Source organism: Gouania willdenowi, chromosome 15 (genome assembly GCF_900634775.1).
Source record: "Gouania willdenowi chromosome 15, fGouWil2.1, whole genome shotgun sequence".
Taxonomy (NCBI): Eukaryota; Metazoa; Chordata; class Actinopteri; order Blenniiformes; family Gobiesocidae; genus Gouania; species Gouania willdenowi.
This window is the reverse complement of record NC_041058.1, coordinates 13,956,245-14,017,192: the sequence shown is the minus strand read 5'-3', so window position 1 is coordinate 14,017,192 and position 60,948 is coordinate 13,956,245. Positions and strand designations below refer to the sequence as shown.

The window sequence follows — 60,948 nt, the reverse complement described above, 5'->3', positions numbered from 1 at the left end:
TGATCAAAGCGTCTTTACTGACAGCAGAATAATGTGTTCTTTCCAACTCTCAATAGTCTAAATTTACTGATGCCCTGTTTGAGTGTGACCTACCCTGGTGTATGTTCAGCGTATTGATAAGCTCCAGATAAGGAAAAGTAGATATAGCATTTGAGTGATGGTTGGACTAAATTATGAGTTTGTATTTCAATTGTGTAAGTCATACACATGTAAGATAAGAATCTTGCTGCTTTTAGGTCAAAACTATAGAGGAAAAAGGACAAAAGGCTACATTTGAAATGATTTCTCTTTTATTTATCATCCAAGATGGACACAATTTATTTTATTCCTGATACATACACTTAATCAACCTTGACCAAAAACAATACATTATTGTGTTTACTCTGTTTATACACTTGTATAAATACATTCAGAAAAAGAACTTTTTTTTTTTTCTAACATAGGTCCAACAACTACTATTCAAGAATCACACTGAACAGGCCACATGAGAGTCAGCAGGGAGTAGATGGACCTGCTTGTGCTGTTGAAAATTTTAATTGTGCCATTAATCACCTTTCGGCAAGTTCAAAACATCACATTTAAAGGTGTGTGTGATGTGTGTTGATAACGGTCGGTCCCTATTTATTATATTGTGATAAAGGCGTTACCAATAGGATGAAAGAGTTGGTTTTTTAAAACTACTGTGAGAATGGTGATTATATAATAACCAGTATAATATTGGCAATACGTGTATAAGTATCACATAATTATACGTTATTAAGGTAACAAATGTGAGGTGCAAGTCACCAAGCATCATGTGCCCGTCATTATAGGATTTTAAAGAAGCAGATTTCAAATTTATGTGTGCGTTAATACCACAACGATTGGAATTTCAAAAGATCCAGAAGTAAACTGTAAAATCATAAATTCTTTCAAATAATATTAATAACAATAATAATAATAATAATAATAATAGTGTTTGTTTTGTTACGATAACTGCAATCTTGACTTTGAATCCAGAGACAAGAAATGCGTCCAGTTAATCTACGGCCACAGACTAATCTCCAACTTGTCCTGAGGGCTGTGTATTGAAGAATGGTTCTCTTGTTTAGAGGATTAACGCAGTTCAATGTTGGATACAGAAACAACTCACAAGCTCTGAGGGTGGGATATCAGTGGCTTGTAAGCGCTGTCACATTTGTTTTAGGAGAGCTAGGAAATATCCATCAGCTTTATCCTTTTAAAATGTATATTTAAACTCTAAAGGCATTATTTAGTTATTTGCGTTTCAGTATTATTAGAAATATAAGGACTACTTCTTTTGTGGATTCAGAATGTGGTACATCTCCAAATTATGGTCATTTGTAGTCTTATTTGTTACCTTTTGCTGTTTTATCTTGTTATAAAGAGTGCATAACTAACTTTCTGGGGTCTTGTGAAAGCGGACAGTTATATTTCTTTGTGTGCAGCACTGTACTGAGTGTCTGGCAGTAAAGAGAGTTGAAAGAGCTGACATAGCCACTGTCTTTGTTTTTATTCTATTTAGTGATGAGAAAAGTTGCACCCATTGTCAGTAGCAGGAATAAGATGAATATGTAATGAAGGGTTTAGATGAACAACAGAATGAATAATGGGTTTTCCAGGTGAGAAATATAAAATCAAGTCCAGTCCGTCACAGTAGTTTAAAGAAAACGTGAAACATTTAGCTTTAATTCATGTATAATGCATTATGCTGATGACTGTTGTGTCTACTTGGCTGTGTTTAATCTTCATTTGTGATAGGAATTCAATAACATTATACTGCCAATCCTTTTTGAAACATATCTAACAATGCAGATCAGAAGTAGGACTACGTGGGTGGGGGGTAGGCACAGCCAATGACACAACACAGACACAGACACTCACGTAAACACTCCTTTAAGGTACCTGTGAGAAACCACCAGGACAGAAAGCGCATGTGATCAAAGCATGCTTAGTTTATTTGGACTTATTTTCAATCTGAGGGACTTCGATCTTTTCCCCGGTGAGCAACTGCCAGATGCCTCCTCTGTAGTTCTCATTTCCCAAAGCGTACAAGAAGACGTTGAAGGTGGGAGAAGTCTTGGCCAGGATGGGAGCCATCTGTGGACGACAATGACATGAGTATACACATATCTCACATAATATTGACAAAGTCAATCATTAGTGGGTTTTTTTTTTTTTTTTTTTTTACAAATACACATTTATGGTTATTTTTCAGTCACAAATATATCCATTATCCATATATCCATGTACAACTCCTCTCTTCAACCTGACAGGTCATTTTATTTTTGTACTGTAATGTGTGCACTTGTATTTAATCCTTATTTAGTTATTTATTTTATTTCTAACTTTTACTTATTGATGTACATTTTATTATTTATTCTCTTTCTTTCTTTGTTTAGTGTTTCTTCTTTCAAAATTACTTCTGATTCTGATTAGTAAAAGTATTAAAAGGCAAACAACAATTATGTATGTATAATTAAATATCCCATTAATGATAATGGTAATAAATACATACGCGCTTTACAACAGATAGTCCTAAAGTGATGTTGTATAATGGTAAAACATTTACAGGTATATTAGTGTATAAAGTAATAATAAACTGAAAATATATAATAAATAAACTTAATATGAACTAAAAATCAATAAGCTCCATTTTTTAAATGTAAACATTGGCTGGTAGATAGTGTTGCTAATCAGTGTCAACAATCAGACAGCAAGTGCTCTTATAAGAATTTTAAATGTTTCTGAAATTATATATGAAATATTATATATGTGAAGAAATAAAAATATCAATATCACTGGTTGATCACGAATCATATTCAGTTTTCTTTATTGACATCAATACATCAAATATAGCCTGTTAATTCATATGAACTTGGTTTTGCACACAGTTTAAAGGCCTTTCAATGCAGCTAAATTGCTCCATGTTATATTTCTTTATATCATTTGTATATTTTCCCTTCCATGAATGAGTTACAGGAAAGCGTGATGTGCGTTTAGTCCTTACCATCCTGAGTTTAGGTGAAACCAAGGTGGCGTTCTCCACAGCAGCATAGAAGCACAGAACACCGTAGGGTCCCCAGCACAACAGCATGGTCTTCAGAGGAGTGTTGGGGTTAAACTGCAGAGAAAAGAATGCGAGTGCATGAAGGATACATGAGGAAATGAAACATAAGGGGAGGGGGGGTCGGATCATGCCAAAATGATTAGTTAGCCGTGAACTTGTACAAAGTGAGGGAGAGGGAATGCCTTGTGTCATGAGGTTCTCGACTTAAAGGTAAATCACATGCCAGGATTATCATTGGAAAGAGAATAACATTTGCTGCTAACTAACAATGCAAAGCTGGAAAAAAAGAGAGGTTTGCAAGTCAGGGGGCAGATTATTGTAATCCAAGAGTTACACCTAGTTTTATTCAAAGCTAGCACAAACAGGACACATTTACACACCTATTATTAACGTTTCGCTCTATGCTGCATTTCACATGGAAATAAGCTTTACTGGATCACCCCAATGTTTAATGTTAATCCAATATATTTTTGAATAAACGTAATAAATTCATCACATAAATGGCTGCAGGACAAAATTATAGGAGCCAAAACTGAAGTTAAAAAGCCTCATCCTGACATTTTTATCATCTCTTTAAATACAGAACTGCATTTAAAAACAAAGGAAAAGAAGAATATTAAGTGTCTCTCCACGGTACTTCATGTTGGTAATAAAAGTGTCTTCAGCCAGCTCGAATGACTGTAAGCAAGGGGCTTATGCAACATGAAAGTGAGACCACCTGATTCTGCCTGTGTACAACTCCATTATTGAATTTACTGTCCAGAGATACCACCCCTCGTGTCACTGCAAACCAACCACTGCCCTCAAACTAAAGCATCCAATCGCCCCCTTTGGCAATGACCTACATCTATCAAAGCATGCATGTTCCTCATTTAGAGTCTATTTTTTGCTCTGACTATAGAACACGTGAGAAGTCTGTGCCACTGGGAGTGGAATTCCTCTTCTTTATTCTTTAAGAGAATGTGGCAATTTGTGGGGATTTTTACTCTTCTGATGCTCTGGTTTTTAATTTTTTATTTTTTGAGCGTCAAAGCTTATTATTTTGCTTTACAACAGGAAAAAAAAAATGTGTTACAGCTGCAGCCTCCTCTGACCCATTATTGAAGGAGTAAGATTATTTTTCATACCCTGGGGTTTCCGGTCTTCTTGAATTTCTCCGCAATGGACTGGTAGGATGACATAACAACAAACATCTGGATGGCCATGTTGAAGATAGACATGGGGATCAAGTAGGACACATAGTTTCTGTGAATCAGAAATAATAAAATAAGCTATTGAATTCCTGCAAAAATCTGAGACACGAGGAATAGGTTAATGACCAATGTGTATCCTGTACCTGTCTCCCTTTGTGTAGTCCAGAGTGCAGCATGTCCTGAGGGGCTCGTAGTCATACTCCCCCCAGCCAATCAAGGGCATGGCAGACCAGAAGGCAGTGAAGAGCCAGACAAATACAGCCAGGGTGATGGCACTGCTCCACTGCAGTTTAGTCCCTGGAAAGAAAACCATTTATTATGTGTGCTTGAAAATATATATTTTCTTATTCCTTTTTCAAAATGTAAGCATGTAGTTAGATATGTGTGTATTATTAGGCTCTTACTGTATCGTGAAAAATTAGCTGTCAACTAACTGTAAAAATGATAAATTACATGACAAATTAAGTAATTTCCTACATCCATGTCTATTAGTCATGATGAAATGGGATTTGGAGGAAAAAAATAGAAGATTTTAGCTATATATTAAGTTACATCATCATATATTTGTTATCATGTAATGATGACAAGCATGCTAACCTCTGTAGCTCTTCATTTAATGAACTGATTGACTGATTGGGTAAAAAAACAAGGCAGGTATGTTAAGGTTTCATTTATTTACAACTTTTTTTTCAGGAAATTTGATCTCCTGTCATGTTTCGACTGCCAACTGTCAGTCTTCCTCAGAGGCATCTAGTGATTGCTTTGACGTACCCCTACAAGTTCTTCCCTATGCCCCCTTAGGGAATCACGAGATGCCTCTGAGGAAAACTGACAGTTGGCAGTCTAAACATGTCAGGAGATCGAATTTCCTGAATAAATGAAACCTTTACATATTATTTCCAAAAATAATACTAAATGAACTTGTGTTTAACTTACTCGTGCAATACTGGTGGTATCTGTCCCAGGCGATGGCGGCTATGAAGTGGATGCTGGCAAGAGCCGTCATGAAACCTTGGAAACCGTGAGTCTGGCATCCATCAGAGCCATATGGCCAGTACCTGGAGGCAGAGGGTGTGTCCAATGACAAACAATGCAAAATGACCTCTTTGTGTTATTGAGTTATTTTCTTTAAGTACTTCCACAACAGCAGTGTTCAGTCATGCACATGAAGCCTTGGGTTATAGGCTTAGATTTAATAGGAATAGTTGATTAAAGCTGCTTCTGCACCTTTGCTCAATAGGAATTCATGAAGAATTCATAATAAAATTTAAAAAAAAACCCATGAACTGCTCCTTCTTTGCTTTAGTTATCTTATCACTACTGATATTGTGCTGTGCATACTGACTGCTGTCTGTTCCCCTGGCCACGTGTGCAGAGGCTTGTTTGTTGTTATGAAAGGAGAGGACTCATGGTGGTTACATCACTCACCTCAGGAAGCTGGAGAAAGCGGCTACGGTGGCGTTCATAGAGATGCCCATATCAGCCAGGGCTAAACTGAACACTAGGAAATTGCTGGGGGTTCTCAGCTCTCTGACTTTGAGAAAAGCAACCACTGTCACCGCGTTTAGGAGGAAGCCCAGCATTCCTTTAAATGTGGGAGAAACAAGCACATGAGAGAGAAACCATGATGCGTCCGATCAAATGGAAACATATTCCTTTGAGATGTTCATGTATTATCATTCGAGGCTGCTTTTTGTGTGTTTGTGTGAGAAAGGAACATATTATTTCCCTCCGTGTGCATCTAAGGCTACAGTTCTACCAGTGTCCACTTAGAGATCAACGCTGGAAACACTCACCCTCCACCAGCAGACACGATCCCAAGGAAAACACATCAAACTCGGAGAAGCCCTCCGGTAAAGGGTACGACGAGACCATCCTGAAGGCTGAGCCGAGCAGACACCACCAAAAAGTGCAGCTGTCACAGACTTTTCACTCCTCTGAGTCCACCACTGCTTTATACGATGTGCCTGATGGAGCCAGAGCCCGCTTTTAAAGGGCCATTTCACGTGAAAAGCATGCCGTTTATTATGTAAAGCCCTTCTCTCTCTTCTGTCGCCCCAATCCGCGCAGGAATGTTTTAATGAACATAACCACACACACCGTAGCCCGTAATGCGCATTTGCTCACCGCAACAATAAAGCCCCTCAATTAGTTACACAACAAAGCCTTTGTGTCGCTCCCGGTGAGGATGAGGAGGATGAGGATGAGGAGGAGGAGGATGCAGCCGCTGCTGCTGATGCCAGAGGACGACAGTGATGCTGCATCAGTCTGAGGAAACGCCACAGGTGTCTGTCAGCCTTCCACAAACAGCTTCACCAATCACCAGGTTTATTTCATTGACCATTTAAATAAGATTCACTGCAAATATTTACTCCACATCCGGGATTGGGACAAAGCCCTATCAGTGACATCATGTTAGAAGCCTATAGTCATGCTCAACATGTGGCTCTTTATGTCTTCATTTTAATTATTATTCTCCTATAGAAAACCTTAAGAGGGGGAAACTTTTTAACCCCCCTTTTACCTATTTCCTTTGGCCATTTTGCCACTTCCTTTGTCCAATTTTTGCCCCTTTTCAAAAAAGTTATGACAGTTGTTTTTTGTTTTTTTGTTACCCTTTGCCAATAAATATCCCTTTTCCCCCCTATTTTTGTCAAATTTTGCCAGTTCTTTTTTACACTTTTATCGAGATTTTGTCCTTTCTCTAATATTTTTTGGCCAGATTTTATCCATAAGCTAAATTTAGCCCAATAAATACCAGTTGTTTTCTTTCTTCCCTACATGTTGCCTCTTTTAGTTCCACATTTTTGCCCTTTTTCACTATTGTTGATCACATTTTGCCAATTTTAGCCACCCTTTACCATTACATACCACTTGGTTCCTCTTTATTTGCCCATTTTTTGCTTTTTCTGCATTTTTGCCCATTTCAGTCACTTTTCATTCTTGTCTTGCCACTGGACCATGTTTGGCCACCTGTTACCATGTCTGCCTCCATTCCCTTGACAAAAAACAGAGTGTGGCAGACCAAATCAGCCGACTTTTCCCCGATATACCAAATAGCCAGTCCACCCCTGATCCACATGCATTTGGAAGCAGAGGTAAAGAGTACTGATATATCCTACTCAATTAGTACTGTTACTTGATTCAAATTGTACTCAAGTACAAGTAAGTCGATCATACATAAATTACTCATGTAAAAAGTAGCTCAATTAAATAGTACTCAAAGTAAAAGTTAACAGTTACTTTCACCCCCAAGTTTATTTTTGGCAATAAATCTTGCCACGGTTTCATTAATGATAATTATAATAAAAATAATGATAAGCGTGGATTTATACAGAACTTTTTTCGAGGAGTCTCAAAGCACGTTCAGATAATTCATTCACACCAGTCACTAAAATCAGTCATACCTATGGTGGTAAGATACATTATAGCCACAGCTGCCCTGGGGCATACTGACAAAAGCTTGGCTGCCATTTATTTGCGCCTATACGACCCCTCTGACTGCCACCAACATTGATGCACAATTCATACACATTATACGAGGCAATGTGGGTTAAGTCCCTTGCCCAAGAGACCAACAACGACTTGGATTCAAACCCCCAACCCTTCGGTGATTGGAAGACCCACTGAGCCGCATACAGTAAACTTCTCAAGCCTCTCAAAAGGTTTTTTCAAAATGTTCAATTCTTTTGACACCAATGAATTCAATTCAAAATTTAAAAAAAAAACATTCACAGTTTGTAAGTATAGCTACATTTATGAACTCTAAAACTGAGAAAATAACCTCCATTCAATGCTGTTTTGGCGCGGTGCATTATGTTTAATCTGGTTACAAGTCAAATTACAGAGTTAGAAATATACTCAAAAAAGTACAAGTACTCATAAAAGCAACTAAATTACAGTAACGTGAGTACTTGTAATCCATTACTTTCACTTCGGTTTGGAAGTCACTTTGAGGCAACCTCATATTTTTGTATCTTGACTGATTTCCATTCTATCATTACTTTTCATTAACCCAACGCCAAAGGATGACTATGTAGAATGTTCTGCTACAATAATTTCATCACAGGGTTTGCATACCTGATTGATTTATTGAGATCCGGATTAGAATACATTTGATAATTGCACATAACCTGTTCAATGTCCAGATCTAAGCTCATGACTCATCAATTTTATACGATTTTAATTCTATTTGCATAGTATGTGATGTAGTTTATTTTATTGATGTAGCCTTACATCATCACTGAAAAATCACAAATTGATTAATGTGAGTAGTATGGAATCCATGCTTGTATTGCTGTTCTATATCCTTTATAATCCTCATCCTGGACATGTTTGGTTGACATCTTTTCATTGTTTTTTTTTGCAAAAAGAGAATCAATATCTCAGCAGGCACACGGACCCAAAGAAGCGATCACAAAATATCCACATCTGTCAGAAATATAGAGGACAAAAGACAAATAGAGCAACCTCAACAGGCTTTTTCACTGTGTGATGTGGGCATGCAGAATAAAATACATGTTTGGTGTCATGTCATGTTTATTACATGAAATTTGGCCATTTTGTTAATACAATCATCACGTTTTAGCAAGAAACAGCCTTTACTGCTTTTTATTTCCCAGCAGAAACAAGCATGAAACAAGCATGACATTGTGCAGCTTTCATCAGGATTATAAGATCAGGAATCTTGTGAAATATAGGTGAAGAGTGTGAAAAGCTTAATCATATGGAAACAGAAAAATCTGTTGAAAGTCTCTTAAAAATGTGTTTTAATCTTCATACAATATTTGAAGTCATACCTTTAAATATATATATAAAAAAAGATTCAAATCTCAACGTGACTGATTAATAAAATGAGCATATATGGGGAAAAAAAAAAGGGCGAAAAAATTAAAGATTTAATCTGGACACAATATCAACATCATTTTGAGAACAAAAAAAACACTTCCCTGGTTGAAACATAGTCCATCCTTCAGGCTTTTTGCACACTAAGAATGACATTGCACAGCCACAGCCCTCTGCTCATACATGTGTAAAACGCTTTAATGGCTTCACTAAATGAGATTAACTGCTTTCCATATGATTTGGAATGTTTACTTTTTTTTTAAAACCACCATTGCTCAACACCTTTAAAGCTGTGGCACCATTCCCACCATCACTTTTCACACAAATGTGAGGGAGAACTGTTTGGAATGGAAACTAAAGTTAAAATAGAAGAAAATTGCCAAGAAGGAAGGAAAGTCGGATGCACATAAAAAAAAACACTATATTAATGGCTTAGATTAATTTCAATCAATTGTAATACTATATTATAAATAAATAATATCAAACATATAACTTTACATTTAATAATGTATATTTATTTATTTTTCCCACTCCATCATGTTGCCCTGCAAGTAGTTAAAACAAAATAAGCTTCATCACTGAGTCAGTGCTAGAGCCGACCAATACTTTGAAGTGGAAACCAACTTTCAATACAGGGAAATACCAGGGAAACACAAAGGACGTTTGCCAAATTTATACGTGTGAGCCTAATGCTTAACTACATTGCAAAACAAAAGCTTTAAAATGGAAAATGTTTCCAAGTAGATTTGGATTCTCTCCAACTAGGTCACTGAGGGAAAACCTGAAGGGCACAATGTTGCTTTAGTTTGAATAATAATTTTGTAATGTGAAAGTGTTTTAACTTTACAGTTTTACATTTTTTGGGTCATGACCCCATTTTTATATCACAAATTTCTGGCGACCCCCAAAGACATTTATAATTCTCAATATTTTCATACTGGATTTTATTGGAACTATATTTGAGAAAGTGAAAGTTTAGAATATTTTTGTTTGAGATTGTGTGTAGTAAAGAATAATTAAATAATAATAATAATAATAATAATAATAATAATAATAATAATAATAATAATTTTCTACCAATTACTAGACATTTCAGGCGACTCCATATTAATTCCTGGCGACCCCACATGTAGTCACGACCCCAAAGTTGAAAAACACTGTGCATGTGTTCTGCTTTTGTGTAGTGTTTTGATTTTTCACAAAAAATCTTGTTTTTATCATTCCATTTCTTAAGATTTCTTTCTCTTTTTTTAATCTTAATTCTCTCTCTTCGAACATGATGATAAATTCGAAAAATGTTAATTAAACATCTGCTGTGAGCAATGAATGCAGCACAGACTATGATCTAAGGGCCACCTTGTGGCAGAGCGCAGTCCTGTCCACTCACAGATTAACAGTCACGGCAGAACTCAAATAAACATGCAACATTTGAAGGGCAGAAAAAAAATGAAACAGCATAGTGGATTATGACCATTTCGGAAGTGTTTTTCTGTGATAATAAGTAGGGACGTCTCTGCGCAGCCTATCGGATTCAGGGACGCAATACGCATCCAAATGAAACGAACGCCAGTCCTTTCACTAATCCTTGTCTGTCCTTTTTTTTTTTTTTTTTTTTTAATCTGGGGACTCATAGCAGTCTGATGGCTATGGGATAGCGAAGCGGTGGCACATAGGCCAGCCATGCGGATGATATTCCTGCAAACGAGAGAAAATACCAACTCTGTTTGACTTTGGTGCGGCGCAAACTGGGCGCATGTAGGCAAACAGCGTGTGCGTAAAAGCGGGCCAAAATGTTCCTCGTCCTGCTCCTGGGGCTGTGCGTGGCCACAGGTGAGCTGTTCTCCCCAGTGAGATCGTGCCCTTCACAGTGCAGCTGTTTCTACCACAACCTGAGTGATGGATCAAAGGCCAGGTAAGGGGCAAGATCCAGATGTCACATCATGTTACTGGACTTTTTGGCTTGTGTGCGCACTTGTATTTGTACGTCATTGAGGACAGGTGTTTGCACATGTGTATGAAAGATAATTCAGGAAGTGCATGTCGTTCCAATTTTATTTAATGCAATATTATCTCTCAAATGCACTTTCATACCAGCCGAATGCGTTTTTGTGTTTTTCATCACATTTCCACCTTTGCATCCTGCAGGCATGTGTACAATAGTCTCAGATTTGCAAAAGTTGAATCCCATTGTTTATGAATTATTGGTTTTGAATGTTTGTAACGTTCCCATGTGTCTTCCTTATAGGAGCGTGATATGCAATGACCCAGAGATCTTTCTTGTGCCTGTCGGGTTCCCTGTTGACACCTCCAAGTTACGCATAGAAAAGACATCCATCCAGCGGATACCGGGCGAAGCCTTCAACTACCTCTCCAGTCTGGAGTTCCTGTGGATGTCTTTCAACACTCTGTCCATTTTAAGCACGGACAGTTTCCGAGGACTTTTCAATCTGGAAGAGCTTCGTCTGGACGGGAATGCCCTCACCGCCTTTCCCTGGGAATCACTCATGGATATGCCTAGCCTCAGACTTCTCGATTTGCACAACAACCAGCTCACCGCGCTGCCCGCTGAAGCCACCACCTACATCAGAAACCTCACCTACTTGGATCTGTCCAGCAACAGTCTGCTGACCCTTCCTGCAGAGGTGCTGTCCACCTGGCTGGCTGCAAAACCCACCCAAGGCCCGGAGAGCTCCAAGATTATACTTGGTAAGGCCAACGACGCTGAAATATAATCATATAAAGAAAAATAAAGATCTTCAATATCACAAGATTTTGTCAGAATTTGAAAGGATTGAAAGAATAGAATAGAACACACCTTTATTGATCTCCAGAGGGAAAATTCACATTTGTGATAACAGTTAAGAAAAAAGGCATACTGGATAATAAGTAAATACTAAAATTGGATAATGGTGCAAAAATAAATAATGACATAGGATAATAGTGGAAAAATAAATACTAAATAGGACAACAGTGCAAAAATAAATACTAACAGGATAATAGTGTAAAATAAATACTAACATAGGATAATAGCGTAAAATAAATACTAACATAGGATAATAGTGCAAAATAAATATGAACATAGGATAATGGTGCAAAAAAAGATTACAAAGAGAGTATTTTTTTTTGCAAAATTTATAGAATGTATTTGTAATTCTTAATATTTACACTTATGCTGCATGATGTTTTTACTCACATTTGGGGATCTCATTAAAACGTACACCCTAATTTAACAAAGAAGGTCCCTTGCATGAGATTGAAAAGCCCTTGGCCAAAATGGCATCAATGTTAACTCTTTATATTATATACAAATATGCATTGTGAAGAAATATACTCATTTTTGGCTTTATAATTTTCAAGCAAAATCCAAAAATAATTTTTAAATGGTTGTATTTATACTATGAAACTCGACAATGCTCATTTCTGACCACCATCATTGCCATAGTCATGGTCATGATGTAGTTTATGAATTAAATGTTAATCCTCTTACAGGATTAACATCCTAACATCCACACCAGCCATCTGCAGGCTGGTCCAGCACACCCCACACAGCAGGGAACAGGTCTTGGTCCTCTGGTCTCATCTGTACCTTTTCCCACAGGTCTCCATGACAACCCTTGGGTATGTGACTGTCGGCTCTACGACTTGATCCAGTTCCAAAAGTCTCCCACTCTCTCAGTGGCATTTATTGACACGAGACTCAGATGTTCTGCTCCAGAGAGTGTGTCGGGGGTCTTGTTCAGTGACGTAGAGCTACGGCGCTGTGAGCTCCCACGTATCCACACTGCTGTCGCACGTGTCCGAAGTGCCGTTGGAAACAATGTGCTGCTTCGCTGTGGGACCATTGGAGTCCCCATCCCAGACTTGACGTGGCGTAGAGCAGATGGACGAGCACACAATGGAACAGGTGAATCAGCAGCTTTTGTGTCCTTTCACTGTTTTGTCTGCGATAAGATGATTTCGTCTACACTGTAGTGCTGCTGTTAATTAAACAGAGAGCTATCAGAGGGGTTAGTAAGGCTCTAAGTCTGACTGACATCTGTGGCCACCACAGTCAGTTATGCAACGCAGACGATGATTATAAATGCAACATTGTGTAATGATCTGCCAGAGGTCGTTGCACGTTTTCGAATGGGGGATTTAACAAATAATTTGGATATTTTCAGAATCATTTTTTCCCTCCTATTTTGGCTAACAACTTCATTTTTCTCTCTTTGTTGTCCCAGTTCAGCAAGAAACATCCAAAGAAGGAATCACCTGGTCCATCCTTAGTGTTCCAGCTGTGTCCCATCGTGATTCAGGGAAATTCATCTGCAAGGCCACTAACTATGCAGGGAACGCAGAGGCTGTTATTTCTCTAGTCGTCTCAAACTCACCAAAACCTGAGGGGAACCAAACAACTACAGGCATGAAGGTCAAACTCAAGAAACCAAATCAGATGGGCAAAGCTGCTTACCAAGAAAAACTGGTTGCTAGATATGTGGTTCCAACATCAAACCCTTCCACTTTGCCTGCTTTGGATTCTGCTCCAGTCCCACGTCTCAGCCCTGAGCTTGGAGTAGCGAGTTACAGCCTTGTTGACAGGGCCACCCCAGGGCCTGCCACCTCCTCAAACTCAGATACGCTTCTTGAACTGGAGAAGACAAATCTAAGCAACCTGGCAGCCAACACATCATCGCTACAGCAGGACCCAGACAGAGTGGTCCGCGCTGTAAAAGTGGTGGGAGACACAGACAATACAATTTCTCTTAACTGGAGAGCCCCGAAAGCCAAGAACACGACAGCATTCAGTGTGTTGTATGCTGTCTTTGGAGAAAGGGACATGAGGAAGATCAATGTGGGCGCAGGACAGAACCGAGTGACCATTGAGGGGTTGGTGCCAAGGACCAAGTATATTGCCTGTGTGTGTGTAAGGGGACTAATCCCTAGGAAAGAGCAGTGTGTTATATTTTCTACGGATGAGGCAGCTAGTGCTACTGGAACTCAAAGGCTCATTAATGTGATTGTGATCACAGTAGCCTGTATAATTGCAGTCCCACTCACTGTCATTGTTTGTTGTGGTGCAATAAAAAGACGCATTAAGAAGTACTGGGGGAAGAAATCCAAGGACATCCAAGATTCATATGTGACATTTGAAACACTCTCACCAGGCACCAAGGCCAAAGGGCTTGAAGGTGAGTATTTAAACAGACTGAACCCAGAGGAGTCCAACAGGCTGCTGTCAGCACGCTCCAGCCTGGACTCGGAGGCCACGGCCAAGATAGAAGGACAGCCTAACGAGTACTTCTGCTGACGTCAGGCTCCAGCTCCAGTTCCTGCACCACGCCATCTTCCTCGAACCCAACCGCTTCCACATTGCATTTCAAAGCCAAACACTCACCCTCACCCTCAAGCTCACCCTCACCCTCAAGCTCATCCTCACCCTCACCCTCAAGCTCATCCTCACCCTCAAGCTCATCCTCACCCTCACCCTCACCCTCAAGCTCATCCTCACCCTCGCCCTCACCCTCAAGCTCATCCTCACCCTCACCCTCATCTTCGACCTTGTCCACTTCCTCATCTCCAGCAGCAGCCATATCACCCCCACTATCCGTTCTCTCATCTTCAGCATCCTGACGTCAGCCCTCCGCCCTCTCGCTCTCACACGCCCACGCGTTGGGATTCCCCCCCACCTGTCCCTCCTCGCTGGATAATGCCACCCACTCCACCACCACAGAGGGCCAACTTTTACAAACGGACCTTTGCACGGTGCACCATCATGGAAATTTCAGTTTAGAAAATTGGATTCAACTATTTTCAGTTAATATGTCTCCTCGGACTCACCGGTGCTTTTATGCCAAACAGAATAACACATTACAAAGCTTATAAAACAGGGTAAAACCTAATGGTGCAAAGAGCCAATCCTATATAATCCATCTCACTTCCATACCCCAGCAAAGAAACATATTTAAAACAATTGAAACAAAGGGAACTAAAGGTTATATTCTCCAATGTTTATATGAACGTGTGTGATTTGTAAATAATTGCTTCGTCACTGTAAACTTACATATGCAGATAATTCTGTGCCTCGGTATATATCTGTCATATGTTCTCTGAGAAGATATACACAAAGGCATGGTTCAACATTAGTGGATGGAGGATTGCTGGAGCTGGAGAGAAGTAAGGACTGAACTATGACACAATGTAAATAGAAAATGTAAATAATGCGATATGATGAATTATTATTTTTATTCCCAGCCCTTGAACTCATACTGAAATCTATTAAATGATCCTATATTGTGCCTCATCGAGGCATTATGATCCCATCCAATAAATGTTGATCTAGCAACTACAATAATGCAGCCGATGGCAATATAATTGAATAAACTTTTATATAAACGTATCCAGTGAGTGTTGCTGTGTGTTCCAACTGGGCTCAGTTTTACTACATGAATTGTTCAAACTTTTGTATTAACGCAACATGTGCTCTCTCTTTAATATGAAAGTGTGACATACAGGGAACAATTTTTATACATTTATTGATTTTTCTTCATTTATTTGGTTTTATCAATCAACAAGTACAATTTGCCTGACTTTTTACAATATTTTAGCCTTCATAAAAATACCCACAACAATCCAAGATCTCATTTTCGGAAATAAATTATACACGTATATTTGTGATAAATTTGTGGGCTGAAAAAAAAGTTGATAAAGTAAAACTGTTTTCTCTGTGCACCGGTCAGTCATTGCAGAGTGTTTAAAGTTTAAAGCATGATTTACTGCTGAACTGTTGGGGGATGCATTTTTAACAGCATGAAAAAATAATAAGAAAATGTAATATATATGATTGTAAGAATATAATTCCAAAACATATCAGCGTACATTGGATTTGTTCCAGTTTCAGAATATCAAGAACGGCCCTAAACCAATGGAGGTGTGAAGGAGCTTCTGTTCTCTTCCATTTTAGCAAAATTGCTCTTTTTGTATCATGTCTTTTATTATTGTTATATGTAATGTTTTTTCCCCCTTTTAAATATTGTATATTTTTTCAGTTTAAAAAACTAAACATAAATAGTTACCCTAAACAAGCTATAGTTTCTATTTTCAAATCTCCATCTTTGATAAACTGTATCCATCACATAATTGTGTATTTTAATCTTAAATTGCTGCTCACCACTCTAGATTTTACATTCCTTTTTAATTCATAACACCTGTATTCTAATTTAATAATTATATAATGAAATACATTTTATGTCAACAAAATGTTTGACCATACACTCGTATCTGGATTTGAACCTGCTAACGTCAGCTTCAGTTGCTGAAGTTAGCAGGTTCGAATCTAACAATTAGCATTTATAGTTTACACAAGTAAATCTTCTGAATATAGTTTACCATACCTTTCTAATAAGAAATGTTTAATGTACAGTGCAAATGTGGTTTCCCAAAAGGTTGAATTCAATTTTAATATTAAAAAATAGATAAAAATAATTAAAAACAAAATGATTATAAAGTCATCAACAATTTTTTTTTTTCAGTTTTTGATACTTTTTTTTTGTTTTACTAGTGGTCTGTGCACATGATAAAATGTGCGATTAGTCACAAAAATTTCTCTCATTCATAATCTTTGAAATATAGATTTTTAATGAATATTCTTTGTATGAACAAAACACTAATTTTGTTATTGCTACCTTTATTAGGTTAACTTACTGTTGTTTCACAGGTCTGGTTCACTGAAGGTCAAACTTTGCTGTGAGTGGCTTAATAAAGTTTGATATTTTTAATATACAACTGTGTGACGTAAAGAGGCATCAAGCCTCAGGATCAGTAGACACAATTAAGTACAATATATTTAAAATGTAAAACAACAAGTTTTTAAAGTTAAAGACACTTAAAATGAACAACAACAACAACAAAAAACACCTTAACTTTTGAGTGCTGATATTTTTAAGATAATAAGTTGATAAAAACTCAACAACTTAGAGGTGATCGGTTTCTACCAAAGTTTTGAGCATTTTAAACTTCTACAGTGCACAGTATCAGCTTCAAACTGATACCACGGTGAGCGTGCTTTAAAGACAATTTCTTACAGGGTGAATAACAGACAAAATAAGCATCAAACTGTTGGTTTAACTATCTGAATGCTTTGTTCCACCATTCCAACGCAAAGGTTCACTTTTATTTTTGACGGCTGCAGTGTTTTCTTATGACAAACCAACCAATTATCTTAATAATGGAAATATTGCTTTAAAAAAGGCAGTAATATTTAAAAAAAAAAAAAAAAAAAAAACTGAATACATTAAAGAAAACAAATTCTATAATTCTCAGAAACAAATTATTGTACAATAAAAAAAATGTGCCTTTTTCAAAAACAACAAAATTACACAAACGGAGCCTCTGGCGAACAGGATTTGCCCTGCGTGCCTCACGTTTGTTGTCGTTCTGGGTCAGATTTGGTGTCACAGTCAAGTGCTAATCGTGCGTCTCCCGTTAGAATTAGTCACCACTCGCTCCTGCAACGCACATCAGGGATTAAGTCTAATAGGCTTCACTTGTCTGCTCAGGCTGCTCCAAGCCATGACTAGAGCACGAATGTAGCCCTTAAATTTAGGACTCTTCACGGACTATGGACATATTTTATCACCTTTTAGGTGTTATTGTTTTCACTACTCATGTATCTGAGGCTTATTCTAGCTGTTTACCTGGGTGCAGCTGTATAGAAGATCGCTATGGAAGGTAAGATCGGATCTAGGTATTTTTAAACTGTTTATCTGGGTTGGTAGGTGACACTTAGTCATTGGAACTCTAACCTTTAACATGGAAGTATTTAGATTTTAGAGTTCAAGATTTGATTTTTGTAAATTTGCTTTATTCTGAGGTCTGTCTATTAAAAGAATATAACCTGCTCTCTTTAACCACAGGTCACTCATATGTATGGAAGAAAGCGCGTTTGGAGCCATACCAGCGAGCCTCCCAGATGACATGACCAAAATACGAATAGAAAAGTCTCATTTCACTGAAATACCCAAAGGGGCTTTCTCACAGACACCATCCTTGGAAAACCTTTGGCTGAACTTTAATGACATCACAGTGATAAATTCAAAAGGTCTCGAGGGTTTGGTGAACTTGACTGAGCTCCGTCTGCAAGGGAACAAGCTGCGTTCAGTGCCATGGACAGCGTTCGAGGACACGCCGGCCCTAAAGATCCTGGACCTGAAGCACAACCTTCTGGACGTCCTGCCAGAGCATGCATTAAGGTTTTTGCCTGGTCTGACATACTTAGACTTGTCTTTCAATCGTCTTACAGTAATATCGAAGGAGGTCTTTCAAAACTGGCCATTGTATCAAAAACTGCAGAGCCTGGAGGAGAGGGAGGCCTCTGCCCTCGGACCCAATATCGTCCTGGCGCTCCACGACAACGCCTGGCTGTGCGATTGCCGCCTAAAGGGCTTCGTGGAGTTCATCAGGTCACTGAGCCCCCCGTTCATTCTCATGAACTCCTACTTGACCTGCTCCGGTCCGGACTTTAGGGCTGGAAAGTTCTTCCACGAGATCGAACTGCGGACATGCATGAAGCCAGCAGTCAGCACACCCACCGCAAACATCAGCCTGCCCCAGGGTGCAAACCTCACTCTGCATTGCATGGCAAAGGCCCGGCCAGACCCTTCAGTGTGGTGGACATATGGTCTGAAGATAATCAGAGGATTTCAGGGTAAGAGTGTGACGTCTCCCTCTGCCATTCACACACCAGCTCATGCAATAAAGTGTAATAAGTAGAATTAGATAGACCACTTAAACACATCAGGCTATATTCGCACATCTGCAACTTATTCGCAAGAGTATTGAATCTGGACATGGGCACACCAAAAAAATCTAATTCCATCAGCATCTATTAAGAGTGTTAGAGATTACAGAGCAATGCATTAAGTAGAGTGAAGCCGAGCAGCTAAATAAACATTAATAAGGCTTTAAAGTCGAGAATTTAGTAAGGGCAATAACTATTACTTCCCCATCATAAAAACCCAACCAGTTGCTACACTAATCTCCAAAACATACACTTTAAACCCTTATCAGTGTTTTATTTTTTATCTTTCTTTGTATGATCACCTGTATTAATGCACAAGCATATCCATTACTTTCTTGGAAGATAGAAGAGATGGCTGTTAGCGAGTGGCAAGTCTATATCCACTGCTGGTTGTTTTTAATTTTTTTAGACAAATGTACAATGTAGCAGAAAACCGGAATTGAAGTTAAATGTTGAAAACTATAATAAGATAAGAGCTTATATCCTGGTTTTTAATGGGGGGGGGTATGGGGGGTTCAGATGCAGTATACCGTATACTATAGTCAATAATATGTATGTTACACTTTGATGTGTGTATGACAAAACCCTTAGAACTATCTGTGTAACCAAAACAAATCATATATTTGGATTTTCCTATTCTACAAACACTTTTAGACCCTAAAACAGGAAATAGTGACCCCATTCAGTCTTTACGTCATTATTCAAATCAACTTTTACTCCCCCCAGTCTCTCATAATTTCTCAAATTTAGCCAATAATATATCAAAATTGTTGTGATTATTCATACAGTGACTGTTAAGTGTTTATGTATTATTTTAATTACCTCAGAGATTAAACACTCAAACATTATGTTGGGATTCAGATTAAGAATCCATACAAGAGGGTGTAAAGCAAAGATCTGACCTCTACAAGAGCATTTGTATGTCTTGTAAACTAACATAAATTGATTTTTATCTTCCCAGAAGCTCAGGATAGAGTGGATGAAGACACAGTTAGATCAACCTTGGTGATTCCTTCCCTCCATGTCTCTGATCGTGGACTTTACACCTGCACCGCTGTCAACTTCATAGGAAACTCCTCCACCAACGTCCTCCTAGAAGTTCGATCTGCTGACAACTCCCAGTCACCGCTCAACCTTGCCGTGCCAAATGCTGCTGATGAAAACGTCTACATTGACATTCGTATCGTCAAACAAACAGTGCGCGGGATCTCCATTAAGTGGTTCGCTGCCCTGGAGCGTCCTGCTGAGACGTGGTTTACGGTCCACTTTGGACGCACAGACTCCAATAAAAAAGAAACAATCTACATCGGCCCTGGGATTCACTCCTACTCCCTTTCTGATCTGCTGCCAGCGACCAAATATGAAATCTGTGTCACCCTCAAGAACCAGACTCCTCGTCCAGGTCAGTGTATTGTGTTTGTGACGGGCAGTGACATCACTGAGATGGAGCAAAGGGAGAAACTGATTCATATTGTAGTGATCGTTCTGGCCATGGTGCTGGCGGTGCCGATAGGCATGTACGCCTGCACCACTGACACTAAGTTGGCCTGTCTGGAGGGCGCCATGCAGTCCTGGAAGAACCGCAGGAGAGAGAACAACTCATCGGTGATCGAACGGGAGAGACAGGGCACCTTCGACAGTCTGCAAGCTGCTAGCGATGAAGGTCTGGTTAACAAAGACTCCAGTGACGACAGGAAGGTGAGGAGGCGGTCAGATGATAGACAGAGTAGAAACCACAGCAGACTCACAGCAGAACTATATTAAACAATCCTCACAGTGACTTTAGGACTGTGGAACATCTCACTTTAGGCCTAATTCTACAACCACAGCAAAAACAGTGACTGACTTTGACACTGAACAAGTTTTAATTTGATCTCTTCCTTTGTTCTAGGTTGTTGCAAAGATGTGAGTGAGGACCATTTTGTCCAGTGTAATGCAAGGATGTGCACCAGTGTAGAGAAATTTGAAACCAGAAGATGGTTTCTGTTGAACGTATAATGAATACATCTGTCTTCATACAAAGCCTTCAAACTCACTTTTAATGGCCCCTAATGGTAGATATTGAGACATATTATGTAATAGCACCTAAACATATTTCTACTGTAATTATGATGTCTTTATTCATTATTTGTGACTTCTACATGTTACAGAATCTGATGATTAACACATTACATCATTCATATAAAATCATTTATCATCATTTATTACTTGCAGTATGTGCAACCTTTTTCTAAAAATGTTTTTTTTTTCATGTGTATTTACTCTTATTGTTTAAACTTAACGAGTAGTGCATATGTAGTTTGTGTTTACCATGTAACACATGTTGAAACTATGAAATAAATCTATTACTTTTGTGCTGTTGCCTTAGTTTTTTTCTTTTTTTAGCTCTTTTGTGATTATCAATAGATTGTAAAGTTGACATATTCAACACAAGTCATATGATCAGACGTTAACTGCTGAATATGTCTACTCTGTGGTCCTCATGATAAAGACTGATATCATGGACAAAACAGTCTGCGCGGCAAAAATTCTAACATGCTGCAAAACACCACACACAATCTCAAACATCTATATTCTATACTTTCACCTTCTCAAATATGAATCTAGTTCAAATAAAATGCAGTATAAAATTACCTGAGCTGTTGCATCTTTGTGCACTAATCCTGGCTACTCTGTATTTGTAACACAGTATAACAAAGATAATCAGGGGTCACTAGAAATGTGTGATATAAATAATAGGGTTACGACCTGAAAAAGGTTGGGAACCACTGCTGTAGAAGATAAAATGGTAAAGCAAGTATTAAAGACAAATACATTAATATATAAACACCAAATCCTGGTTTGTGTATTTATTTTTAATACACATATTTAACCACATTGATAACTTGGTAAAATGTTATTAACATTATTGACAAAAATAAAGCCACTCATTTCTTAATTCCTACCTACAATTTATTGCCATTGCATTTGTTGTCCTATTGTTTATAGCTTCAGCTTCCTATTGATTTTTTATGGCGTTTTTGTGTGATCGATGTCCTACATATTGATAATTGTCATTTGTAAACTTATTCTGTTTGCCGTTATTCACTATTGACACTTTTTGTCACTTCAGCTGCTTCAAGCATAACGCTCGACTTTTTGAATCATGTTTTCTTTCATTCTACAGCATCAATGCTCTTTGCAACTTTCCACTCTGTAATCCTCTCACAAATAGCCCAGTAATCCTGGCTCCCTCTTACATGGCATAATGCATGCTCATTTGGACTCCTTCCTCATATTCCCTCATTTCACCTCCATGCAAGTATTAAAAGCCAGAGATGCAATATTCTAGGGTTTGGTATTTTTTCAATGACTATTAAAATTCCAAATCTCCTTTAAAACCGTTATCATGTTTGCACCCAATGCTATAAGCATGTTGGCATGTTTTTCTAGATCTGAATTCTAAAAATGAAACCAAACTGCAACGTCACATAAACGGAAAATGTGCCAGATAATGCTGCACAGAGTTCAAAGTCAGTCACACACATCTTATCAGCCCAAACTAGATCATATCAGATGGGCTGTTGGTATTCAGCCAACGGTGCAATATTGTGCAAAGATGAACAAGTTGGTCTTTGGATTAGAGGCAGTAATCTGCAAATTTCATATTTTATGTAACTTTGAAATGGTGTACATGTTTGGCTGATGTCTGAACAAATACCCGCTGAGTGAGTACGTGTAACTTCATAATTAGTGATGCTGACATTGGGGTTATAAGGACTGGAGAAGGGCTTTTTGAAAGGGATAGATACAGTATGATACATTTTGTTGATCCTCTGGTAAAGCGACAGCGCACATTGCATTGTGTAATACTAATATTCATGTCATTGTAACTTCTTGTATTTGGAAATATGTGCATTTTTGTATTGACCTTCAAGATTTATCTGCTATACAATCCACAATGATTAAAATATGACAATATCTGTTCTATTAACAGCCATTTGTAAATGTGGTCAGAAGTATTCTTCTCAGAATCTTAAAGCATCCATGACAGCTCGGTTCAAGCAGCTTCTCCTTAAGTTTCCAGGCGTAGAGGACATGTACACGCTTGTTAAAAACAATTCGGTCCTAAGGAGATAACCAGCTTTATCTTCAGAGCCATGTTTTCTACAGTCAAAACAACAACTGTATGTGTAGATATGGACTATACCTAAACAATACTAGTAGTATTAAAGCAATGAATCCCACATCTGCTGGAAGTAAAAACTGAGCTTTTTAACTAATGACCTTTCAGTGTTATTTGAAATTCACAGTTTTGTTCAAGCTTTGTCTCCTCCACACCACACCACACACTGAGGTCTGCTGACCAGCTGCTCCTGGTTGTTCCGAGGTCTAGACTGAAAACTAGGGGAGATCTGGCTTTCTCTGTAGTTGCTCGTAGACTACACCTCCTTATCAGGAACTCTCCTACAGTTGACTCTTTAAAAACTCATTAAAAAAAAAAAATTTATATGCTGTGGCTTTTAATATGGATTACTATTGGTTTTGTATTTTTATTTATTTGATCTAATTTTCTTTTACTTTTCTAAACTTTTATAACCACTGTACAGCACTTTGGCACCAATTTGGTGCATTTCCTGTGTGAGAAGTATATTCTGATAATAGATCATCAGTGTTATATACAGTACATAGCAGGGAGACTACCAGACTAGAGGATCACAAATATCATTGAACATCAATTAGATTTAAATCCCTCCAAATATTTTTATGAAACAAGAAACTTCTAATGCATAACTATAGCCGATGGAAAATGTAATGTAATCAGCTCTAAAATTAGGTCAGTAACAGTATTTTGGTATAGTTGTATACAAATCACATTATTTACCTCATCAATGGATTATTGCAGTGATTAGGTAAGGTTGTGGAAAGTAAACATTTACTTATAGAAATATTCAATGTTGTATTCAACCATTTTTAGCTGTTAGCATCACTATCTATAAGCCCAGAAAAAAGCTAGCTAAGTTTTTTTTTTAATGTAAGTAAAGTCCATACAGTGTTTTGACAGAATCAGGTTTGACAAAACACATTTTATAAAAAATATTTTTCAATTTAAAAAAATATATAAATATAAAACTTAAAAATGAATTAAAAAGGAAAGCTGAATGAAATCAAACCAACCGCAAACATAAACAAAAATAGTTTAATGAATACATAAATAAATAAAAACACAGGTATTGTGACCGTAACCAAACAGGGCTTTAAGCAGTGCTTTACACCTGCGCAGTAGGATTAAAAATCATCCTATCGGGATCACTTTGGTCTGCGCGTCTCATGCTGATCTCTTTAGTAAGTTCAAGTGTGGTGAAATCTCCTTAAACAGCTTGGTTTCATCCCAAACACACAAAGATTTTGCTCCCGACAACAAATTGAAGTTCATATTTAAGCCACTAGTGTGTTGACAAACGGTTCAACAAAATCAAAGTTATCCATAAAATGTCTCTGAAAAATGAACAATCAACATTCCATGCAATAGACAATCACACCGACATACGCAGCATTCAATCTATAATATCCTCAGAATTGTAAAATATGTCCATTGTTGGGTGGAAGGAGCTGAATGTCCTTTAAAAATGTCAGTTTCTCCAATATGTAGTTTGTAAAATAGAAAAAAGAAAGAAAGACTCAGCAAAGTTTTCAATCCGTGATACTTGGAGTTTTTTTTTATTATTTTTCATTGGCAGCTTTAAGGTGTTAGTGGCTCAGCATCCTTTTCTGTTCCAGTCTCATTTTAAGCTCTGAAACCAGTGCTTTGTTCACAGTGTCCTGTCGGGTCATCACTGGTTTCTTTCTGGGTTTGGGTGCCACCGTTGCTGAGACTGTTGGTACGTTCCAATGCCGCTCCGATGGAGCGTAGAGCGGGGGTGGAGGTGGCAGAGAAGGTGCACAGGGCGGTGGAGTCGGAGGCCACGGTCTCCTCACATTAGTCACGTTGTTGTTATGGTTGACGTTCTCCACTACAACCTGTGGCTCCCGCTCTTCCTCTTCCTCTTTGAATTTATCTCCTGAAGTTTCTGGTTTTTGGAACGGATTCTTGAAGTTCCACATGTTCTGATTCTTCGGCCTTCTCCTCACACGTCGGTTGGGCAGGATCCGGTTTGACTTCTTGTTGCGTACGAATGTTGCGGTGGAGATGATGATTGTGACAAAGACCATTAAACTAATAATACCAGCAAGCATGCCTATGATTTGCAAAGGCTTGTTTCTATTTTGCATTAGAAATGATCCCAAAGGCCCCCCCTTGAGTTGGGTCTGTAAAAGAGCACAAGGAGAATTTACATCCATGGGACTGAGGTCATACTCCGTCACAGAAAAATATTTACTTATTAACTAAATATAGTCCCGTGTATGGCTTAGTATCTTTATATATTTGTGCATTAGAAAATGGCACATTTACATATTGATACTGTTGAACTGCAACAAAACAACTTACTAAATTGTTTGCAAATACTATTTATTGCACTATCAATTAATTTTTCTTTATTTACCTAATCTGGTCAAGACAAGATCAGAGAGGTTTTCTGGGGAACCCACAACTGAAACCATCCAACGCCTGAGGAGGTGTTTGGTATGTGCTTTCCTTTGTGCTCCGTACTCTTTTACAGACACATTTAAGATCTAAAACTCTGTCTTTTGTAATTGAACTCCAACAAATTCACTGCATTACAACTACAGTTTGCTGCTTTGCTGATAATCTCATGGCATGCTCTGTTTACGGCACGGGCCTCCGCATAATCTTTCTGATCTTGCCCTGAGGTTGAACACGGGACTTTTTCACAGAGCTCCAGTATATGATGGTTGATATGAGGACTGTCAGTGAAAGGGCAAAGCTGACAAGGGTCACACAAATCCCAAACACGGCCCCCGGACGTTTCCTTAGGCCCAAGAAGAATGAGTGAAATCTGGATTTGATCTGAAAACATGACAATTGGATTTGTGTGAGATAAATATTTTTGTACACTGCAAACTTTGCAAAGCATTGGATTTGTCTTATTCCTGGAACTGCTACTTCCTGAAAAGGGTTGCAACTTCCTGTGCAACATATAAATACAATACAAGTAAAGAAATAAGTTTCATTAAATTAAACAAATAGCATAAATTGAGTACTTCACTTACACTATACACACTTTCTTCTCCAGCCTTTCAGAATATGAGCTTTCAGAATATGAGCTTTAAGGCTATATGTTAGAAATCAAAAATAAGAGTGAATTCCTGTCCACAGTTATAAGATTAACATTTGTTGTGACAATGACAGCTTTGCAGTTTGCCTTTGTTTAATGTAACTCATTTTTGATGGAGGGGGCAGATGTAAGTTTTACTTCATTCTGCTCCTTTTCATTGAGCAATATATGTAATTGTTTTATTTTTATTTTCTTCCTGGAGGGAAGCCATCTGCATTAAATATTTGTTTATTTTGATATGTTTTTTGTATTATTGCATTTATTTGAAATAAAAAAAAAACAGTACATCAAACATATATCACATATCTTTACTTCTTTTTTTCAAAGTGGAGGATTCAGCAATTATTTGTGTCATTGCCTTGTATTACTAATCACAACCTGTCACACCTGTGGGTATTTCTCTGGGTATTGTCTTTGATCATCAAAGATAGGTTGTAGTTTGTAATGTTAGTGTGTGTGATTGCTGGTCAATGTGTTCACACCCTGGCTGAGGATCAGATCCTGTGCCCAGTGTCAGTTAACTAGAAAAATGCAAGTGAAGAACATTGAAGCATTAAGTTTGAAATCCAATGCTCTACTTTTGAAATGACTGATGGGTTCAGATTGAAGGATAAAACCATTAATGACTGAGATGCACTGGTGTGGAGTGAACTGCTCCTTACCGTTTCGGTGATGTCGATCTTGATGACGGCCGTGGTGCTGAAGGAGGGCTGGCCTCGGTCCCGTGCCTGCACCACCAGTGACCAAGTACAGTCTCTGTGCTTGGTGATGTTCTGGATGATTGCCATAGATTTAATGTAAGACTTGAGCATGATTTCCCCAGTGTCAGCATTGATATCGAAGATGTTGTTGTCCGGGTCAGCTTTCATAATGGCATACTCGATGACGTTGTTGGGGACTTCAGCGTCATCATCTACAGCCTGTGGAAATGCATTAAGAGTTAATCGTTGCTGTAGTCTGAAACAAAAATGAATAACTTTGCCATGTTTTTCATGAGAAGAGGAGGTTCACCTCTATTTTCACTGGTGCACCGATTACCATGGTAGTCTCCAGGAAGTTGTCGTTGAAAGCAGGAGGATGGTCATTCAGGTCCAACACGGTCACAAACACCTCGGCCAGGCTGTACTTCCCCTCCGTGTCTTCTGCCTTCACATAGAAGTTATACTTGGCCCTTACCTCTGCATCAAGGCTCGCCCATGGCTGTGTGTAGATGATCCCAGACTCAGGCTGGATTAGAAACCTTCAGAAAGAGACAAGTGTTCTATAAACAGTACTGACAGACATTTGCAATTCAGTATTAAACTATCTAAAAAAAAATTAAAAAAAACCTTGTGTATGTGTGGACCAGAACACTCAAATACATTTTAGTGGCTCATATTTTCAAGATAATGAGGGTGCTTCAGCGTTCTCTTATGGTTCAAAGACATGAGCAATGTACTGGAAAAAACCCCATTGAGGAGTATAATGAATATGGGTAGGATGATATATATAGTTTACAAGACAAGTTTCGATATACGCTATGGGCTCATGGTTACGTTATGAGACAAAATTTTTGGAAAGGGAAAAACAGACGAAACAAGATGACACAGTCATCAACATCGCCCTCCAGATTGGTTGTCATTATAACTCACAACCTTTTCCTAAATGTCCCAAATCTAAGACCTGTATACATAAGAAAATATTATCACATCAGAATATAAAATTACTAGCGGTTTCTAAGAAAAAACAGAACAAGGGCAATAAATCCGTAAAAACAATGCATCTTGAGAAATAGCCATTAAATTATTTGACATATTTACACACTTACTCTGGGTATGACCTTCTCAACTCAATAGGAATATAAAAAAAACTCCTGACCAACATAAATAAGACAAAATTGTCCTATGTAAAGTGCAAAAAATACCACTCTGCAAATACAATACAAAAAAAGAGACTGACAATTCATGTCGTTCTGAAATCAAAACCAAAACCTTCAATATGGCAATACCACACATATCATATCATATCTGAAAGTCCAAGTGAGCTCAACAAATTGTTTGAAGGATCTTATTTCATGTTACATGACACTTGGTAAAGAAAACCCAAAGAAGACTGATAGATTGATAGATATTCAATAACTAGCTCACTGCTCTGAAGATCCTCTCTTCAGAAGTCTGCATTCATTTTGTGGAATAGCAGTGAGCGTTGATCACTCCCTCAAACGAGTCACAAATCAATGTGTGGTTTTCGACACAGCCCTAAACTTCCTATGGTTTCTACTAGAAGGTAGTCAGACATAAAGAACAGTCTATTTCCTCCTCCAATCCCATTAAAGGATTAAAAAAGATGGAGGCAGAAGGCAAAGATCACAGCAGTGTGGCTCTGCACAACATAAGCACCTTGTCTGAACTAGAGAAGGTGGTCAGCAGGCAATCTTGTGAGCAACCTTTTAGAGAGAAAAATGAGGTGATACAAAATGGTTTTGACTTATCAACGATGCGCTAAGCTTAAGTGTTTCAAATCATTCCCCACTGCTTATTTTGGAAATCCTACTCCCTATGACGTCCCATTCATCCTTTAATTCATTTCCCCAGAGCTCAAAATCCAAATTCAGAAATGTAAAAATACACTCCACCTACTTGATTAAATAAAGCATTGACTGTTTGCTGGAAACTTTTAGACTGAACTTACCAACACACACACTATTGCTTAAAAGCCACTACATAGATAACATCAAACCAAAGAGCAGCCTATCCAGCTAACATGGCAGCGTCCTGCTGTGTTTGTGCAGGTGGTTTTCAGTGTTGTGTCTGCAAGAGCAACCAGAGGTTACACTGTGTCTGATAACTGCTCAGATTTTATCCTCCAGGTTGGATCATGAGTAGATCAACTAATAAAAACTGAGCCAGAGAGAAAACAAGACCTGCAAATCCTCCAGAATATAGTGCTTAAAAGCATTAAAGTGGAGCTTGCTCCAATATGAAAAACGTGTTGTGTTAAATAAAGCTAGTTAATGTCTTTAACTATTTAGTACGATACAATTTCAAAGTAGAAATTGTTTGCTTATTTTCCGTGGAATGTCCATTGTTTAACTTTGAAGATATGAGTTTCGAGTAGGAAGACAAATAAAACATGCTTCATGGAGGTAACAGAGAGGTAAGGCAAATATTCACCCATGGCCAATATCTATCTTTTTTTCTGTTTGAAGAAAATAAATCTTAGCTTATATGTATGACACTTTTTGCTTTTTAAGCTTATGCACACGTTAGTATGTGGACGTACCAGGTCGTTTGATCTATTTGTTATATATCTATCCACAAAACCAGCATTAAATGAAACTGCCTGTCTTTGTGTGGAAAAGTTCAATCACACTCACATGTCAGCCCCTGATCCATAGATAGAGAATTTCACTTCCCCCCAGGGACCTGAGTCTGGATCAGTGGCCTGCACAAAGAACAGATTACAAAACAAAGACACGTCATGTCTGCACTCTGTTGTCATAAAAATAAACAGAAACTGACATTACGCTCAATATTATGACATTTCACCTTTCATTAGCATGAATAAAGTGTCATGAAGGCTGTCATTAAGTGTAGTTTGTTACCCTAACCCTACCTAACTACACTAGATGCCTCCACCTAACCCAGAAAATGCCAACATAGCTCCAAAGGTGTCATAGTTTAGCGAAAGGTGTCATAATTTAGCAAACCACACTTAATGACAGCCTTCATGATACCTGATTGTTATCAAGTAATGCTTGAATATACCAACACATACATTTATTTGGGAGAATTTGCATGTTCAGTGTTCAATATTCAATACTTATTACTCTGCAGGGCAGATTTTATACTGCAGTCAAATATGAACTGCATGCTGGAAATTAGCTTTAGCACATTTACATTACAATTCTTAGTCCCTCTTTCTAAATAGATAAGTCTAAAAAAGGAATTAAATAAAAGCAGAACAAATAGCGGGAAAAAAAACTAAAAAGACAAACATTTGTAGCATTCACACATACTGTAGTTGGACATTTTGTTGAATTTTGAAAGACCTGAGATATGAGTTTTCTTCTGCACCATTCAAAATATATTATTTATATAAGTTTTAGTTTTATAATTCTCTTTCAGACAGTCATGGTCTCTTGTTTTTCTTTGGATTTTAGTTCCCCAGCCTGACTCAGTTTTTTGTTTGAATCCCTTATTCAGCCAGACACCACGCACTCAGAAAACTGAACAAATCCGTGCTGGACGGAACACGATGTTACAGAGGTCAGATATATAAAAAAAGATTTTGATGTCATCGGAGCATCATCACGGACATCAGCTAATCTTTTTTGTCTGTTGCTGCTGCAATGGCTGTTTGCTATCTCCATGTGTCCAAGGTCACTTGTCGGCTATTCTTTTATCTGATTGAAATTGCCTGGGATCAAGGCATCAAGTCTCTGTGCTGTTCACGCAAAGGCAGGATTTATTAGTCAGCCCCCTGTTGCTTTGAGTCCCTGCAGGACTGATAAAAGCTGACTGGGTGAAAGGATGAGAAAACAATCAATTCATTCATTCTGTCCTTAAAATTGTCCGTTTTTATGTCAGCACATATTTTGGAGGGCTGTAGCTGCATGTGCTACTGAGCATTAGAGGGGAAAAAGAACCTGCGAATTTGCTGTTACACAACAAAATGAAAGTGATAGCCATCTGGCAGCTTACCTCGTGTAGCTTTTATCTACATGTTTTCACAAATTATCCCATCCCCCCATGCTCAAAAAGTCTACATTTTGAGAATTAATGGCTTTCTTGGCTCTTTGTTGGAATCAGCATTTCTCTTTAGCTTGCCGTGACATTCATTGGGTGTTATTTTTAGAGTGGAACAGTGGGTAGCAACTCTGCCACTCTACAAGAAGGTTCAAGCCCAAACAGAGCCATGAATGGTATTATCGACCACAAGCTTAAAATGTAATCTTAGTTTTAGTCTTATGAAATAAAACTTGTGCATTTTAGTCATGAGTTCACTTTTAGTATTAATCTAGTGTCATTTAACAAAATTCATAAAACGAAAGTCAATATCACATACATCTATATCAATAAACAGGGAGAATCATTGTGCTGAAATGACTTCTTAACTTCATCCTTAATTATTACGCAGAAGTCAATGAAACTTCAAACGAAACATCAAAGCAATCAGCAGCTGCCTCTTATGAAGACTGGTAGTTGAAACATGTCAGGGGATCAAAGTGGAACAGTTGTCTGAATAAATGAAACCTTAATATATTACTCAAAAAGAAGACAAAAATAATCTTGCTGGAATTATTAATGCATTCACATTTATTCGTCCCTACATAAAACTACATAGGAATTAGTCTTTGCAAGAACAATTTTGTCTTATTTTTATTTATTGGCCAAATTAAAACACCATCACAAATGTTTTTGCATTTAGTCTTCAGTCTAGTTTTTGTCAAGTGTTGTTGACAGATCAACACAACAGAAAGAATGCATGTATTCTTTTAAAAGGGATGGAAAAGTCACTCACTGTGACCGACACCACATTTGAGCCTCCGGGTGAGTTTTCTGGAATTCTGGCGATGTAGTAGTCTGAGGAGAATTTGGGAGCATTGTCGTTTGTGTCCAGGAGGTGAATAACAATGTCTGCAGTGGCGCTGAATCTTTCCGGGGTGTCAATCTCAACTGCAAGAAGCTAAATAAGAAAAGATATTGGGCTTAATGGAAAAGTACCAATGGTAGCAGAATAAATGTGGGCAATATTGCAAAATTTGACAACTTCCCAAGTTGGGTTTTCTTTGATGAATACCTTATACGTTAGAAAATGATGTTTCTCGTAGTCCATGGCAGCAGAGTCTTCCACCAGGATGGTGACTTGGGCCTCATTGAGAACAGTCTGTGGGACGACCCGCAGCATTCGTCCTGGTCCAATCAGTTTCAGATTAAATTTGGCATTTGCCCCCTGGGAAATAAACCATGCACACATGCTCATTCAAAAGCAAGGACATTATATATGATCTTTCTTGTAGCCATATGCGTAATCTGCATACATTATGAAGCTTGTGCAAAAGAGGAATATCATATAATCCATGTGGGACACAGCCAAATCAATCAACATAAAAGCTTTATGTCCTTACAGTCATACAAGATCGACATACTGTAGATCAGACATGGGCAACTGGCGGCCCGAGGGACACATGCGGCCCTCGGTCTAAATCTGTGCAGCTCCCAAAACAAATCCATCAAAAATTGTAATTAAAAAAAATGAAGTAAAATAAAGCCCAACATAATACACAAAATAACAATAAATACACCAAGCAACAACAAAAACTCCAAAAAGTTTCCAAAAAAAACCCCCACACAAAACAACAACACACCACAACACACAACAAATGAACTGAAAAGTACCCAAAAACATAGAAAAACTACAAAAAGGCAGTGCAGACAGACAGCAATGAACAAAATGCAAACATAACACACAAGAAATAACAAAAAAGACATATTATGACTCATGAAATACACAAAATGCCAGATAAATGACTGATAAATATACAAAATGACTCGAAAAACAAATAAAATTACTAAAAACAACAACAAAACTACACAGAAAGAGAACAAACACAAAACCCTTTGTTTTCTCATGCTCGGATTGTTATTGCATGAATGTTGATAATGTGGCCCTCAGATTAGGCAAAGACATTTGTGTGGCCCTGCTGTGATAAGAGTTGCCCATCTCTGCTGTATATGTTACTTGAAAATGAAAGTATATTGTGCTATAAGCATGTCTTTAATGGAAAGAGAATATGGTAAATGGACGTGATTTATATAGCGCTTTATCCCTACACTGAAGTAGCCCAAAGCGCTTTACGTATTAGCTCATTCGCCCATTCACACACCAATGGGACAGAGCTGCCATGCAAGGCGCTAGTCGACTACTAGATAGAGTGAACGTCATACGGTGGGACAGGATTTCTGCAGAGAAAACCTTTCATAAGATGGCAAACAGCCCATCTAAGAAGTGCCTTTTAATTTGCTTTGGCTAATTTGGTAATTTACGAGATTCATAAGGATAACCATTAATTACAGAGGGCTTAAACTCTCTGGAATAATAAAAAGTTCAACATTCCTCCTAATGCTCTATGTTTCACTGTCAGTGATGCGGCTCACCTGATCCGAGTCGTTGACAGTGATCTGCAGCCCACGCAGGATTTCTCCCTCTGGTGGGTGCTCGTACAGGGTGAGCTCAAACATGTTTTGTGGGCCGTTGATCCCATAGAATGTTGGTGGATTATTGTTAAGGTCCAACACACGAATCACCACCGTGGTCACCTCATAGTCCATGAGCCGGCCTATAGGACTGACTTCTGACGCCTGAGCAGAGGGAAGATGGCTTAGTTTAAACAGTTAACTCTAAATATCTAAATATTGCATCAGCATAATCCTAAAAAATCTCAATCTATTTCCAGCGCATAAATGAAAACACCATCTTTGACTTACTTTGACTTTTATGTTGAATATTTCCCTCTTCAGATAAACAGGATGAGTCAACAGGGTGATGCACCCGCTTGTCTTATTGATGCCAAAAACACCATCATCACCTGGTGAGACAGAAAACTCTCAGATTAAAGACATTGACTTATATTCATCTCACTTTTCCTTTAATGTAAAGTTATTCTGTTGTTTACAACCAAAGGAGAGCGCACCTTCATCAAACGAGTAACGGATCGGATTTGGGTTCCCGACATCTCCGTCTTCGGCGGAAACTGTAAAAATTTCTGATCCCTGGGGAAAAAATAGATGTGAAGTCATTTAATGACCTACTAATCCAAAAATACATTAACGCTACTGTTCATCTTTATACAAAAGAAGAAAAAAAAACAAAGATTCGTAAAGATGCAAATACATTTCTCAGGATTATGTATGGTAGGTATAGATTAAGGAAGCATTGTTAGTACTTTCTGACCACAGGAATAAGGGTTTCTATGGGTATCCCAGCTCCTTTCCACAATAAAAACACCAGGAGGTGTTATTAAAGTTTACCGTAGGAGTGAATAAGTGTGTAAAAGGTTGTTTGTCCATTTGTACATCCTGTCTCTGAACCCTGAGTGTACAGAAAACGGACGAATGGAAGGTATAAATTAATCCTTCCACTGACAAAATGTCAAAATCAAAGAAGAGCTTGATTCCAAAGTATCAGATCATCAAAGACATGTCAAAATGTCAGAGAGCAATTTATTCCCTTTAGATGAAAGTCACGTCATTTAATCTCTCTATCGTGTACCACTGCTGTGACATTTGCTTCCAATGATAAAGCTACAACAGTCACAGGATGACATTACTGTGAAGTGAAGCAAAGGTATGCATTCACTGTGGTTGCACTGAGGATGAAACAAAGCTCAGTATGTGCTTATACTCACTAGGGATCGACCGATATGGTTTTTTAGGGCCGATGTCGATACCGATTTTTTGTTCCATCAGCCTGAGCCGATGACCGATACAGACTGCCGATATTCTTGAGCCGATACTACTTTTGCTCCCTCAATTTACATCATAAAAATTACATTATGATAATGATAAATGGTACAAGTCTCCTTTAAAAAAAAAATGAAAAATTAATTGAAATTAACAAAGGTGAGGTAGAACGACACCAAGTAAAAAATATTTAACAAATAATAAAAACAGGGGATGTAGAACAAGAACAAGTAAAAAATAGAGTGAGACATCTCATGAAATATGAAAGACAACTGTTTGTCCTTGTCCTGAAAACAGCTTTGACAAAAGTTGGTCTGACTGAAGATATATTTTATTAACAGGATTATTAGTATAGATAATATAATTATAGTATTAAACACAAAAAGAAACCATGAATAATAGTCCATTCCAACACAACCCCAGAACATAAAATAGCAGAGGAAAATAAAGTGATGTCAGATACGCAATAAGCAACAAACTGATCAAGTTTCTGTCCTAAATTACATCAACATTAACATGAATAAATATTCAAACAAGTAGTAAATTGCTTCTCAAAGTTACAAAACTTCTCAGCGCAGCGCTGAGAGAAGCAAGGAGAGAGGGAAACAAACACGCACACGCCAAAACCTCCAGCCAGCTGCTCGTTAACTATAACTGCGACGCAACACGTAGACCAACGGAACAGATACGTTAAACAGTTAAAAAAGGCTTTGAAAGTTTAAAACCTGCCTGGGATTTTAGAGCTTGCTTTACGGTCTGTTAGTGGGGGGAGGGACTCTGCACAGCCTCTGTCTCCAGCAACACGAGCAGCCGCTCTGTTAATAAAGTGAATCGGCGAACGCAGCAGCGCGCATCGGCCGATGCCGGTACACGTAAAACACTCAAAAATTGGCCGATTAAATCGGCCGGCCGATGAATCGGTCAATCACTAATACTCACCGGCACAGAGATCTCATACACGTAACCAAAGTAGGGGGTCCCGATGAAAGATGGGGGCGTGTCTTGTGCATCCATCACATTGACTGTCAAAGTAGCAGAAGAAGACAGAAACTGCTCTTTGCCATGAAAGTTACCTCCTCCATCCTGAAACAAAGGGAACACTGTACTCAAAGCCAACTTCTTCCATTCTCAGTACATAATTTTACCAATTATGAATTAAACTGAACTTAATCACTTTTCAAAATGCTGTTTTAACTTTACCAATAGAATCTTTAGTGCACTACAGAACCATTCCATGTACCTTTGCAATTACTGTGACAAAGTGTGTCTTTGTTTTCTCATAGTCCAACATTTTTCCAGACTTTATTCGTAGCACACCACTGTGTCTATCAATGGTAAACAAGGAGAACTGTTGATTCTGTCAAAAAAAATAAAAAATAAGCACAATTTTAAACTTAACGGAAGACACAAAAACATGATGGAAGTTGGTGCATGAATCTAAAGCCCTCCAGAAAACATTTCACAATTCTTCATTCTTCAATTGTTATACATATCTGCAGTGTTATATATGTATTTTATATTTATATATATTTTAAATATCTCGTACAGTTCAACACTAAATTGACAAGTAAACATGTTACAATTAAAAAGCTTGTCTGTATGATTTGTTTAGTAAAAATACAACATAGAAGTTGATTATTCCCTGCAAAGTGTTACCTGAAGGTAGAAGGTGACTGAGCCTCCTGAGCCTGTGTCTCTGTCCACTGCATCTGCTTTGTAGATGCTGCTGCCAGAAACAGTTGTCTAAAGTACGCCAAGAAAACAAAGGTCAGATTTTCTTTAAAAACAAATTTTCTACCTTTTCCATCCAACTATAGGAGGTGTGATAAGGTTTGACTTACTTCCATCACACTGATGATCGCAGGCATGTTTAGGAATTCAGGCTTTTCATCGTTTGCATCCATCACAAATATTGTGACTCGTTCCACCACCTAAGAATTAAAATAAAACCCATCTGTAAGCTTTATAATTTTGTTAAAAGATAAAGTGAACACAATTCAGTGTGCATACCTTGCTTCGTCCGTCTGTGATACTCACAAGAACATCGATGGAGTCTTGTTTCTGGACACAAACAAAAACATGGAAATACACATCTAAGTAAACACCTAGAATAGATGTTTCTAGAACATCCTGTGATGTTTATTCACCTCTCTGTCCAGCTTCTCGATCAATGTGATGTTTCCAGATTTGGGATCGACTCTGAAATACTCTTTGGACCCCGGGTCAAAGGAGAGGCCGTATCTCACCTCCTGTCCTTCAGGGTCTGTGCCATTGAGACTGTATATTTGTGTTCCTGAGAAAAACCAAAGGAGAGCAAATTCTGATAAAATAGAAACCTGTAAAAATTGCTTCTTTTTTTCACATCTAATTACCAGTTTTATTCCTTTTTCAAGATCTCTAACTTCATTTCGAGCGATTACTTCTGAATAACTTCTTTAATATCATGATACCTGATATCTTTCACACTAACTAAAAAAATTAACTGACGAAATGAACTTGTTCCTGACATGCAGCATGCACAAGTTAAGTTACTAATTAGAACCGAGCTCAAAATGAGCAAATTCTAAGATAATTCTGTTTCTAATTCTCATCTTTATTCGTACAATTGACGCGATTTGGTTTGTGTCTCTTCTTTAGTCATAGTTTTAGTCATTCTGCCTTTGCATTTAGTCCTTGTCCATGTCATTTGTTGATAATATTATTGACAAAACTATTAGTTGATTAAATGAACATTTCTGCTGTGTAACAAGGTGCAAAGGGAGCCACTGGTGTTACATTCACAGCCCGTGAACTGTATCTCACATCAACAGGTGGCAGCAGCAGATGAGCGTGTTAGTGTGAGTGCCTGCTTCACATCTGCTCATCTATCACAGATTATTTACCGCCCTGGACTGTCTGATATCTGTAAGTAACAAAGCATGCCATTTCCCTGATTGGTCATTAAACAGACCTGCCAGCGGTGAAGGCTAAACGTGCTGTTTGTCAAAGGTCGAGCTCACCAATGGCTGTGTCCTCTGACAGGCTGAACAGGGCCAGGTTCCCATTGTGGCTGTAAGGTCCATTGTCATAGAAATACGGGGCGTAGTCGGCTTGTGCTGAGTAGAACAGACAATCCACTAGAACATCACAGAAGATCATGTATAACTCCAAGAAACATTTTACAGAAATACATAATGGTACAACTACTGATAAACAGTCAGTCAACTATATTTTCTTTCACTCACTAATTCATTTAATTGAGCTTGAGGCTACAATTATTGAAACTCATCAGTTAACCCACTCACACTGACAAACTGTATGGCATGCTGTGTAAACCATCCCTGCACGTCCTCTGTTGTTTGCCACTTTAACTCGGATTAGAAATGTGTTACGTCAGCTTCCTCAGAATCCTTTACTATACATAGACCTGAATCATCTATCATTTAAATGTGTAACTTTACGAACATTAAAACACTGCATGAGATATGCCAATTTCTCATCTGAAGCCAGTTAATTTAATAAAGCATATTAAGTCAATTAATGGTTTAAAATACCTAAATCAAGCTAAATAAAAAATAAACTTCATTAAGAGTAAAATCACAATACAAAAAGGATAGGCATTATTAAAAGTGGACATAAATACCCCATGTTGTGGCTATACAGGAACAGCTATACCCTAATCTCTCTCTACTGCTAGAAAAAAACCAGGAAAACTTACCGACACATGCGTGGACAAATACAAAAATCAGTAGAAAATGTAAGATCTTTACATTCTTCATCCTAAACAGTCCTGTCGTGAAACTGCACCATGAAGACGTCTTTGTCGGCCGTCCTTTCACATTGGATTCACTTCTCAAGGTACTGGTACAGGCTTCTGCAAAGGGCAGATGCTCACATGCTAATCCAATGACTCATCTTAAGATCCCCACCAGGTCTTTCTTGGTCTTACTGGACATCAACAGCCACCATGGCTTCATCTACATACACGGGGATATGCATCTTACATGCATATAACGCACAGGTATATTTCCAGGTTTTAGTCTATTATCTCTACAAGTTATGACTGTCAATAGACAGTGCTCATCTAAAATATATAATAAATATTTCAGCATCTTAATGATGTTTTTGATTTTTTAATTCATAATACATCAAACCTGGAGTTTTTACTCATAAAATGTGCAAATCGTTGTTGTTAAAAGTTTGAAAATCTACAAATCACCACAAATTCATTTGAACTACTTTTTTGATTGTCACAATAAATAAATAAAAGAATCTTTATGTGATGCTTGTCCGTGGTTTACTTCATATTATCTAAACATCTGCTTCATTAAGAGCAAGAGAGAAAAAAAATCCTCCACAATTAGTCGAATCACCATAATCAGGATGACCAGCATAACCAGGATGATGTATATGATTACAAACCAGTAATCTGATGAGATATTTATCTTATGGAACAACTACATCAAACAAATATACATTATAATCTAATTTGACAGGGTATGTATGTAAACATGTATGTATATGTGTATGTTATTGTTTATTTTTGGATGGGTTACTAATATTTTCCATCATAAAGCCCAAGCCTCCATTTTATTATTTCTTTGACTATCTTTGATCAAACACCTACACAGTAATGTCTTTTGAGGATTTTTAAATGTATTTTATTTTAGGTGCTGGAGATGGGTAATCTACTTGATAGTTAATCCTGTTTGCCACTGAGGAGTAAACAAAAGTTATATAAGATTAACCTAGTGGAGATCAGCTCTACAAACACCTTTTAAGGTAAAGGAGTGATTGCGTGACTCCAAAAAGTGAGCGATCGTGTTGTTTATGTTTTGGTTTTTTAAAAATACATATTATTTGCTGCTTTTTGGGGTTTTAATTAATCATGCATCTACTGACCCCAAGCTATGAATGAAAAATATGGTAATATATAATTAATCACAGACAAAAGATACACAAATTAACTATTTGTCGATAATCTCTTTTTCCAAGCTTTATAAAAAATGCTACATTAAAATAATGAGTGCCTCCCATGTCCACAATGTAAATGGATTGCATGCAAGAGGATTTGTACATATGAGTAAACCTTTCAAACATCCATTCTCATGCTGATATTAAATCTGCTTTATAATCTGAGTTGAATGTACAGTAATAAAGATTTACCGAGGCACGTATGAAGAGTAAAACCTGAGCATTAAAATCATCTGTGCATGATAGAGATCATTAATCTTTGATAGCAGTCCAAATGGCTTTATGTTCATCTTCAAATACAGTAGCTAGCGAGTGTTTGAAAGTTGTAGTAGTAGATAATGCATAACCTGCAAAAGAGCACGTTCTGGTCACTGGAAAAGATCACCTGTTCGATGACATCTGGATGTTGGCTGTTGCCTTCAGGTTTAATTCTCATGGCAGTGGCAGATGGCAGGTCGGAAGATTAACCCACTGTACTTTAATCTCTTCTCATCTTGTAATGCACAGAGCATCTCTGTTGTGACAACGAGTCCATAAACACGAATGTAATATACAATTAGCGCACACAATGTTGAAACCAAAAGCACATGTAAGCAAGGCGCACATGTCGTGCAGCATTAAGAAGCTTTATAATCAAATGATTTTGATATGGTTTTTATCCTCTGTCATGGTCAACCTAACCCACGTCTGCTTGGTTCAAGCCATTAAATGTGTGTCAGTGCATTTATTGTGAAATTTAAATAAAACAAAACCTGTCAGTGAAGCATTTTTGTGTCAGTGTCTTTACAATCACCATGGGAGAAAATGGCAGGGATAAAAGCTCACTGCTCCACTGTAGTCATCTTTAATCCAGTGCTGCTGACCTCTTTGTTCCTGTTGGTGGTGGCAGTCCATCGGCTGCCCATGGCGAAATATTAGGCTGATGCTTAGTACATGACTGTGTGTGCATCCGCAGATCGGGATTACTGTCAATGCCCAGTATAGACACAACTGAACATGTATATAAACTGGCTTAGAGTAAATATTTCTTCATCTGCTGATAATCACTTGGACTTTAACAATTCAGTCTGAGCCACTTTATTTTTTACAAGGAAATAAAACGTTAACACGTGATATGAAAACAATATGTTGAAAATTGGTTTGCGGTAGCACGTAAAAAACAACTTTTTCACTTATGATACAATACAGATTTTGCCATCTTGCCCGATACTGATACAATATGATATCAGCACAAATCACTTACTTTTGGTACTTATTTTGTAGTGTGGAATGCTAAAAAAAAAAAAATCAAGCGATATTACTCAAAAAGAGAACAAGAGTCAACAACAATAGGTGTGAAAAACTGAACAATTTGTTATTAAACAATTGGTTACATAAATGTTAACTTCAAACATAATATTCTGCAATAATAAATGAGAAGACCCTGAAAAACAATCCAATAAAAACCATATGCATTATATCGATTATATCGGAGATTTTAGATGCAAGCCAATAAAATCTAATACTGTTTTTTTTTTTTTTCCCTGTCCCTGTGAAAAGACTCATCTTTCATTCTGATGTTTACCCGTTTTAACGCTCAAGGGCATTCTATTAAGACACTGCATTTCATTTACACAGGCATGGTGCTATCTACTTGGAAACCAGATACGGCTCTTAATATAGAGCCGCAATTACTGTTTATATATCCAGCAGCACCTGCAATTGAAACAAAGGGCTTAATCTTGCACAACCATAAATTAGTTCTTATTTTTGTATATTTGTGTAAGAGCAATTAAATAGTCTAATTTCTTTCAGGTTCTCTTTTAAAACCAGGTTGTTTTAACACTGAACTCGAGCCTATCCCAACTGACTGCAGTAACATGCACATTAACATCTAAAGTTTCAGTTCAGAGATTAAAATGACTGAACAAAAGAATGAATTCAAAACTCAAATGAGTATGAAAAGATGTTGAAATGTCAACAAATATTAAGATTTTTGTTACTCTTTTTTTATGAGATCCTTTCCCTAGAATAAATAAACGACAGCAGTGTGTCTTTTTTTCTAGAAAATGGTCGTCGGCAGCTTTTGGGTCGCCTGTGTATGAAGTGGAATTAGTTGGACGTTACTGGCTGTTTTGTGAAAACTGATGTTGACATCAGAATTACTTTGGCTTCAGTCCTGTACATGGCTTAAAAATGTAAGTGTCCTTTAAAATGTCAAGGATGTAGACTTCCAAATATCAGCTCGCCGCTAACATACAGAGAACATTTTGGATTAAAATAGCCAACAACAACAACGATAGTAGATTTTTAGGAAAAATACAAAAACAAAAAATACTATAAATAATATGGACAACAAGAATCACTGGATGCCTTTTCAAGGAGTACCTGGATAACTGCAGACAGCCTGTTGTCAAGATGTTCAATTCAGTTTTGCCATTTTGGATTATTATTGATAATCTGCGCAGTGTAGTTTGCCAAGGGCAGAGGTCTGCTTTTAGCCCTGGTCCACTGTGAAACTAGGTCACTCCTTTAATCTCTCTCTGCAGAGTATGAGGGGCATTTTTAGACTTTTATTTTCATAAAGTCCACTGCTCACTTAGGTTGTCCAAACCCCGTCCTTGAGGGCCACAATCCAGAAGGTTTTAGATGTCTCCCTGTTCAAAAACTTCTGAATCTATTGAAGTATCACCAAGCAGGTCTGCAAAGAGCCTGATAACAAGCCTTTCAGTGTGTTTGGTCAGGGACACATCTCATCTAAAACATGAAGGATCGGTGGCCCCCGAGCAACAGGTTTGGACTCCCCTCAGATCCATGAATCATGAGACGTGACGGGCTGCTTCTGCGTTAATCATCACTCAGTGAAATGGTTACAAACAGCTGTCCAACGTGAAGCTGGTGTGATACAATAATAAAATGCTTCAACCCCAGTAGGATTCCATTATGACCTTCAGTCACTGAAAATGATTTATCATTGAAAATACAACAAAAACCAAACCAAACCATGCACGCATATTCTCAAGTAACTTACACACATGAAAATAAAAATTGAAAAAAGTCCTCAAGATTGTGTATGTGGTTAAATACTCGGAGCGTTAATGCATTACGCATTTCATCTTCTTTTGAAAATGATCAAAAATGTCAATATTCTCTTTTGTGAAAAGAATGAAAAAAAACGCTTCCTCGGCTGTCTTATTCTTCTTATTATATTTTTCATTTCACATATTTTTGAAGAAACAACTTTATTTATGTCTTTGATATATATGTTGTATATACTTATGTTTAGAACATTAAAACAAATTAATTAACTAATTAATCAATTAGATAATAAAAAGGATGATGTATGTACAGTATATTGATGCTTTTTGCTAGTTGATATGTTTGTTACACATACTGCCTACCTACAATCAGACTACTCTCTTTTATACAATACAGGGACTGTAATATGCTTTACACTGCTGTCACCTAGTGGTGAAATGGTGGAGGTGGGATATAAATTAGGGGAAAATTATATCTAAAAAATATTCAATATTTTTGTCAGAAGACTAGAACTTAAACAAAATATCAAAAATTGCTGTCTAAACAATCACTGGTTTCACGATTATGGAAGGAAATCTATTGGATCTGACAGTCCTATATGCAGGAAACTAAACACGTTGATGGAGAAACAGATACAACAAAGCCAGACCAGGCTGCAAAAATAAATTAAAGGGGGGGCATTACATTTTTTTGGGGGGGGGCATTACTTTTCCATCTTAATTGTATTTGCTTCAGGCCAAACAGCATTGTGGACACTATTACAGTGGTGAGAAATCATTCTTCTCTCCTTCACGGTTTGTTACAGCAGGTAAGGAGCAGACGAAAGCAAAACGTTACCTTTCTGTGTGTCACTACTCCATGTATTTTTCTGTAATGCATGTTTTTTGGAGTCATGTGTATTTATGTATCTTTTTGTGCATTTTTTGTATAATTATTGTTTTTTGTTGCCATTGTAGTGTGATCCTGGAGTCATTTTGTGTATTTTTGTATCTTTTTTGGAGTAGTTTTGTGCATTTCTGTTGTCATTTTGTGTATTTTTTTGTATAAATATTTTGTTTCGTGTATTGAGTCATTTTCATATTTTTGTTGAAGTTTGGTGTATTTTACTGTAATATATGTTTTTTGGAGTCATTTTGTGTGTTTTTGTATATTTATATACATTTCTGTTGTCGGTTTTGTGTACATTTTGTATAAATATTGTTTTGTTTTACTCATTTAGTATATTTTATTGTAAATGCTGTGTGTGTGTGTGTGTGTGTGTGTGTGTGTGTGTGTGTGTGTGTGTGTGTGTGTATCTCCTCCATGGGTTATCTCTCACACACGCACGTCATGCACATAATCCGTCACAGGTTGTTGAGAGATTAAAAAAGAGACCCGGAAGTAGGGGTTTTGCAACACCAAAGTCGCAACTCTCTCTCTAAATGGCTCTGTGTGCGTTCAGCATGTACATCCAGGCACTCTCACACGCACGCCTATCAGCCGTGTGTGGGTGTGTGTTTACAGTACAGCTGCTAGTATCTTAACACATCGAATTATAAGAAGAAACACTCACCATTTCACAGAACAAACGTTAAAAAAGCAGATAGTTTGTAATAAGGTGGCTAATGGCCGTCGGCACAGCCACCGCCCACAGTGATGGAGACGGAGGAGGAAGTGAAGTCCGTGACCCGCGATTTAAAGGAACTTTGGAATCACTGGAATAATTTTAAATAACTATGAAATATTAACTTAAATCACTTTTAGCAGTACAAAAACGTTTTTAATATTGACCTTTTTTAAACCCAAACAAACTGCGACACAGTGACGTCATGAACCCAAAACCGGAAGTAGCAAAATGAATGTTTTGCAACACCAAATCACTCTAAATGACAACATTAAATACATGGGGTTTTACAATGTTTAATTTAGTTCAAAAAAAAAAAAAAAAAAAAAGATATTCACACTGAATATTACCAGCAACTCACAAAAAAACAACAAAAACACACAAAAATATATGGAATAATAAAAAGAACAGACATCAGAATATACAAAATGACACCAAAAACATACACACTACCAGCAACACACAAAACGGCAACAATAGAAAAATACACAAAATCAGTACAAAATACTCAAAAATAACAGAAAAACATACACAATGACATAAACAACCAAAACACACACACACACACACACACACACAAAAAATGTTAATAATACTATCAACAAAAAAACGACAACAAAAGCACACAAAAGAAGAGAAAAAATATACTGGATAATAAAAAGAACAGACAAACAACAACAAAACGACACCAAAAACACAAAATGGTGATCAGTCTTGGTCCCACATCAGGAGGGAGATGACGGTAAATGATAAAAACTATAGAAATAATTCTAATCAGGGATGTTTCATTTGCAAAGCACTGTAAGATAAATAAATAGATAAAGAAAGTGTCTATTTGTACAGTTGCCATACGGACAACTCCCAGTGCTATTGATACCCATCACGTGACCTAAACTGACCAAACAGTTTAGCTGCGTACGGATAGAATGTACGTATATTGATTCGGATAAAAAGGGCTCTAGGTGTGGGCTGAAAAAGCAATGGAGTGAGATGAGAGGAGGGTCCGACCATGAACAGGGGCTTCTCTGTAGCGTTCAGATCACGTGACTGAACCCACACAGGATGTCCCGCGAATGAGGAGCGTGGTTGTTCTCACACACACACACACACACACACACGCGCGCACACACACACACACACACACACACACACACACACACACACACACACACACACACACACACACACACACACACACACACACACACACACACACGGATCCACAGCACATGGTGAAAGTTAGAGGAAAGTTTACAGCTGCTGATGTTCAGAGACAAACATTTGAGGGATAATTAAACAGGGTTTTCGTCTCTGGAGCTTTTTGTCTGACTATAGTCACTGGGTCAGTGATAGATTTGTGTCAATAATGTGTCCGTTCGGGGCGCTCTTTCTCACCGCTGATCCACGGTGAGTCCTCACCGCGTCCACGGATACAATGAAGCGACGCGTCCGAGACGATGCAGCAGCAGCAGGATGCAGGATGCTCCCATCACACGATCTCTATCACAGAACCAGGGACGAGCACGCTGGGAGACCCACTGAAGGTTGGAACATCTCACTGTTTGGCTTTTTTCACGAGGAGCGAAGAGAACACGACACGCACGCACTCACGCAACATCACCGGCACGCGATCAGCTGGTCCACGTTCACGAGCCCCGTGCTTAAAACATGATAAATGTGAAATACCTGAATAATACCACTGTCCAAGCTTCGGTGCGTCTTGTGTGCGTGTTTTTCTATCATGTTGTATAGGTTTAATCGACCCTCGGACAGATATGGGGGGCAGGGTGGGCTGCTGCTGCTACTGCTGTCCACTTGTATGATCATATTCATTCAGAATCACACCCCTGACAATAAACACACGGTTATGTTTTAAAGTAAGTGAACGCCACACATCTATATCTTTTTAAGTTAAAGAGACATTTCTATTACGCAGAAATATTCATTAGTCTTGGTGTTCTGGTTCAATGGCTGGTGAAATGAAATGAATGGCTAGTGCATTGAATGGTGCCCCATCCCCCCTCCCCCCCCCAAAAAAAAAAAAAATGTGTCTGCTCACTATTAAATGAGAAACACAACACGCACTAAATCCGCACTTCCCTATATTTACCTCTATAACTGCTAATTGTTACACGTGCACATGTGGAGTGAGAGCAATGCTCCAGATGAGATTTCATCCTTCAATATCTCCACGAGAAGCTTCTTGAAGGCAGCCATTAATGTAATTTGTAGTGAGATGATAAACAGAGTGATGTGATGTTTCTGCCTGAGCAAATAGTCAGATTTGCCAAACGCTCCAGTGAGTCTTGCATATGTATAAATGCTCTTGTTTAAGGGCTTCAGCCTGACAGTTTGAAGGCTGTGGTGTATTAAGCTCAGATAATTAGCTGATATTTACTCCCAGAGCCCACAGTCACAGCAATGCTAATCCAAACTGGTATATTTAACTTAAAGGGTGCTACTAGGTGGAAATGAGTGCTTTTGTATGAGAATAAATTGTATTACCTCAGTTTTAGCTAGTGGAAAAATAATCTGTTTTACAATCTGTGTTCAAGTATAATCCACTGCAATTTGTCAGGAAAAAGTCTTTCATACCACTTGACCTCCAAGACAGTATTGTAATCGCATACAACATTTGTATATCATCCAAAATAAGGTAAAAATGTTGGCTACACCAAATCACAAATTGGATATCCTTGGCACAATCACTTCAAATGAAATTTCTTATCACAATTTTATCACCACGCGGACGGGTTTCTTCAACCAGCACGGAGAGAGCCTGTTTCATCTGTTTGAGCCTTTGTGGCACATGGAGCGCTTGTTGGCCTCAGTTGCAGAGGTGAGCCATGGGACCGTACTGGCTTCATCTCTAACAAAATTGTACCTGCAACACTTTTCTGTGAAAATTAACATTTAAACATAGTTTTTTTAACACAATAACTTGTCAAGTGCAGCTGTATTTAATTCTACTAAGGCACTGACTACATCTGTCATCTGTAAGAATGGGATGATATATTGTGGGACAAGATATTGCAATATTTAAATGTCACAAGATATGTCGTCAGTGGTACAAGTTAGGGATGTAACGATTAATCGTAAGGCAGTTAAAAATCGATTCATAGGTATCACAGTTGATATCGATTTTCTGAAAATTGAATCGCAGTACTTTTTTTAAACCGCATGTATTTATCTTTCTCTTGTCCAAATGCCGAGGCGGCGGGCGGAATCTGCTACTACTTTCTTTCTGGCCGCCTTCTACTCTTAAATATGTTCATAAATGATTCCTTACCCTTTTAGCACCGAAAGAATATCTGTAATATTATGTGAATATCTGTAAAAGTCACGTTTTTCTATAAGCTCTGTCTGCTAGCACGTAGCATCTCTTCTTCACTGCACAGCAGTGGCAACCGACCACTGGGTTACCAACGCCCTCTGCTGGTCCAAACAAATATCTGACGTAAATACAGGGCAATGACTGTTTTTTTTTTTTTTTTAAAGTCCAATTAAGGCACAAAATACATTTTCAGTTGCACTTTTAAAAAGAAAAAGAACTATTATGCAGTTTTGCATTGTTTACTATAGAACCAGAATTTAAATTAATGGGCTTCTTCTTCATTTGTATTATTCCTTTATTTATTTCATTCAAGATTTATTTTTAGTTAAATTGCATTGTTTTGAATAGTTTATGAAGGGACTGTTTTGACAATGAAAAATAAAAGGAAAATAGTACAGTATTTTTGTCTACAGTCCCAATTTGTAAAATAACTCATGAGAGAATCATATCGTGAACCCAGTATTGTGAATCAAATCGTATCGGGAGTTGAGTGAATCGTTACATCCCTAGTACAAGTGGTATCAGAATATTTTAAAGTTCGTCCTGAGCTAGCTTATCTTTTCAATTATAGGAGACATAGTATAAGTCCAAAAGTCTCAATTGCTGCCAGAAAATGTAGACAAGCTAATATTGCTGAAAAAATCGCTCCAAATAGGTGCTATGAAATTTTGATTAAAAAAAAAATCACGATTTATAAAAAAAAAAAACATGACTGACACTGATGTTATTACCAATAATTTATGAAGCCCTGGGGCCAAATAATAAGTAGTTGACCATTCAAATGAACCTTTCTGCATTCTTTACTAAATGTTGTTCTGAATATGAGTAGAAATGGGAGTGAAATACAACACTTTCAAATCATACAGTGGTTAGTTGCAATGCTTGTAACCAACAGGTTGAGACTTGTGTTTCTTTCTTTTCTCATAAAGTATCTACTCATGATAACTTATGAAACCACAAAGTTAGGACTTGTTTTGGCTTGAGTAGGAAGTGACTTGATTCAATGAGGGCAGGTCCTGAGAGAGAGCATGGTAAACAGGTGACTCAGTGCTGAGCAGCTTGACTATGGAGGGTCATTTGTGTTTTTATTATTCAATAAAATAAAATAAAAAGTTGCACCAATCAAAAAACACTTTTTAAATCAAATGAAGTGTTCAAATGCACCCAATGACACCCTTAAAAATTGCATTTGAACACTTCATTTCTTTTATTGAAACAGGTTTTTTTTTATAACTGAAATAATGTATTATTTGATTGAAAACACTTTTTTTGATTGAAGTGATCTTTTTTGTATTTGGGCCGTATTAGGGGACATTTGTGTCTATATTATTCAATCACAAAAAATATTGCTCCGATTAAAAAATATATATTTTCAATCAAAATTAACTTGACTTCAATTAAAAAAAAAAATACCTTTTCAATCTTATAAGAAAGTGTTTGAATGCAAACAAATATTTGAAACCCAAAAGGTTGTGTTTGAACACTTTTTTCTTTGATTGAAGCAACTTTTTTTTGATCGAATAATAAAAACACAAATCTATCTCCGTACAACGCCAGTTATGAAGTTGCCTTAAGTTTCTGCCTAAGTGTTGCGGTCACTGAGGTTTGCAAATCCCCAGACTCATCCATTTTTTAAGTTCCTAAATCATGTTAAACCCCTCCTTTAATGGTTATCAATACTTTTTTCTGTTTTGCATGCTTTCACACAGAAACACAGGTTTCAGGATTATCAGGAATAACATTTAGAACTGTATGTGTACTTCTAAATTTGCAGAATGAAGGCTCGGCCTTTCTATGAGAGGCAGTGACCAACAGACAGACCCGACTCTGAATGTCAAATGAAAGTAAGCAGCGCTCAAGAATGAAGACCAAGTATGCAGTCGTCTTCATCTGCATTGTGGCAATCGTCATCATTGAAAAGGAAAGCAACATCCTCTCAAGGTAAGGTCTGTGCATGCAACACAATTTCACATTTTCTGCGTCTGAAAAAAACAAAAAGTTAATTGTTTGAAGACTGGAAGTTGCCAGTTTCAAAATAAGAGCACATTTGGGAATAGCCCCAAAATATGAATGTAGTGTGTGAGTGAGTAATGGTCGGAGGGGCCGATGGCGCACTTCCATCAGTCTGCCCCAGGGCAGCTGTGGCTACTACAGTAGCTTACCACCACTAAGTGTGGAGTGAAAGAATAATCCCTTAATTCTGTAAAGTGACTTTGAGTGTCCAAAAAAGCACTATATAAAATTGATGCATTATTATTATTATTATTATTATTATTATTATTATTATTATTAATAATAAAATATGACTTCACCCAGGCTAAAATATATTTGAAACCTTACTCTGACGTGATTTTTGATATGACAAAACAGGTTTGTCATCAGCAGACATCTGTGCACTCATATCACATCAAATGGGTGGAAGAAGTTTTTCTGCTATCATGTCCTCTTCTCTGGGAAACACTCTTTCATTGTTTTGAAAAATGCCGTTCTGACCCGTCATCACTTGTGTTACACAGACATCAGTGCCAAATGTATTTCTAAAAGGAAAATCTAATTTAACCACTATTTTTTTGTTTTTCAATGTCGCTATCTGAACGCAAAAATCCAATGACCAAAACATACACGCATCAAAGCTGTTGGAGAGCTTTTAAAACAAAACATAGAGATCTAACCTCATGACACAGTACAGCCTATAGGGTTCAATAGGAACTCTGGATTTCAAGTCGCACTCCATTCTTTTTTAGGAAGGAAAATAGATTGACCCTAATAATATAATGTGTTAAAGGTTTGATTCTCCTACCTATGTCTTTGAGAACATGTGTCAAACTCAAGGCCCAGGGGCCAAATCTGGCCCTTCGAAAGATCCAATTCAGTTCACTGGAGAAATTTTAAAATGACAGAGACAACAAGAATCATAGTGTAAATTAATTTCAACATTTACAGGGGCTCACAGTCTCCCTGCTTCTTATATCGCATGATTGCAGCCATTTTTAATGTTACACAGTCGAAAAAACTGAAAATTGTTGCAAAATCCTTAAATTTTCCTCAAATGATGACATAATATTTCCCTTAATTAAATATAAATTGGTCACAAAATCGAGGAAATTTAAAGTGAAGATCCTGTTGGGACTAATATCTATCACTTATTGTTTGGATATTGATTTTGTCGGTTTCTTACACATTTTGTATTTTATGAATATGTAGAAGTGCAAACAAGGGCACAATAATGTTGAAATGTCTCGTTTTTCAGCATAACATTTATGGCCCACTTGAGATCAAACTGCTCCAAATTTGGCCCCAGAACTAAAATGAGTTTGACACTCATCTTTGCGTCAATGGGTAAACAATTCATTTGATGTGCCTAAATAAATATGAATTAAAGGTGCAAAGCTTTCTGACTTATAGGCAAATTTTTCATTTTTTTCAGCTAACATATAAAATATGAGATTCCTGTTAATGCTTATGCTTGATTATTGTCTCCTCAGGGTCTCTAAACAACTCATCCAGAGACAGCGTGCACAGCAGACTCCAAAGAAAACACTGGAATACAGCAACACGACTCAAAAAGGCTCCCTGATGGTGCTCAAATCGTTGCTCTCCAAACTCTATGATACAAAAGGAAATTATTCTAATTACTCAGAGGACATAGAAGAGGAAGAACTCGAGGATGTAGAAACAAAGAGCAACAGCAGTGCTCGTAAGCATGTACTGCTCATGGCCACCACCCGGACCGGCTCCTCGTTTGTTGGTGAATTTTTCAACCAGCACGGAGAGAGCCTGTTTTATCTGTTTGAGCCTTTGTGGCACGTGGAAGGCATGTTGACCTCAGCTGCAGAGGTGAGCAATGGAACCGTACTGGCCGGAATCTACCGGGATGTTCTCCGTGGGCTCTTCCTCTGCGACTTCTCTCCACTCGAGAAGTTTATCTCTCCTCCACCGCAGGACCACGTCACCCCAGCTCTTTTTCGAAGAGAATCAAGCTTATCACTATGTGAAGAACCTGTCTGCAGTCCTGTGATCAAACATGTTATAGAGAGGTATTATGTTTTCAGTTTATATTTAATAACTTACGTCAGATTCCCCCCCCCCATCATCATCATCTAGTTTCAACACGGAGAGTGCTTCAACTGATATTTTTTCATGTGGTTTTTCTGCAGGTATCACTGTAAGATTCGTCGTTGTGGGCCCTTGAATCTCACACTGGCGTCCAAATCCTGCCTTTCCAAGCAATACCATGCAATTAAAAGCGTTCGTGTGCGTCATCTAGAAACACTGCAGCCTCTGGTAGAAGACCCACGCCTGGATATTAGAGTCATTCAGCTTGTCCGAGATCCACGGGCCATTTTAGCATCACGCATGGTGGCTTTCTCTTCCAAATACCAAATGTGGAAAACCTGGGCTCAGGATGGCCAGGTGCCTGAAGATGACGAGGAGTTAAAAAAACTCAAAGGAAACTGTGATCACATTAGGATGTCTGCAGAGGTGGGACTGAGCAAACCCGGCTGGCTGAGGAGGCGTTACATGTTGGTGCGTTATGAGGACATTGCACGCTATCCAATGCAGAAGGCAGAAGAGATGTACAAGTTCACAGGGATACCTTTTAGTTCCCAAGCTCGGGAGTGGATTCTGAGGAACACTCAAACCACTCAGGAAGCCAATGACGTTTATTCCACACAAAAGAACTCATCGGAGCAGGCGGAGAAATGGAGATTCAGCATTCCTTTCACACTGGCTCAGGTAGTGCAGAGCGTGTGTGGGCCAACCATGAAGTTGTTTGGGTACAAATTTGTGAACGACGAAAAGACACTGATCAACAAGTCGATCAGTCTGCTTGAGGACAAACTTTTTTTTTAAATAAAGAAGTCACATTTGACTTGTGAATTCGCTGCTGATATGAAGAAGCCATTGATTCACCATAAAAACCTTAGAGAAACAATGCAAAGAATGACAATTCTTCACTGTGGCTGCAACATTTCCAACATATAACGTTCGACTCACCAATAATGTGCCTCATTGTAACAATGAAACAACTATATCAGAAGAGTAGTTATTACATTTTATGTTCACCAAACCTTCAGCTATGGTGTTATTTCAAAATTTTATCTCAAATTCATAGAGAAATGAAGTTTAATGGTATGAGGTTAAGAAGATTGTATTGATAGTTTGATCTTTCAGGGACAAATTATAGCAAAATGTATTTTGTGTATTTAGTCTAATGTGTCATGAATTGGGCTTTAGACAGAAATAATTAGTAAAATGTGAACAGACTAGGCCAGTGTAAAATTAGAGCTGATGTTGCGTGATGAGTGAAAGGGGAAAGACAGATTATAATGATCTCTAAAGCAGGTTTTTGTTTTAAAATTTATGTTGATGAGACTTCAGATTATACATTTGAAAATGGATTTTAAAAGCTACCTGTACGTATGATATTGATTAGCTGGTATTAAATGAAAATCAACTATAAAAGAGATACTTATTACCTCAGCTGTATCTTTAGCTGTTTTATTTGCTCAATCTTTGAGCATACCGCTTTGCTTCTGATTGCAAGCAGCTTCATTCAAAGCTGTTTTTTGGTTTCTGTTGCCAAGATGTTTTTAATAAAAACTCAAAGCTATGAAAATATTTGAAATATTAAACCCACTGTTAAAGATTCTAGTCGTGAGTTTGGTGACTACTAATATATGCACGTATGCGGACTGCGGCTTTATGTGAAACCCAGATGGTCTTGCATTAGCTGCCACTCTCCTTTGCTAAATAAAGGTAACCTCTGTGACTCCAGTTCAATGGCATCATTGTGCACACTTTGGCTAAGGGCCTTCTGAAACGACCCCGGGGGTCATGGAAATGGATATGCAGTAGAGACTCGTATAGTGGTGGCTTATAAGACCTTCACTCTGACAACATAAATATGAATGCCTGTTAAACGCAGTGAGTACTACAGTCACCACAGAGCTATTTAGGTCTACAGGAAGACAAATACAGCAAAGGAAAAAAAACCTTAAATATGAGCAAAAAAGTGACGATAGTGGGCACAATAATGATACAAATTTTTTTGGAAAGGAAAAAAGACCAAAAAAAATTACAGTTGGACAAATAACAACTCCGGGCTCGACCTTTTCAACTCAACTGAAATATAAAGAATATTGTGTGTGTTGTAGATACTCAACAATGCAAATTTTGTCATGTCTCAAACAATAAAGGATACATAGGTTTTACTGTAAGTCTGATGTTGATAGGTGCTTTCTTGCATCAGTTCCATGTTTTCTCAATGATTAAAAATGTTTTCAGAGCCATAACTGGTAGAGTAACAGCCTTAATGCTTTACAATCTGTTTTACAGGTTAAGCTGTAAATCTCTTGATCGCTTTACATCTAAGTTATACAATTACATGGTAGGGTGGGACGATACAATACGATATATGATAATGAGCATATGATAGAAAGTTTAGAACTTTTGAAAAAGAAAAAAGAGAACAAAAAAAATTTAGTTGGAAAAATTGCCATGCTTTTATATACATACATACTTATGACCTGTTTAACTCGATAGAAATATAAAAAAAATAAAATGAACAATTACATAAATAAGACCTAATTTTCCTTCTTAAAATGCAAAAAGTACCACTCTGCAAATTTAACTATTATGATCCCTTGATGGAAAAGTAGAATCATGAATCGCTAAAGCTAATGATTAATGTAGCGATAGAAGGGATCCCTGTGGTCCTATTGAACAAAAGAGTTATTGTAGCTCAAATTACTGAAAAGTTGTTGCTGATTATGATCAAAAAGTGTCAACTTACTTGCCGTAAATTCCTGTACTAAATGTGTTATTGTGTTTTGGATGAGTACTGTTTTTAGGCTGGGCTACCGAACTCAAAACGCTACTCACTTTGTTCTTCTCATTGTTGTGTACATTAGTTAAAATCGCTACTGCTCTGTTATTCGTCAACAGATTGAGCTGAAATTTGGTTGGTAAAATCTATGGATGTGTAGGGGTCCAAAGAACCCCAAAGAAAAAAAAACAACAGTCGATTTCTTATTTATTTGCGAGTCAAATATTACGACGATTGGTGGTACCAAATCATTGGCCCATACCAATATATAAATGGGGCCCATTACCCTGTACGTATCACAGGGGTGCCAGGGGGACCCCGGGAGCCCCATTTTTCAATGACTACTCCTCCGTTACTTCTCGTTAGATCCAAATACAGTTTGGTATGAATACTCTATGGATGAATATGATGAGACGCTCGAAGCATTATTTGAAATGGAGCTCGGGGCCCACCCCCCATTTCTGGTAATTTCCACATTTATGGGAACATAATCGTGTGATATATCGTTTCAAAGGTAATTCAGATTACGATTATGCCTTGCACAGTTCAATTAAGGACCCGAGGGGCCTGGGTTGGCCTTTTTAGGCAATTTCCATTAAAGTTATTTTCTCATTTAGTCAAATTTTGCAACAGTTGTAGGTACCAAATCATTGACACATGCGTATGAATGTGGCCCATTACTCCGTATGTGCCACGGGGTGCCAGGGGACTCCTGGGGGCCCCATTTTTCAAACGAGTACTCCTCCGTTAATGCTCGTTGAATCGGGCTGTAATTTGACATGGATATTCAATATGAGAGTGGCTTCAGCGTCGATAGTGCTTACAAAAGTGCTCGAATCGGGCCAAATCAGCGGAAAGGTCTGCTCAGCCCACGTCCGAATATGTGCATCCCGCAAGCTAGAGGCGAAAAACAAAATTGTGGTGTATAAAAGTGCTAATTTCATGGAAAATGTGGCAACAGCGGATGCGTTTTATTCCCCTGAGTCTGAATATGTGGTTTGTTTTCGGCTAGGGGCCCAATTGCGCCCGCTGGGGGCCGTGGAAGTTTGGTGTGCTTCAGCAGCAGGGTTGGGTTTATGCGAATGATGGCTCCGTTGCGTAATACGGCTATGATTTCTGACCCGCCAAAAAATTAAATCCAAACCACAGAAATTTTAAACAGTTTGTGAAGCCAAGCTCCACAATTACATTCTAAATGGTTGAATGGCTTTGTACATTTATGACCTATTTAGAACATGTCAGAATTTGCTTTACACGGTCTTTAATATAATTTCTGAAATATTCAAAGAAAAAACTAAAAATAAAAAGCTACCAAGTAAACGTGATATCATTTAGAAATCCTATTTTTTTTGTCGGTAACTAAACACCAAAACCACTTTCTTATGCTGAAAACAAAGGCATTTGTGTCTAAACTATTGTTTGATGATTGATTCTAGTCCAACTCTTGACATTTTTGTCAAAGTATTTCAATTCGGCATATTTATTTGTACAAATATAAGAGTGACTGCCCTCAATGAGTTGAAACTGCCCTCTACGGCTATTACGACTGAATTTTGCAATTGGCTTAAAATGGTGGTTTGTGACGTTTTGGGGACCTTCTTATCACACAAACAACCCCTGTTGTTTGTGACGGAGAAAATGACAACAACAACTCAGAATAGCCTCAATGAGGCGCATCCACAAAACCAATCCTTCCTTTTGTTCCATTCACTGTGGAAAGTACAAAACATTTTCTGACCTTTCCTTTGCTGAAGGTCTGGTAGCTCAGGTGTTGGTCTCCCATCTTTTAAATCTGTTGTTTTTCCTCAAAAGAAAGTTTATTGATCAACTCTTGCGGTGTCATCCTGCCCACTAGCTAGAGAACGTAGCAGCCATACGTAAGTTCACTTATGCACTGTGAACTTACGTATAGCATTTAGCATAGCACAGTTACGTCCAAAGGCAGCGTAGAGAGCTGTCTTTTTACGTAAATGGTTTTCATCTTGGGGAACTGCCTGTGCATGTGCAAACACACATAAAAAAATGCTATGGGCCAGAGGCAGAGCTGCAACGTGCTTTTGGGAGGGGGTGTGGCCTCCTCCTGCCTTACAGCGGAGCGAGACTGTACAGTGTCTCTGCCATACCAGGAAATACTGCTGTCATTTGGTCTATGAAACGCACAAAATGCTGACACTTTCAAACTTATAGGTACTGTAGGCTATCGGAAATTGAAAAACAAATCATTTATAACTATATTATAATTATATTATAATAAAAACAAATAATAAATATCAATTCACCCTTGGGTAGGCACTGCCTACCTTTCCTACCCTGACTGCATGTCACTGTAGTTAGCATAGCCCCTTCGACCCTGAATAGGAGCAAGCTGGTCAGAAAATGTATGGATGAATAGTTAGCATAGCACTGACTTTTCAATGGAAATTTTATTGTATAGACTGGGGTTGTCTTAACTGCTCCAGGAGCCCCGCCCATAATCAAGGCATTTTTTAAATTTCCAGCTTAGACACACGTCAGCCAAAACCTTAGGGTTAGTTACTCTTTCAGCTCTAAAAAAAAAACAAACTATTGCTACACATATTTTTACTGAGCTTGTAAAACTGGGTGCAGATTCAGGAGAACAGGAAACCTAAGGCTTTGTAATGACTGGATATCAGGCTGAATATTAGTGATAAAATAGGACTAGTTCTGCATTTGGTTTCTCATACATTATAAAAGTGTGCTTTATATTGACTCAAGTAAGTCAATGCTATATATTTGCTGTGCATATATTGGTTCCATACTGCAAGTTAAACTTTATAATGGACTCCGTACCTTTGTGTTCCTGTATTCCAGTGTTTCTCAAATGGGGTACTGGAACTACAGGGGGTACTGTTTTGGGATTGTTTGAAATGTGTGTTATCACTCATCCATTCCATCATTATGCTCTATTGTAGTTTTTTCATAGTATTCTGAGCAAAATGTAGTAGTCAGACAGAGGGGGTACTTGGATTCAGAAATAAGAGAAAGGGGGTACATGGGCCAAAAAAGTTTGAGAACCACTGCTCTATTCTAACATTCTACTACTGAGTAGCATTCTCTCAGTAGAGCCTTACATCCAAATGCATGCTGTTGCCAAGGCTCCCCAAAAGGCTTCGTTTGAATGAGTAGTAGAAGAAGAAAAAAAAGTAAAAACAGAGAGGCCATTCAGGTCTGCATTCTTTCCCAACACAGCTGAAGGAAAGTACTTCAGAACTCCCAAGCTTTCAGTCAAGTTCACTTCACTCTCCAGTGATGCTCCTGGTGTTATTTCTGCCACAGTAATACTGAGGTTTGTGCCTCACAAATGCAGTTTTGATCCAACTTAAGTGTATACTCACTGGATGTATTCAGCATACAGCAGCAACTGATGATTGCCTCTAACTCTAATGCCATCAAGTACAAATAGCAAAAAATCCTTCAAAAATCAGATCTAATTTTACAACATGTAATATTCTCATCTTTATATAGTCTGCACTAGTTCACCATCCATCTATGCATCTGCTTTGATTGTATTTCACTACAAACTGAGCATTTCAAACCCGTCTTCAGTTTTCTTCTTGTGTATTTAGTAGCCATGATGCAACACCACAGATGGTTCAGAAAAGCTACTGCAGTATTATCCATTGGACTCTTGAGTAGACACAAGTACTTGTACTTGTACTGTATGTCTGAAACCTTTTTAGAAACAAGATGTTTGACTCCTTTGTCCTCAACTTCTTGGAAGAAACACGTGGGTTTTCTCAGGATAGCTATACGCCTCCCTACAATTCAAATAAATTACTGTTCGGTTGATTAAAGTCAGTCAGTCTGTCTGTGTGTTGTTCTACGATGGACTGGCGTCCTGTCCATGGTGTACCCGCAGCTAGTGCCAGAAACCTGGAGATAGGCACCAGCAGACCTCCACGACCCTGAAAAGAGCAAGCGAGTCTGAAAATTGATGGATGGTGATTTATTTCATACTCCTAAATTGTGATCTATTGATGAAGGCTTGAATGTATTCCAGACATGTTCAGTCATATTGTTGAACACTGTTTTGACCGATTACTGGAAAAGAGTAAATGTTCCTTTAGCCAAAGCGTTGACCAACAGACACACACACTGTGCTTTTATGCAAAAACCTTCTCAATGACCCTACTTGTGCTAGGTGATGCAGCGAGGAAGGGAGAGAGCTAACCAAACAGGAAACACTGCCCCTCCCATCTATGTTTTCTGGCTCTCATCCATGTTCTTCCTCTTCACAGTATCTCCTCTGAGCACCTCCATCCTTCTTAAAGCTGGAATTAGTTCCTCTTCTGTTAACATTGGTCAACCACTAGTTTTTTTTTGTAAATTACTTTTCCTTTTTTAGGAATCTTTTGGAAACACATGACATCTATTTATGTAGTTTGGTTAATCAAGGCAAGTCAGCGCAATACTCTTACCCAGCTCTCCAACCTGTCATCCGAAGACACACACACACACACACACACACACACACACACACACACACAGCACCCCGTCTTTTCTTGAGGACACTCAATCTCCTCTAACTGGTTGCCCGGTAGCCTGTAGCTGGAAGATAAATAAAACCTGTGGTTTGGGTGGAACACTGAGGGCCCTCATATGGTTCTGAAGCTGCTCTGCATGAATGAGGCTCTGTTTTTGCTTCAGTGAGGCAGCCTCATTCAGCCACAAGATGATCCGTTGCATCAACAAATAAATACATAAATACATTTCTGGACCCCAAACCATCTTATCTCAGCCTGATACACAAACACATTTTCATACTGTCAATTTAGAAACTACATTGATCAGGTTTCACATAACTTTGAACTAACTTTATATGAATCATTAATATTGAGCTTACATCCTGTCCTGTAGGACAAGTGTCAAACGAGTACTGATACATCCTACTCAAGTAGAAGTACTGCTACTTGATTAAAATTGCACTCAAGTACAAATAATACATGAAATACTCAAGTACAAGTAAAAAGTAGCTCAGTTAAATGTTACGTAAGTAAAAGTTACTAGTTACTTTCACCCCCCACATTTATTTCTGGTAATAAATCTTGCCGAAGTTTCCTTGCAAGGAAAGAGATGACATCTTGCACAATTAATGTGTTTCCCACAAAGGCATCTGTATGAAATAAAATGATTTTTAAATAAAATAACACCAATGAATTGAATGCAAAATAAAAACAATTACAATGCTCTAAGTGTAATTAAATTCAGGAACGACAAGAAAAAGCACAATGACAACAAAGATGTGATAAATAAATTGAAAGTGAATACTGATAGGATGTCCATCACTTATTGCTTTGATTTGATCAGTGCCTTACATATTTTATCATTTATTCATACGTGGAGGTGCAAACTGCACAACAATAATTTAAATTACAAATTTTCCCACCTAAAAACTGCTCCATATTTGGCTCCTGAACAACAATGAGTTTGACACCCCTGCTGTAGGACAAGGATTCAGGGCAGCAGCCACATTTTCATTATCGTTAATATTCAGTTTTGGGAGTAACGCATTACAAAAGTAACAAGTTACTGTGATATATTCCTTTTTTAAGTAACGCAGTAATATAACACATTACTGAAACTAAAATCAGCAAAGTATTACTCGTTACAATCTCGATAACGCCAGTTACATGGAGACTTTAATAAATTCCACTGATATTCCAATTAAAATGGAAAAAAAAAACAACCTTTGCATGACTTCCTTCCTGCAGAGCAGACTGTTGCAAATCATAACACATGGCCATGGAAACGGACTACACATTTGTAAGGTGGAATTACTCTCACAATTTCAGATTAATTTATTCATACCTAATGATATCTGAACATTAAGGCTTTAACAGATACATTTTTGTTTGTATATCTTTATTTAAAAGGAAAAGGAAAGTGTATTGTTGTGTTTTAGATTAGTATTTTAAAATGGCTTCACATAACATAAATGTGCAATTAGATAAAAGTAACTTAAATGAGTGAAAATCAGTTACATTTTGGAGCTGGTAATATTGTAATACAAATATGTTACATTTTTATGCCTGTAACTAGTAATATTAAATGTATTACAGTTTTAGAGTACACTCAAAAAAATGATTCAGGCCCTCTGTAAATGTAGAACATATAAACTGTGCTGGCTTTCTAAAAAAATATTTTACTTCAGTGGATATACATATACTGTACCTAATTGATGGAATTCAAGTATTATTAATAGTGGTAAAAGTGATACAATGTGATGTCAATTGGGTTTGTTTTATTTAAATGTATCTAATTAAAATATAGGCAAATATATTTCATTGATCTAAATGAAAAATTATTAATTGTATTTTTTTTAAATTTATATACATTTACAATTTTGCATTTATATTTAATTCAAGTAACTAATGTAATTAATTTCATTTTTTGAAAATATATTCATTTAACATTTTGCATTTATATTTAATTCATGTAACTCAAATCTTATCAATAATGTCATTTGAAAACACAAAGAAATTGAATTCAGGTGAAACCACACCTCTTCCTGTTCTGTCCGCCATTGGAGACAAGAAGATTGCGGTTCTGCTCAAGGAGGGGGATACTATTTGGTAAGTTGGTTTTGTTTCTGGTAAGTTTTTTGTTGTCACATAGTGTCTATTCTGTAATATTAATAAATATA

At 37.7% G+C, this 60,948-nt stretch overlaps 5 protein-coding genes across 6 annotated transcripts; 3 read left to right on the top strand and 2 right to left on the bottom strand.

The window, feature by feature from the left end:
* Window positions 1-272: 272 nt before the first annotated feature.
* On the bottom strand, window positions 273-6,527 carry rgra (retinal G protein coupled receptor a). Of its 2 annotated transcripts, XM_028468907.1 has the most exons (8): window positions 6,391-6,509; window positions 6,060-6,230; window positions 5,692-5,848; window positions 5,200-5,321; window positions 4,407-4,560; window positions 4,198-4,315; window positions 3,011-3,124; window positions 1,957-2,100 (listed from the first exon to the last, which is right to left on the bottom strand). In XM_028468907.1, exons 2-8 carry the CDS (start codon window positions 6,136-6,138, stop codon window positions 1,957-1,959), a joined length of 888 nt encoding a protein of 295 aa, XP_028324708.1. In that variant the 5' UTR covers window positions 6,139-6,230; window positions 6,391-6,509. The 2 variants fall into 2 exon arrangements, with proteins under 2 accessions (XP_028324709.1, XP_028324708.1); XM_028468908.1 differs by having other exon boundaries at window positions 273-2,100; window positions 6,060-6,527.
* A 4,231-nt stretch (window positions 6,528-10,758) lies between these two features.
* Window positions 10,759-14,478, top strand: lrit1a (leucine-rich repeat, immunoglobulin-like and transmembrane domains 1a). Its single transcript, XM_028469035.1, has 4 exons — window positions 10,759-11,020; window positions 11,354-11,814; window positions 12,707-13,012; window positions 13,332-14,478. The coding sequence occupies exons 1-4, from the start codon at window positions 10,899-10,901 to the stop codon at window positions 14,396-14,398; spliced, it is 1,956 nt and encodes a 651-aa protein (XP_028324836.1). The 5' UTR covers window positions 10,759-10,898; the 3' UTR covers window positions 14,399-14,478.
* A 3,185-nt stretch (window positions 14,479-17,663) lies between these two features.
* lrit2 (leucine-rich repeat, immunoglobulin-like and transmembrane domains 2) lies at window positions 17,664-20,650 on the top strand. The gene is made up of 3 exons (XM_028469191.1): window positions 17,664-17,817; window positions 18,003-18,793; window positions 19,848-20,650. Exons 1-3 carry the CDS (start codon window positions 17,708-17,710, stop codon window positions 20,648-20,650), a joined length of 1,704 nt encoding a protein of 567 aa, XP_028324992.1. The 5' UTR covers window positions 17,664-17,707.
* Window positions 20,651-24,608: 3,958 nt separating this feature from the next.
* Window positions 24,609-38,371, bottom strand: cdhr1a (cadherin-related family member 1a). The gene is made up of 17 exons (XM_028469000.1): window positions 38,245-38,371; window positions 37,547-37,642; window positions 36,695-36,840; window positions 36,558-36,608; window positions 36,389-36,478; window positions 36,204-36,290; window positions 35,788-35,904; window positions 35,487-35,630; window positions 33,779-33,857; window positions 33,573-33,673; window positions 33,243-33,446; window positions 31,885-32,037; window positions 31,606-31,770; window positions 29,459-29,526; window positions 27,115-27,343; window positions 26,766-27,023; window positions 24,609-25,174 (listed from the first exon to the last, which is right to left on the bottom strand). The coding sequence occupies exons 1-17, from the start codon at window positions 38,303-38,305 to the stop codon at window positions 24,617-24,619; spliced, it is 2,607 nt and encodes an 868-aa protein (XP_028324801.1). The 5' UTR covers window positions 38,306-38,371; the 3' UTR covers window positions 24,609-24,616.
* A 6,969-nt stretch (window positions 38,372-45,340) lies between these two features.
* chst3a (carbohydrate (chondroitin 6) sulfotransferase 3a) lies at window positions 45,341-52,444 on the top strand. Its single transcript, XM_028469173.1, has 4 exons — window positions 45,341-45,665; window positions 49,230-49,396; window positions 50,941-51,492; window positions 51,613-52,444. Exons 2-4 carry the CDS (start codon window positions 49,287-49,289, stop codon window positions 52,307-52,309), a joined length of 1,359 nt encoding a protein of 452 aa, XP_028324974.1. The 5' UTR covers window positions 45,341-45,665; window positions 49,230-49,286; the 3' UTR covers window positions 52,310-52,444.
* Window positions 52,445-60,948: the final 8,504 nt, after the last annotated feature.

Coding starts and splice junctions, on each gene's coding strand:
- chst3a (XM_028469173.1), top strand. CDS start 49,287: ATGTCAAATGAAAGTAAGCAGCGCTCAAGAATGAAGACCAAGTATGCA. Junction 49,397..50,940: donor GAAAGCAACATCCTCTCAAG/GTAAGGTCTGTG, acceptor TTGTCTCCTCAG/GGTCTCTAAACAACTCATCC. Junction 51,493..51,612: donor ATCAAACATGTTATAGAGAG/GTATTATGTTTT, acceptor GTTTTTCTGCAG/GTATCACTGTAAGATTCGTC.
- lrit2 (XM_028469191.1), top strand. CDS start 17,708: ATGGACATATTTTATCACCTTTTAGGTGTTATTGTTTTCACTACTCAT. Junction 17,818..18,002: donor ATAGAAGATCGCTATGGAAG/GTAAGATCGGAT, acceptor CTTTAACCACAG/GTCACTCATATGTATGGAAG. Junction 18,794..19,847: donor GATAATCAGAGGATTTCAGG/GTAAGAGTGTGA, acceptor TTATCTTCCCAG/AAGCTCAGGATAGAGTGGAT.
- cdhr1a (XM_028469000.1), bottom strand. CDS start 38,305: ATGAAGAATGTAAAGATCTTACATTTTCTACTGATTTTTGTATTTGTC. Junction 33,858..35,486: donor TGTATGAGATCTCTGTGCCG/GTGAGTATTAGT, acceptor TTTTTTCCCCAG/GGATCAGAAATTTTTACAGT. Junction 32,038..33,242: donor CTGTCAACGACTCGGATCAG/GTGAGCCGCATC, acceptor TTTATTTCCCAG/GGGGCAAATGCCAAATTTAA.
- lrit1a (XM_028469035.1), top strand. CDS start 10,899: ATGTTCCTCGTCCTGCTCCTGGGGCTGTGCGTGGCCACAGGTGAGCTG. Junction 11,815..12,706: donor GAGCTCCAAGATTATACTTG/GTAAGGCCAACG, acceptor CTTTTCCCACAG/GTCTCCATGACAACCCTTGG. Junction 13,013..13,331: donor ACGAGCACACAATGGAACAG/GTGAATCAGCAG, acceptor TTGTTGTCCCAG/TTCAGCAAGAAACATCCAAA.
- rgra (XM_028468908.1), bottom strand. CDS start 6,138: ATGGTCTCGTCGTACCCTTTACCGGAGGGCTTCTCCGAGTTTGATGTG. Junction 4,561..5,199: donor ATACCACCAGTATTGCACGA/GTAAGTTAAACA, acceptor TTTTCTTTCCAG/GGACTAAACTGCAGTGGAGC. Junction 4,316..4,406: donor GACTACACAAAGGGAGACAG/GTACAGGATACA, acceptor TCTGATTCACAG/AAACTATGTGTCCTACTTGA.